Raw genomic sequence first — 72,089 nt, forward strand, 5'->3', positions numbered from 1 at the left:
GTGCCAACTGGAAGCCGCTATGCGCCAAAAGTCTGGGCGGGGCTAAGCGACCACCGCCACCACCACTGCAGTACTTGTTGTCCTGCAGAGTAGTGGTGGGGGTCGGGGTTAGTCCGCGTCCGGCAATCGCATCAGCTCGCCCGCAGGAGGGAAGGGATTTATCCCGACCGTTAGTCGGTCGCCTACTTATCGCTGTAGCCTAATAACGCGCCGCTCCCACTCGGCAGTGTACCGCGCCCAGCTCCGCTCGACAGTCGGTATCTGCCAGCCACGCAGATAGGCTGCCCGCGTGACAAACAGCGGCCGGCGCCCGTGGCACCGGCCAGTATCTCGAAGCCCCGTTATTAATGCCGCTCCTTTCCCGCGAGTTAACTTACGGCCACTGCGACCAATAAAAGAACGCCTGGCCGGCCAACCGGGGGTCGCGGCCCCCCGATACACCGCCGCAACTTCTGCCAGCACGCGTGCCTCTGCTGTCGTCAGAAATTTCGTGTCTGGAATTATATTAGTTTCGAACTTCCGCCCCCTGCTGACGATATTAACGAACTAGTCCTTAAGTTTTTTTCTCTTCTCCTCTGCTTTCTCTCATATGTTTCGATAGCAGAGAACATCGGTATTAAAAGCACGCGATCAGTGATCTAAAGTTGTAGTACAGCGAAATAGATGAATACTAAACAACACACAGCATACAGCGAGCCCACAGTTACCCGGGATAACTCACAGCCGAAATTCCACGGATAACAGAAAAAAGCTAAAAACGCAAAATACATAAGTTTTTACCGGAAACTGCTAGTTACTGTATTTACAAAACGTGCTATATGTCACGGTAGGAAAACCATTGTATTATCTAAGCCTTAATCGACTAAAACTGACAACTTATTTGTAAAACTAAACTGGGAAGTAATTGCCCTAAAGATATGAAAAACAGCCACTGCTCGAAGCAGAACAGAAATGAATGTTTCTTTACGTTCTACTATAATGGTTCAAATGGCTCTGAGCACTATGGGACTTAACATCTAAGGTCATCAGTCCCCTAGAACTTAGAACTACTTAAACCTAACTAACCTAAGGACATCACACACATCCATTCCCGAGGCAGGATTCGAACCTGCGACCGTAGCAGTGGTTCTACTATACTTGTTCACCATCGTAACATCAGGTATCTCAGTCTTCATCGTGATCATCGTCGTCATCATCTCCAACAAAAACCACTAGGTATTTATTACTAGATAGAAACCTTCTCTCGATTCGCTGAATCACCACGTTTTTCGGGTATTAGCTTCCATGTTGCTCCTGCATGTATTAATAATGCCAACAATCAACTTTTGCCTAAATATTTCCTTGTCTATTAGGATCCAACAAGGAAACTGCTTCATTAGAGTAACATTTGCTGCAGTGAATACAGGAACATGCTCTCACATTATTTTACACCTTCTGAATCTGGAAAGATTAATAAGTGGATAAAAATTTTTTAAAAAATGCTGTGTTCTCTACATCGTTGGGCGATCGAATGTACCGCATACGTAATTTAATTCTTCAGCGATTAAGTTATGTTAGAGTTATGGAACGTTTTAAGACGACAGTTTTAATTTAGTTAGATTTAAGTGCATCGGTCAACATGAATGCTGTGTTTAAAATAAAGATGATTTTCAATGAAGATGATGCAAGATTAAAGTTTGAGCAAAATTCTAGATATTACACTGAGAATTTGTAGCGCACTTAGGCAGAGGAAACCACTTAAACTCACGACATTTAATAATTCAGAATTGCGTACAGAATGGCATCCCTTAGACAGAATAAGGCCAGACAGTTGAGAACAGGAATGTACTAAGCTTGTGATACAAATGAAATCCACGAAGCCTTTGGTACCAGAGGAACCCACTGAAGCAAAAAAATTTGCGCTACATTTGGGGGGGGGAGTAGCGGGGGATTTGAAAGTAATTTCTGTGCATTTCCAACTGTCATTGCAGTACCAGGTGTACTAAGTCTAACACCAACTGTTGTCTCAGGGTGCCTACTCTTACAAGAAACCTTGAAACTATGAATATCTCAAGATGGCGGTTGTCCTCAGGTATGTCAGTTGATTGGCTGTTTTCAACGCAGTTGATATCCCACAATTTTCAGCAGAAAGAAAGTTACTGTTACGAGCAGAAATTATCTGTTTTTTATGTGTAAAACGCGGGATCAAATGGGAAACTTTAGTTGATATTGATACCGGTACGTTAATATTCGCTACTCAAAGCCTCAACGATAATGAGTCATCAACGTGATGTAGTGAGACCAGCTTAAACGACAAGGGCTGTTATTTTTGTGAAAAGTCGTTAATTCTCTCGTACCATCCTTATTATTCGGAATGCATTTGTTATTTGGTAATGGCATTAGGTGAATGCAGCAGGACAAGTAACAGTGTAGCTGAACAGGGATGAAAATGGAATGTGGTGAGTTGCACTTACGGCGTCTCCCTGAATCCCCATATCAGAAATTCCTCGCTATTCATCGTGTATGAAACAGCAAGGTTTATGGTGCGTGATACTAACCGAATACTAATAACATAGATAGACTGGAATACTTCATTAGCTACTGTCACAATTTCTGTCTCCCATACCAGTGTAATCAACCGACTGGAAGAGATAGATGAGTGACTTTCTTAAGTTTTATAGAAGTCGACATTATCGTCAATATATTCATTGGTTGAATACCAAAACAAATATATAGCTTTTCATGGTTTCCTTTTATACTCTGTGTTTAAGTTAAATACTAAATATTTTAGGAAGATGTGGTGTAGACTAATCCATATAAAATGTCCCAAATGTCATCTGTCCAATTGTTTTCCAGAATGAAAAATGCTTCTATCGTAGCACAAAGGAAGGCGAGTACGTCCTGGGCAGATTTATGGATGTGGAAGATGTGAACTAGTTTTCCGAATTATGTGACAGATGTAAAGATATTTAAATCAAGAAACCTTGACACATTATAGCGTTTTTACTTGTCACATAACAGAATGCATTGTGTCAAGTAAAGTGACATCATACATGATGTCACTTTCTATGACATGACATATTTCATCATATCATCCAACATGACATTTGCCATGTCATGCAATATGTCACAACTCGTCATTAAACTTCACGGTGTGCGCATACCCATTCTGGGATACTTACTTTTGTAGATGCAACACTCTCTGATACTTCTTATTGTAGAACCATCCCACTGTTTACAGGCACACAAATTTTTGTCTGCTTTATCTTACACTTCTCACCATACATGTAATAGCGAGATGGCTCTAGGAGACCTAAGAGAGTTCTCTGTGCACTCGTAAAAATATGCGAATATGTCAAATTGTTTTGTGTTAAATGTCTTTAAAGCTGCCAGATAAGTCGAAAAGCTAGTTCACTTCTGTTGTGTACATAGTTCCGCGTAGTCAGCGCGTACACAACTTTCCCACTAGAGCGTGCCCCGCTAAGCACAACAGCACAGGCGCAGCGCTCGTCCATCTCCGCACTACGAGATGGTGCTGCCTTAGAGATGGACCAAATTCTGCTTCCGCCAATCCGCGTATTAATATGTAATGCAGCCAATGACATTGCTGCTAACGTAGAACCTTTTCTCCTCGAGGATCACAGTCGCGCAGTGATACCTGAATGCGCGAGGTATTATAACAAGTGTACAGACCTCCGATTAGTCAGTCTGCATTTGTCTTCACTAGTCTACACCGGTCTGCATTTATCTGCGCCAGTCTGTACCAGTCTACATTTGTCTGTACCAGTCTATAGTCAAGTTTCAGTCTGCACCTAATAAGATTACCATATTCCTGTATATAGCCATGAATGTATAGACACTTTGTCAAGCATCAGAGATATGTTAGAATAAGATTAACGTACCAAGACCAAAGGAACTTCAGATTGTCAGTTGTAAACAGCATCCAGAATCAAGTTACGTAATGTCTATGCTTTTTATTATTTTAATAAATGTGTGTGAAAATTAATCAAGTTCTGTTTAAAATTGGTCACCGTCAATCTGCTACTCTAAGCGTGCAAGTGCCATTTCTATCGTCTGACCTAACGGCACAAGATAAACACGCCATGATAAGACCACGAGACATATTTCTGACACTCGCCTACTTCGTTACTGCGTCAAGTCAAATAATCTGATGGTGTGTGTACCAAAGGTCTTACAGTACGCACACCACAATTTCTTTACATCCTTAATGTTGCCCAGGACATATCCATCTTCGTTGCGCCACGGTACGAGCAGTTTTCATTCTGGCTCCCAAGTTTTACTCTAAGATAATTTTTACTTTAGGCTGCCACAGCTTAGCAGGCGATGTAGATTTTCGTTGACTCGGGCGGCGCCTGATCCGGTATAGGCTATTTTATTGTTTTTAGAAGTATGTTCTTCAGTCGTGGCCGTGGATAAAACGTTCACAGAAGAACAGGAGGACCAAGAAATATATACTCTTGTCTATCTTCTTGCAAAATGTGAACCGATTCGCACAAGTTTCCAACACAGAAGCGGCCTGCGTAAAAATCTTACAGAGACGTATTTTTTGCACGTAAAATCCAAACGAAGCAAAACCTTTTCAAATGATTGAACCTTACCTGAGACAAAGATCCGATACAACGGTGGGCCAAATTTGAACAGTCAGTCTCGCTCCAGTCCGGAGTTATTTTTGGGTGACTGTTTCCGCACATAACATTCGAACGACGATGACTATTTTTCACGTAAAATCCGAACGGTGCATATGCGAATGGTACCATTAGCTGAGCATTAACTTCAGTCCAATTAAAATCTCTTGCAAGAGGAATTAATCGATTCACACAGTTTGTATGGGTGCCAGCTCCGGTTTGTCGTCAAAACCTTGCTTAATATTCTGTAAGATAGCTACAGTGAGAAAAATGTTTGAATGGCTATACAAATGGCTTCTGGACCGGGCTAAACCAAAATCCTTTTACCCCATGTTCCTAGATGAAACAAGAACCGAGCACCACGAATTCCTATTCGCCCCGCCCTCTCCCTACCAAACACGCCATTTTCAGAATATTTGTTACAGCGCCTCTCCGCCGTAACGACTGACGACAGGTTACAGAGGTGCAGGATGTTACAGAGGTAATTACTATGTAGCATGTTGTTACAGGTGTAGGCCTCTGTAAGGGAATCGGCGGATATTTTTATTAATTGGAGAATGCACACAAATTTTTAGCAGTGATTGTCTGTGACTCTCTTGCAAATGTACATTTAACATCGCCAAGCACGACGGGAAACTCTGTGGCTTTGGCAATCACTAGATACCTTTTTCTTTTATTTTTCTTCATGGTGTCAGGTGAAATCACACCGATTCCTTGGGACGATGACAGTTTCCGCTACTTCTGGAGTCAAGATGGATTTGGACGTGTGCCGCAATAGTATAATGAAGCTTTTCTCTGTCTCTTCCTCTCGCAGCCCTTCCCAAGCCTCAGGAAGGGAGTTGTCATCAGCGGAACAGGTACACAACGTGAACATGGAAGCAATGTACACTTGCTCTCTCCTTTCCCCACAGGAACACTACTTGCTCTTGTTTTCCAACGGAAACACAATGGTAGTTTATCATTCTTTCTGTGAGTGAAGAAGGTCCGTCTTAGCTTACTGGTCCTACATTCAGTTTTACACTGCAAAGTGGTTGCAGTAGACAGCCGATACCAGGCATGCTGTATTGAAGGTGTGTACAGTTTACGTTTATCTGTGGGACCACACACATTCCTCCCTAGGAATTGAGATTTTCTCCAGTCAATAGTCTTAGTCCTATGATGGCCCTGGCCTCCACTTTACTTAACCAGTCACAAAAATGTCGATTTCAAAATACATTTCGTTCAACTGTCGTATTAAAATACAGAAAAGATGAACGTAATTCAAGAAATGAGCGATTGAATAAGACTGTTTTAAAGTTTCTTCCCTATTTAATAATAGAGCGTTTTTTCTTGGTATCCAACAGGATTTTTCCAATCGCTCTTTTTTTCCATTTCTATTGGGGATCTTTAAGTTTCAGTTTCAGCCTAACGTTATCGGAAAATCGCTTCTTTTTAAAATTGTTTCAACTTTAATAATCTATAAATTGTTAATACCCTCGATATAATCATATGAGGACATAATTTTGAATAGCTGAATCAAACTTGTAGATTCGATATTCATCTTAATAACGTGTGCACTTTCCCTACGTTATTGAAGTTTGCTTAACATATAGGTGTCAGTCTACCCTAAAGAAACTAAATGATCATTAATTCGATGTAAAATAAGCTTTGTTTACTTATTACGAAATTTAGTTCTTGGGGATGACATATTTTCTAGCTCATTGAATTAATTATATCTGAAATAGCAATTTTAGAGACTTACACCTCCCGCTCTCTAGGAAAACTTTCTGCAGACGACCATCGCTATTAGTTTGTTTATCTATTCTCATATTTGTTTTGAAGCTCATGTTGTGATTCAGTTTTCGTAACTGAGTATTTTAACTGGCATTTTAATTTAGATTTGTTACACAATTTTGCTGTAGCATTTAAGCATGCAGCACGTATTTACAAATTCTGAGTATGGAGGTGTGGTGTTTATGTACGGGGTTTGTAATCGACTCGCCTCTGGTGCCTATAGAGAAAACTATGGAGATTTTGTAATCGCAGGCTACCAGATTCCAGAATATTAGCTCGTGTTTTCACTAAACAGCATGAGACGCGAGCAGTGCTCACCAGTCGTATTTCATATGAACCTGCAAATGAACAGAGTTTGGCTGAAGTGGAAGACATCATTCAGGTGAGAGAACTTGCACTGAAATCAGAGATGGAACTTATAATCTGTCTTTGCTTAACTTTTTCTATTAGTATTTATTTGGTTTACATTCTAATACGTGTATGACTATAACGAAAAAAAATTGAGCGTTTGATTAATGTTTTATTTGGATTACTCTACATTTCCACCTTATGAAGAAGTCATTGTTCCCCCTGTAGTGTTATGTTTTCTTCTCTATTTTCTGTGGGATTCTCATCTCTGATAGCGTATGTGACTATTTGGTGCTGGTAATATGCAAATGGAAGCATTATCTGAGGATATGGCTGGTGCACTCTGGCAGTTGACTAAAACGGTCTATTTGCTAAGCCATTCGCTGTTCGATAATCAGATATCATAAACAGATAAACGTTTATAGCTTGCAAGCAGCCATTCAGTCTAATGGTAGAGATACGCCACAGCTCGTTTCGGTACTCCTCCGCAAATAAAGCTACGTGCGATTCCGGTTACAGCAAGCTCGCCAGTGATACAATGAGAAGTTTCAGGCTAGCGTAACAGGCAAAGAATCTAGTGAACTGTTTCCCAAGTGTTTTGAGTAAATGGACTATGCAATGGACCATTTAATGCCGGAAATTGAAAGATTAGATTCTATTAGTAATTATTTGATCAGATGTTTTATATGTATTTTGTATTTGCTATGCATATCTCCCTGAGTCCTTCTTTTACTGTCGAACTTTTGTAGTTCACGAAATTATTTTCTCTCAAGAGAGGATCTCTTTGCAACTTTTACTTGACAGTTGCCACTATTTTCACACGAAAGGTGTGAAATGTGAGGCCCAATATAATCTGTGTCGTCGCACTGTAATTTTGACAAATCCATTTTACAGTCTGTGTATACGACTAGAATAACCTTACGTTAATAATCTGAGACGCATTTTCTTCACTGTTGCAGTACAACGCTCGTGGATAGTAATCTGTCTGCGTCCAAGCGAACTTCTTCCCCCCCCCCCCCCCCCCCACACACACACACACACTGAAAACACTTTATTTTTATTCTTGATACCTAAATTACCTTTTCTCATTCATTGAGACGATTTCTTCTACCATGGAACTTGTTTTATGACATCCAATGGAGACATAAAAGGGTCAAATTTGGAGATGACATTTTCAATGACATTTTGTTCGTTTTTAGTTTTTTAAGCTCATTCCCGATGTTCGATATCGTAACTGAAACAGCAACTTGATTTTTGGAATACTTTTCTTTACACATTTTACAAAGAAGTTATGTTTTATCCATTTCTTACATGTATACGAAGTAAAAAGAAGATTTTGTCTTAATAATAGGGGTGCGGGTGATTAGGAGATCGTAAGAGGTAATTTTATTCAGGAACAAGTTGTAGTGTTTTTTTATCAATTACTTTTAATTTCCAACTTCACGGTATTAGAAAGAAGTAGCCAACTTGTATAAAATAAATTCGACCTTTCACTATTGCTGCAAGGTGAAACAGAGTCTAACTGAAGTATCTTGCTGATATATCAATATAATTACGAGAATACTTCATTATGTTCAACAGAGATAATTAGTATCTGAGCATTCTAAATTCTTCATGCATATTTTCAAAGAAACAAAAACAGCAAAGAAAATTATTTTTAGGAAACAAAGAGCAAAGGCAGCTCGCCGGCCTGAAGTTCAATGTCCTGTGACAGTTTTTCCAAGGAGCAGTAATTTTGCGTCGCCAGATACGTAAAACTTAAATTCGTTGCGCATTGAGCTTCCTTGCGGATGCATTAACTATTCTGTCTACACGTTCTGTCTGAGAAGGGCGTACACACACATTTTTGTTACCTTAACCAAAGTGCTAATATACTGTCCAGTACTGATGGGTCAGACGGGAGAAAATTAATAGGAGCTCGTTGGTTTACTGGTAGTAAACGTATAATGAACGAGCAAAAAGAGGATTATTTTTTTCAAGGCTGACTGGATGCGTAGAAAAACCGTCAGCAATATTGTTTTCACACTGTGTTAATTAACAGTTTATGTTCCTTGACACTGACACACATTTGGAGCTTTTAGAACGCTTTGTAGCCGTTTTGCGAGTGAACTTCACCTGACTTTGTGCAAGTCACACACTAGAACGCAGCGAATAACGAATGGTCCAGATCCAGTTGGCCTGTCTCGTCTGACGTAAAGCGCTGGCAAACTACGCATTGTGCTTCATTTGAAAACACCTTCACTATTTTGTCACAGTGTAGAGGACGATACACCACTCCGGGAGTATTAAGTATTATGCGACACAAGATTTCTGTTCCGAACAAAATCCGTACTTAGGATTTTTTGCCGGCGTGGCATGCATAATGGTGGATCTGTTACCAATAAACTCCAGTTTACAGTGGCACTCGCTAGCTCTGCATAAAAATAAAATTAGAAAAAACACCAGCATCAAAAATTATGAAACTATAAACTGAATAGTGTAAAACTGCAGTGTGTTAAAATGCGATACATATTCACTGAATTACAAAACCTGACAAAATTGTAGATTACCTGTGTTAGGACTGAGATTTCAAGTGTTAACAAATTGGTGACACTACACAGCTTCCAACTGTCAACAATACTGTTGAAATTAGTTTAAAAGACGCAAAAGAACACTATGTACCGGATTGGCTAAAGAGTCTTAGAAGCTAGTAAGGATACTGCAGAGTAGGTTGCACTGAGTAATAATCGTCATGAAAATATCCGATACGTAGAATCGTTTCTAACATATCTACCATTGAATTTAGCAATTCAGGCCAGGGATGTCTCGTCAAACGCTATGAGAACAACTAACACTAATGTACAATGGTAAACCATTAGCAATAAATTGAACACACACCGTGAAAAGACTAAGACATGATACATAGAAGAATATAGTCTTGAGATAACATACCTGTGCTCATCTTTATCTGTTGTGTAGGCCTAAGTCTTGATCCTTGAACTGGACTTTATCGTCCCCAACTTGTTGGCATCTGTTCACACAGTATTCAGCTTCCCCATCCCTCGGTGGAACCTATGGTAACATATGTGACGTTTTACTCCTGCGCCATTGTACAACATTTTCCTACATGGAGCTGATCATTCAATAAAAAAATCGCTATACCTTCAAGACTAGTGTGGCATTTGGACACAAGAATCCTTCATCAACCTTAACTTTAGTGAATTTGTAGCTTTCTGCGTAAGTAGACTAAACTTATTTCTCGGAGGTATGTAGCGGATGTATCCATACATGCTAGTTTATCACAGCTTCAGCTCGTAGCTGTTACCATCATTTATGCGTGCTTTACAACGGTGTTTCGGCTGCAGTCTCATTGTATGCCTCTTGCATGGTTCGTAGGTTTGAAACTGCAACTGAATTGCTTACATATTTTCACATTCTATGGGAAACAGAGCTGGTCAGCTATTTTAAGAGATTTTTAAACTTTACTAACATATTTTTAAGTAGGAACTGCACATCGTTGATGGAGTGCCTTGAACAACGAGTTATTTTCGTTCAGTGAGAAATAGAGTTTTGAAGAGCATACCTTGTGCAGCTATGATACATCGATCACTCCGCCTCGAGTTCAGAAATTGTGAGAAAACATTCGATACGGCGTGACTTAACCAAAGAACAAACTGATAACTGGCTTGTAACTGGAAGTGTTCAAGTTACTGAAGATGTTCGCTTTCCCAGTTTCGATGGTGACTGGTATTTTTCTGTCTGACTGAGGGGTACTGTGAAACGAAATGTTGTTTTCAAAATGTGTTGCGCTTCAACAATATTGTATTTGTTTCAATCAAAAATCCACAGTTTTCGAATCTGAACATTGGTTGAATGTCGGCATGGATGGTGCAAACTTTATAATTTTTAAAATATATGAAAGAGTTTCTTTTACCTATGTGAATAGTCAAAGATGAGCGAGGCACAGTATAACGACACCTGCACCATTTTATTGACTACCTAGATACTCAGTTGAGTTTCAGCTATCGTACTGTTCGGCATAGCTTATTATGTATTATGAGTTGAGGTATCTGGACTGTCATTCTAGACTGACTGCTGTGGCTATATCCAAGGATGCATATTTGACGGTATCCTTACGAAAACGGATGGTTTGAAAATGGACATAATGCCCAAAACCAGCCACCACCAATAAATAAAAGGTGCTTCTTAATACGACTCTCAGCTGAATTCCAACCATTTACTCCAGTCAGCCCAGTGGTTTATGTAGAAAGAATAGAAACATTAAACTACTTTCTATGTACAAAAGGAATTGAATAAAATGGATGAAAATAGACTTCAAACTATAGAAACAGGCATAGAGTATTGTACATATACTGTACCATTCAGATTAATATATAATAGAGCGGAACTTTTCAACGATGTCGACCGTCTACCATGTAAAATAAAGTAAGGTCAACCTCACTGTGGGAACGGTGAATAATAGATTAACCCATACCAGTATATCTGTGATACAGAATTACATTTTCTGCCTTCAAATTTCGCAAGCATAATTACGAAGCACTTCGTCCGTAATTAGGATGTCACCAGTGGAATAACTGAACGACGACCAAACAACATCGATGCCGCCTCCATTGCGCTCATAAATACACACCGCTGTCTACATACAGCTGACAGCTTTTTCTCTCTGCCGGTATCGCTAAACGCTGCAGGCACTTCTTCCTAAATCCAATTACTCGGACATTTAGGCCTGATGGAGGTATGCCATTTGCACGAAATCATGATGAGCTAAATTGGAAATGCTATTAAATCCTTTACATTATTAATAAATTTAGAATACTGATTGCATGACGACGTCGATCCCAAAAAAGCCATTTTTATGTGGAAGTTTGATCACATATTTAAAATGAATTCTTTTGCTAAGAAATGACGTCCTTCAATCAACTGTAACTACTACCAATGGCTCGAAATGCGCCTATGCAGCAGGATAATGATCGAAATAAATTTATAATACTTCATAAGTTTCAGGTTAATACTGGGATGGTTTCTTAAGCTAGAATCGAAAACCACATTGTCTTTGATATTATAGTGACATTAAAATTATAAACCAGGGTAGTTATAAGTTATTCAACATTACTTTCAGGTGCCTAGCTTTGCCATTCGATGATGCATAGCTCGAGCTAACTAATACTAATAATGCATCTGCTCTAACATGGTAATTAGTTTTTACTGGTGCAATTTTTTCTGGCTAACTTCAGATATACGAGCTGCAGTTATTGAGCTGTGTACTTTCAGAATATATTCTACACCCTACAATCGGTTATGTGCTGTAACAGAATGTTGTAACAAAGAAACAATTTATTGACGAGCAGCCAAGACAGATGCAGAAAGAATCGTTCTGGTGAAACACAATTGCCTCCTTGTCCTCATCGAGTAATGAGTGCTCTCGACACGCGACGGCAAACTGATTCCTTAGTTTTAGATTCCCAGAAGGCTTTTGACACCAATCTTAACAAGTGACTTCTTATCAAACGGACTGCCAATGGGGTATTATCTCAATTGTGTGATTGGATTCGTGATTTCCTGTCATAAGGGCCACAGTTCGTTATTATTGCAAACAGTCATCGAGTAAAACAGAAGTATTAGCTGGCGCTCCCTTAGGAAGTATTACAGTACCTCTGATGTTCCTGATCTACATAAACGATATATGAGACAGTCTGAGCAGCCCTCTTTGAGCTTGCAGACGATGCATTTACCGTCTTGCAAAGGCATCAAATGATGAAAACGAATTGCAAATGATTGTTTTTGGATACGATATTTGTGTGGTGCAAAATGTGACGATTGACTCTTAATAACGAAAAGTGTGAAGTTATCCATTTGAGTGCTAAATCGAACTCTTTAAATTTCAGTTAATCACACAAATCGAATGGATGGAAACTCAACTAAAAACTTAAGGATTAAAATTACGAATAACTTAAACTGCTTAAACTGGAACGATCGCATGGATAGTGTTGTGGGTAAAGGAAATCAGACTGTGATTTATTGGTAGCACACTTATAAAGTGCAACAGGCTTACAACACGCTTGTCGATCCTCTTCTGGAGTACTACTGTGCGGCTGGGATCTACATCAAATAGGACTGATGAATGACATCGGAAAAGTTAAAAAACGGGCAATTCGTTTTGTGTTATCGCGAAGCAGGGAAGGGAGTGTCACGGATACGATACGCGTATTTGGTCGCCAGTCACTAAAAACATAAGTATTGTTCGTTGTCGCCGGACCTTATCATAAAATTTCACTCATCAACCTTCTCCTCAGAGTCTGAAAATATTTTGTTGGCGCCTACCTACGTGAGGAGAAACGATCATCACAACAAAACAAGAGAAGCGAGAGCTCGTACAGAAAGATTTAAGTATTTGTTTTTCGCGCACGCTTTTCGAGAGTGGAACGGTGGAGAAGGAGCTTGAAAGTGGTTCGATGAACCCTCAGCCTGGCACTTGATTATTAATTGCAGGGAAATCACGTGTGCCAGACCAGGACTCGTACGCTTGTCTGATGCAAGACCCGCTACTATTGACTGAAATATCTAGGAACGACCCAGGCACCGACTGACATATCTGCACAGCAAACGTTCAGTTTTAAGAGCAAACTACTGACTGATTTAATGGAAATACACCCATCCAAGGCACTCGGCCTAGAGAGATACGCGGAAGAACTCTCTCGGCGTCCCAAAAGGAAAGGATGGAAGATTACTACCTAAGGCCCGGGTACAACGAGATTGTTAGAGACGGAACATAAGTTCGGATTGGAAAAATGTGGGTGAGGGACTAGACCGTGATGATTGCAGAGGAACAACGAGAGCATTCGTCTAAATCACTGGCGTTCAACCAGCTGCCCGCTGGCTGGATCTGGCCCGTGATTGGATTCAGTTCTCCCCGCGTAAAAGTTGCAAGGGAGAGGACGAGAGGGGTGCTCGCGTTGTGTTCCATTCAGGACAATTGTTTCGAATATTTGCGTATTAACATTGTAACGGTTTTTTTATTGCTGCTTGTGTAGGTAAACTGCTTTCTTATTTCCATTTCTTCTTTTTCCGTCGTTTCTCAGCTGCTTCAAAATTCGTGAAGAAATGTTCCGTCCTTGAAACTAAATGAAAGGCAATTTGTTTTATGCCATAATCGTTTCGCTTCTTTCATTTGTGAAGCACCTCTGTTGGTCTGTAATTTATATATATTACAAATGAATTATGTAGTTGTGGCAAATACGTTAATATGTTACATTTCTTATGTTTTCTCTAGATTTTTAGATTAGAAACAACTTCTGTAGCACAGGTTTCATGAGGTTGTTTGGTGTTAACCATTTGCAGTGATGGGAGTCACATCACCAGGACCACATACTGAAGTAGCAACGTTTGGAATCGTAAATAACATAAAATGATAATGTAACCTCACGAAGCTCGTATTACAAGTTGTCTCTAATCTGAAAAACGAGAGAAAACATGAGAAAAGTAAGATAGTAATATATTTGTAACCACTATGTAATGCATTATTATATATAAAAACAAACATGTATTACTGGCCATTGAAGATACTTCACAAATAAAAGTACCGAAACGCTTATGAAAAAAAAAAACTGCCTTTCATTTAGTTGCACTGACGGAACATTTCTCCATGTCTTCTTACTCTGTAACTATTTTGCGTGTCTGTGTTGTAACGTGAACCTGAGCAATGCAAGTGTGTGCTTTTCTCAGAAAGGGAGTCGTCAACTCCATGTCAAACTGAATGACTGTGTTGCAATTAATTAGAAAAGGTAAGACTGTATACTAAAGAAACTGTCTGTGGGGCGGCTGGTAGAAATTTTACAGTTGTATAAATGTTTGAATGTAGAAACACTTCACGGCCGATGCACCATATGTGGGGCGGCTGGTTGGATATTTATTGTTGTTATTCAATAAAAACGTTTTGTTTGTAATGTAGAAAAGATGCAATTCCCTGCCTATTAACCATATGTGGGACGGTGGGTGAAATTAATTGTTTATATAAATGTTCCTGAATGCAAAACCAGTTCCTATTATTTATGCTGTCTTTTGCCGTTCTCAACACTGGCTCTCTAACTACAATATTGGCAACCAGAAAGTGATTAGCAAAACGTGAATCCTGTAATTAGAATTCCTAGTGCCCACTTCATCTGAGAAATACACTTATAGCTACAACTTATAGCTCTGAGAAATTAGGAGATTGTCTGGGATTCATAATCAAAAACGATTTTGATTAAAAATAGTTCAGTATATTCTGAAAGTCACAGATGAAAAAAAAGAAGAATCCACACAATCTGACTAACAGAGCAGTTCACAGTTTAATGCGCTGATGCAACTATCACTGTCCAAATTAAATGTTTAAATGAATGCTCGCCATGATTTGATGATAATGTTCATCAAACGCCACGCTAAATAATGGTAGAATGTCTGTCCCGCGACGGCACGTGAAAATACGACATACGCAAACTGAAGACAGATAATTAGAATCATCCCAAAATTAACACTTCACTCGGAAATGATTTCATGGTTACGCGTATCCCGATTAACTTAATACGGCATCCGAGGCTGTTTATAGCAATGATACCGACGCGGCGCAACTCCCGACACAGATGGTGTGCTATTCAGCGTCTGGAGAGAACTGGGGCCTTTTTTCCTCGCACAGCGTTCTTATACATAAAGCCGCGGTGCGGATGGCTAAGGGAACGCCTGATCAAATTGGCTCTCCCGACTAGCCGCTGGGCTAGTAATGCACCACATTAAGTTATTGAATAAATCATAGCTTCTTTTGCTAATGGCAGATGAAGCTCTCAATTTAAATGCGCATTCAGCACACAGGTAAGTAATCGTAATAACAGTCTGACGTGGCTAAGTAAAATATTTTTGGCGAGAGAATTCATTTAATTACACTGCACGCAGTAGACGAACTCTGAACTTGACCTTTGGAGATACGCTATCGCTATAGCTTTATAGTTATTCAAATGAAACTCCTCACATCTTTATGGTTATAGCGGATCTGTATTCTACTTAAATATAAACATCCTAGCCTTATTTATTAGCCTACTTAATCTATCTCGCTTCCTTAATTTTTAAGACAAAACCTAGAAAATTATGAATTTCAACTAAAATCTTAATTTGTGAGATCCAGAAAACTGTTTCTATTAAATATTTATGAAAAAAGAATCTAAATATAAATTTTTAAGTCTCTAGCTCTTTTCTGTTGCGCAAATGATTTTTACAGAAAAACATCCAAATTTCGAAAATGGTTAAAGTTATCGAACTAATATTCCACACATATTAATTTAGTATTACTCCTGACATGCAGAACCGTTTCAGGTTATTTACTTGATTTTAAAAGTATTGCGCAACATTTATGACGTCAGAGCTAGTTACAAGATGTGGTTCAAATGGCTCTGAGCACTATGGGACTTCACTGCTGAGGTCATCAGTCCCCTAGAACTTAGAACTACTTAAACCTAACTAACCTAAGCACATCACACACATCCATTCCCGAGGCAGGATTCGAACCTGCGACCGTAGCGGTCGCACGGATCCAGACTGTAGCGCCTAGAACCGCCTGGCCACTCTGGCCGGCGAGCTAGTTACAGCGGACTAGGCTCGCACACAATGGAAAGATTGATGTGAATTTATTATGGCGTGAGTAGGCTGCTTCCCTACATGTCCTGTGAAATACTCTGTTATACAGTGCAGTGCACAGTGCTACAGTACGTGACATCACAGTATGTGACTCATAATATCAACACACAAAACTTGCAGAATAAACATCTCACACAAAATTACAAAGCTTTCTAAATGCCCTGGAATTTTACAAACTTATACTAACTAAACAAAATTGCAAACGGTAAATGACTCACACGCCTACATGTAACGCTCCTCTTCATGAATAATACTGTGTAGCAAAAAAATGAAATCAGAACTGAACCGAAGCTGATAATAGTTTTGAAATAACGGGTAACTGTAAATGATCTTATTGTGTCCTATCTGTAATGTTAAATTTTCATGATTTACCTCGTGACAACGGAAACTCGATACTGCTAGAAATTGATGAATATTAAACTACAGCGCCGCAGCAAATCAGTTAAGGAAAACTTGCCAAGTGCAATGTAAGGAAAAGCAACTTAGCTATGCGCATAATGATCAATGTTCTCACCAACTATGTTCCGCTAAGTGCAATTCGGCGGCATACAATTACAAAATTAAGCTTTCGTGAGGAGACTGGAAGAAACTGTCTTACTGAATGTCTTAAACGAGACTACTATTCGAAACTGTATCATGAGCTTCATTCCTTAATAATTATAAACATATTTACGAGAATCACTGAATTTAAAAATATATGACTTTGCCACGAAATTAGTAAATGAAATGGTAAAGGAGTGGTGAATCTATAACTATGAGGCTCAGCTATATGTGCAGATAGTTTTGTTTAAATTCATCTCGAACCATCAAGTTAACTGACCAAAACGAATGAAGAAAAGGTTGTGATAAATATTTGTCTTTGTCTGACTCATGATAGATTACGTGGGAACAAGGAATGCAACGACAAAATTAACTGAATATCTTGACACTTCTCAAAACAGTCTTTGCAAAATAATATTTCCGGAAAGCAACATCCTCTGCTATTGCAGCTCCGTGTTTTGCTAGATATTTCCAGTCCGCTCAGCAACGTGACCATCACCCGACTCTCTTTTTTGTACTTCTCACTGAATGCTACAGCAGCAACGACAACGATGTTGACAACCAAATATCACTCTGCTTCTACTCGGAACCCTCGTAGCGTGACATATCGACTTTTGACGTTTTCTGTTTGAAAAGTATCCAGTGAACTAGCATGAAGTATGAGACGTCGAAGAAGAAGAGAGCTCACAACAGTTTCATTGAATACCAAAAATAGGATAGAGAACTTACACTAAGATGACAATAGTGATGCACGGATGCGGGTAGTATTGCTTTCTTCCTTTGTGTCATCAGTCTACTGACTGGTTTGATGCGGCCCACCACGAACTCTTCTCCAGTGCATAACTTTTCATATCAGAGTATCAACTGCAAATTAAGTCCACAATTATTTGTTGAATGTATTGGAATCTCTGTCTACTGCTACAGTTTTAACAGTCTACAGCTCCTCTAGTACCACATAAGTTAATCCCTGATGTATTAATGGACGCCGTATTATCACGCCTCATCTTCTTGTCAGTGTTTCCCATACATTCTGTTCTTCTCCGATGATGCAGAGATCCTCCTCATACTTTGCCCTGGCAGTCCACCTAATTTTCAACAGATGAGACGCTTCTATTCTCTTCTGTTTCGGTCCTCCCACAGTCCATGCTTCACTACCACACAATGCTGTGCTCCAGACGTACATTCTCAGAAATTTTATCCTCAAATTAAGCGCTATGCTTGATAATAGTTGACTGTTCTTGGATAGGAATGTCCTTTTTGCTAGTGCTACTATGCTTTTTTGTCCCCCTTGCATCGTCCGTCGTGGATTATTTTGCTACCCATGTAGTAGAGATCCTTAACTTCATCTATGTCGTGATCCCCAATATTGATGTTAAATTTCTCGCTTTTATGTTTTCTGCTAATTCTCATTACTTTTGTCTTTCTTCTATTGACTCTCCGTCCATACACTGTTCTCATTAGGCCGTTCGTGCCTATCAACAACTTCTGCAATTCTTCTTCACTTTCAATGAGGATACCTATTTGGTCAGCAAATATTATCATTGATACCAATTTTAATGCCCTTCTTGAAGTTTTCTTTCACGTCAGTCATTGCTTCTTCGATATATAAACTGAACAGTAGCGGCGAAAGACTACGTCTCCGTCTTATACCCTACTTCAGTCTTGGTCTTCCAGTCTTACTCTCCCCTCTTGGTTTTTGTACATATTGTACATTACCCGTCTTTCCATAGAGCTTATCCCTATTTTTCTCAGAATTTAAAACATATGGCAACATTTTACAGGTAGTGAAATCCTTTGAACGTTTATTGTTTTTTATTTAGGTCTTGCTTCCATTATCCTTGTCAGGATATTATACTTGTCAGAAAGTTGGATATAAGAGCCGCTAACCTGATTGTGTGATAATTCTCGCTTTTGTCGGCTTTTTCTAATTTCGGAACTGCGTTAATGACGTCTTTTACGAAATTCTGATGGTATATCGCCAGACACATACATTCTACACACCAGTGTAAATAATCACTTTATTGCCACTCCACCCAATGATTTTAGGAATTATACAATGTTTGATCTTATGCCATCAAAACTCTTTTAAATTCTGATTCTAATAATGTATCCCCTACTTCATCTATTTCGATTCCCATTTCTTCTTCTTGTCTCACGTATTTAGACAAGTTCTCTCCCTTTTAGAGGCCTTCAGTGTACTCTTTCTATCTATCTGCTCTCTCTTCTGCATTTAACAATGGACTTTCCATTGCACTTTTAATGTTACCGCGTTTGCAGTTAATTAGTTAATTTCACTAAACATTGTTTTGATTTTCCTATTTTTTGAATCATTTCTTTTTCAATGTCTTCACATTTTTCGTGTTCTTATTTCAACTATGCCTCTCTGCACTTCCTGTTTATTTAAGTCCTAAGTGACTTATACTTCTATGTTACTGAATTGGCCTCAACATTTTTACACTTCGTTCTTCCATTGATCAGCTTAAGTATTCCTTCAGTGACTCACAGTTTCTTCACAGTAACCTTCCTTGTACCAATGATTTCTGTCCAGCTTCTGTGACTGCACTTTTCAGAGCTGTCCATTTCACTTCAACTGAACAGCCTACTGAGCTATTCATTATAGCAGTATCTATACCCTCAGAGAATTTCAAGCGTACCCCTCTGTTCCTGAGAACTTCCGTGTCCCATGTCGTTGCACATTGATTCTTCCTGACGAATCAATTAAATTTCAGTCTGCTGTTCAACATTACTAAACTACGTTCTGGGCCCTCCTTACAATCAAATACTTGGTTTGGGAATCTCTGCCTGACCAGGATGCAATTTAACTGGAATCTTCCCGCACATCTCTGCCTTTTCCAAGTAAATCTCCTCCTCTTGTGATTCTTGAACAGAGTATTCGGTATTACTAGCGTACAGAAGGTACAAAATGGTAAGGCATTGGCGGAGCTGTCATTTGTATTCAGCTGATTCATATGAAAAGGTATCCGACGTGACCATGGCCGAAAGACAGGAATTAACAGACTTTGAATGCGGAATGGTTGTAGGAGCTAGACGGAAGGGATATTCCGTATCGAAAATCCTTAGGTAATTCAGTATTACGAGATGTACAGCGTAAGGAGTGTGCAGAGAATATCGAATTTCAGACGTTATCTCTTACCACGGACAACGCAGTGGCCGGCGGCTTTCACTGAATGACGAAGAAGAGCGCGTTTGCGTAGAGTTATCAGTGCTGACAGACTAGCAACATTGCGTGAAATAACCGCAGTTATCAATTTGAGACGTACGACGAAAGTAGCAGTTAGGATATTGCGGCGAAATCTGGCATTAATGCACTGTGTCAGCAGATCACCGAAGCGAGTGCCTTTTCTAACAGCACGACATAGCCTGCAACCTCTCCCCAGAGCTTGTGACCATATAAGTTGGAACGTAGACGAATGGAGAGCCGAGGCCTGGTGAGATGACTCCCGATATCAGTTGGTAAGCGCTGATGGTAGGGCCAGAACGTGGCGCAGACCCCACAAAGCCATGGACCCAAGTTGTCAGTATTACTGAAGTTTGTTGTGTCTCCATAAAGGTGTAGCCTGTATTTACAAGGAATGGTTTCAGTTACTTTGTGATCATTTGCAGCCATTCGTGGACTTCATGTACCTAATAACGATTGAATTTTTGTAGAAGACAATGAGCCATGTCGCTGGCCACAACTGTTCGCGATTGGTTTGAAGAATATTCTAGACATTTCTAACGAATGATTTATATTGAAAATTTGTGGTAAGGACTATGGGACCAAAGTGCTGAGGTTATCGGCCCCTAACTGAAAGTAACTTACGCTAAGGACAACACACACGCACACACCCATGCCCGAGGGCGGACTTGAACCTCCGACAGGGGTTGCCACGCGAACCGTGACAAGAGGCCCTAGACCGCACGGCTACCCCGTGCGGCAATGATTTATACATCCAGATCGAACATATGTGGGACATAATCGAGAGGTCAGCTCGTGCAGAAAATCCTGGACCGGCGACACTTTCACAATTATGGACGGTTATAGTGGCCCAATACTTCAGCAGAGGAGTTCCGAGGGTTTCAGTCCATGGCAAGTGGAGCTGCTGTCCTACGCCGGCAAAAGGAGGTCCGACACGATCTTAGGAGATATCCCAGGACTTTTTTCACCTCAGAGTACAACGTGTGGACGTAATGGGACACTGTAAGTGTTGAAAGTGATGGTGATTTATAACAAAGTAGTTCCAATCTGTTGTTTTTATACGCATTTATCTTTCCATGTTGACAATTCAAGAAGCCTGGTATCCCATCTCTAGGTGTTTCATTTATTTATGTCTCCTGAACATTTTATTTACTACCGGTGGTGCAGAGTTTTGCAACAGAAGTGGAATGGAAATAAAATAAATATCCTCCCACAAACGGGCGTTTCGAGGGAAAGACGAGTAGGGAAAGGGATGCAATTCATATCGGTGTGTTACCCCATAAACATTTCAGTCACAGACTCTATATTTTGACTTTTTGCACCTTTAGCACTGCTATCGTGTGACGTAACGATGCGGTCCTGGAGCTTTAGTAAGTATGTCAGTCAGGCCAGCGGATCACTTAAGGTTGGTCTAAATGATTCAAGGGATCCAAGGATGACTTAAATTGTAGTGCCCTTATGACCTTTTAAAAATATTTCCTCCTGAACGCTGTTTTAGTGATGACGTTTCAGGACCATTCTTCAAACATAGTGAAGGAACTGTGGGGGAATTTGTATGCTCGGCACATCAAAAACTTGGCTCCTTTACTGGTATCCGTGTTTCTATCACATACTTTTGCATCTACGGCTCTTAATCATTAACGGTTATAAGTTACTGTAAACATTCATAACTTTCTGTAGTGAGTTTGCAAGTTTCTATGGCTACTGCGGTGTACATTGAAATGATACGGGTGGTACAACTTTGTGGTTTATTATGTTTGATTTTCAGTGAAATTGCAGAACTGCACGAACTTGTATTTGTTATTACGTGGTCTTAAGCGCTTATGACAGACAAGTTCGCTCATTTACTGCACAAATATGAGGTCAGTATTTATCAAAGTCCAACACAATCTCTCAAAACCGACTGAATTTAATGCAATAAAATTTAACTAAATGAAACATTTACGAGTGTCAACTATAAAATTACAGTCGCACGGCCCTCACGCCAGTCATCATAATAGCCAAGTCATCTTTTGGAAAGCCGTGATCAGAGTGACAGCGTTCTTTTCTCCTAATGATTTACTCGTTCTTCTCATATTTTGACTAACCGAGAACGCTTCTTGAAACTTGTTCCACGCTGCAATGAGCTGATGCCCTTTGCTTTGCAGGATTCGGTACAATTATTTACACCATTAGTAAATTGGAGGTGGGGCAGCGATTAAAATGGTACCTCAAACTTAATCCTATGTTAATTGTTTCTGTGGTAAAGCTTGATTTTTATGTCACACGACTGTGGCGTAAATATTCAAAAATACGTTCGATTTACACTGCTGCTTATCAGTTCCGACTGTTCACGCCCGCTGCTTTCGTTCATGCAGCTGAATTTCATGTTTCTTAGCCGTTTCCAAATGACAGCATTTGTAGAAATATTTTTGCCAATACACAAAACAATATTAAAACAATAAACAATAATCTATTACTAATTGGTGCTCCCTCTATATTATATAGTGTCCGTTGTCAGCAAAACTTGAGTGTAAAGGCTTTTACTATCATTTATCACCTCTAAAGGCGACGTTCCAATATTTAGAGAGCTGATGGTAGAGAAAACTGAATGTGTACTCCAGTGATCTTAAACTGAACTCTAGTATGTCACCGTAGCTACATTACATGAATTATAATTAATTTTACAAATACGAGGGTTATTCGGAAAGTAAGGAACGATTGGTTGCGAAATGGAAACCACAGTGACAATCAGATGAAGTTTGGCACAGGTGTGTTGGGCAGTGTCTCTAGTATGCCTCTTGATCGCATTACGTCGTTCTTTTTATTTCTGAACACATAGGTAGCACATAAAGATACCTAGAACAATAGTGTCTCCCGCCAAATACGAGGGCCTGGTGAGAAATTTCGCCTGAAGCTATGCAGCCTACATTACATAACTTTCGTGTGTTTTCTTCTTCAAGACAATTGTCAGTGGCATTCTGCAGGCCCGATGAAGATGCTCCTGCATCTCGTTTCCAATTGTAAATGTTTGATTACCCACAATACAGCCGGTAATTGTCTCCCTCTGAGTTTCATCTCTGCTCACATGATCCGTTGGCTTTGAAGACAACATTTTCGAACAGAAAACGAGCTGTAGGCCAGCTTAGAGAGTTGGTGGGAAGTACTGGCGGCTGCCTTCTATAGCGAGGGTATTGGAAAGTTGGTACAACGCTACGATAAACGTCTGAGTTGGATCGGCGACTATGGTGACAAGTAGCTGGAAGTTGTAGCTAACAGTTGCAAATGAAACAGTTTTGATTTTCTCTGTGGTTTCCATTTCACGACCTACCGTCCCTTACTTTTCAAATAGCACTCGTAACACCCAAATTGAATGCTCTGTTACTATCTGAGTGTTTACGTTAGTATAACTGCCATCCCAGTAGCTTTCAAATGGTGTACGTGGCCATTAGGACGCTAATTCCTCAGTTTAACATATTTCGTTACATATAATATTTTGTGCATAATCACCATTCGGGCAAGTTTGGACAGAGAAACTGACGAAGACGATGAGAAACTCGAGTCTTAACAGTGTTTTGAAGCAGCAAGGAAACGTGCAATATCGACAGACATTTTGTTATAATATTAAAGATGTAATGAGATACCAGCTAAACGTCACAGACAAATTAAAAAAAAGTTTGGTGTCTTGATCCTTTCCCGTGAACTTAGTACTTAAAAACATTGCTTACGGATGGTTTTAGTTCATATTTATATTTCCCGAAAAGAGATCCAATTCAGAATTGCTTTCTTTCATCGTTTCTCTTTATTAGTACATCACTCCCCTCGCCCTTTACGTCAGCGGTACGACATTCCACACTTCATCCGAGACGTTTAAAAAATAATACAATGACGAAAATAAACATTAGTAAAACGTGGAAAGATTACAGACAGTTTTGAAAACAATAAAAACCCGTGAATTTTTTGTCTATTACGCAAATGAGTTGTAAATTAACAACAAATGTGTTTAAAAAATTTTAAAAATTCGTGGAAAAAGTGACATTCTGCTAAGGAACAGCACTGCACTTTCACTTAAAACTTAAAGGAAATGCACAAGGAGAAAAGGATCTGGCGAGATAATGTGTTCTGCTGGGTTGAAGGATGTGAGCAGAAAGATGTAGGTCAGGTACGAAACTAAGGAGTCGAAGGTAGGTGTTAAGGTGGATCGTGGGAAGACAGAAGGTGCGCGTCATCGTCCCTTACGTAGGATAATATATCACAGTTGTTTGTAACAGCGACGAGATTAATTACGCTTTTCATACTAATGAGGTGGACAAAAAAAATGGTTCACATGGCACTGAGCACTATGGGGCTTAACTTCTAAGGTAATCAGTCCCCTAGAACTTATTACTACTTAAACCTAACTAACCTAAGGACATCACACACATCCATGCTTGAGGCGGTCGCGCGGTTCCAGACTGTAGCGCCTAGAACCGCTTGGCCACCACGGCCGGCGGTGGACAAATTAGCTGATTATGTTGCTACGCATTGGTTGTGACAGAAAACATTTTATAAAATGATATAGGTCTTCCTTCACGTTATATGCCAATATCACAGTAGGCAATTCAGTAAAAGTGGAGTAGACATCTCCAACAACGGAAATCACAGATGCATGGAAGGTACAGGGTGTCCAGAAAAAGGCTCCCTGATTTCAAAATTAAATATCTCGAAAACAATGATCGATAGAGGAATGCAGTAAACGGTATGGTTATTGTGAAATCTGTAAGAAGTTTATACAGCAGTTTGAAATAATAGTTACAAAAGCTGCTAACAGGTGGCGCTGTACGCTGTACAGGTCATATCTGCATACATAAGTGAAGTAATCGCATGAAAACAATCTTTGCAAACAATCACATCACAATGTTTTCAAAATGTTCACCATTGGCACTACAGAGATGGCGCAAACGAAGAATGAAATTCGCCATCACATTTCGTAGTGTCTCGACCGAAATGGATTCACATGCCACAGAGATCGCCGATTCAAGCTCGTCCAGCGTGGCGGGATGCTTCGCGTAGACCATGTCTTTCACTGTGCCCCACGAAAAAAGTCACAGGCAGTCAGATCCAGCGAATATGGAGGCCAATCCATGCCCCCACCAGTAAATTTGGGATATTCCAAAGCAATGACTCGATTCCCGAAGTATTCCTCAAGAAAGCCAAACACTTGTTCGGTCTGATGTGGTCGGGCTCCATCTTGCATAAACCATTCAGTACCTGTTCGATCCTCTAACGCTTGCTGTGTGGTGACAAATTGTTCCAAAATTGCAACGTAACGTGCACCAACCACCGTTTCTCGAATGAAAAAAGGGCCAATAATGCCTCTACTGCATACTGCAGCCCACACAGTAACTTTAGGAGAATACAGGGGTTTCGCGTCACACCAATATGGCTTTTCGGAACCCCAGAATCGCCAGTTCTGCTTATTCACGTATCCATTCAGGTGGAAGTGTGCTTCATCTGTAAACCAGATGCAGCCAACTTCAAATCCTTCACTATCAATCATTGTGAGTATCTGATTAGCAAAGGCAACCCTTTGTTGCACAGCTCGTACGGGTATGGCCTGGTGCGTTTGAATTTTGAATGGAAACATGTGTAGGCTCTTTCTCAGCATTTTCTGCGTGCTGGAACGCTTCAAATGAGCCTCAGATGCAATTCTACGGACGGATGACATTGGATTTCGCTGAATAATTCCAGAAACTATGGCGATATTTTCAGGCGTAACTGCGGTTTGCTTGCGGCCAACATGCCCCACTACATCATCAGTTACGCTGCCTGTTCGTTGAAATTTTGCGAAGAGTGTACGAATGGTTTTCGCATCGGGTCCTTTTGGAACATTAAATCGTGCTTGAAAACTTTGCCTTGTTACCGTAGGAATCTCTTCTAACCTGTGGTACTCTAGCACCAGAAAAACGCGTTGTTTAAAGGAGTACATGGTTTTAATCTCGTCTTTCGGTACGCTAACCTCCTTTCACGTTTTAATAGTGGAACTGATCGCTCTGGGCTTCGGATCACTATTTATACTATGCATTACGTATAGCGATTACAGCGCCATCTATTAGCAGCTTTTGTAACTATTATTTCAAACTGCTGTAGAAACTTCTTACAGTTTTCACAATAAACATACCGCTTACTGTATTCCTCTATCGATCTTTGTTTTCAAGATATTTAATTTTGAAATCAGGGAGTCCTTTTCTGGACACCCTGAAATTGCGGACAACAGAAGAAATGCTCAATTGATCGATGAAAGAAGGAAGTACAAAAATCATCAGGCAAAGGCAGGAATATAGCAATATAAATCACTTAGAAATGAAATCAACAGCAAGTGCAGGGTAGTAAAGGCGAAATGGACGCAGGAAAACGAGAAGAAATCGGAAAAGAAATCGTAGTTGGTATGACTAAGTAGGCATAGAGAAAAGTGAAAACAACGTTCGGTGAAATTAGTGGCAAGGCAGATGACATTAGGAGAGCAGAGGGAATTCCACTGTTAAACGGAGGGAAAAAAGCGGATAAGTGTAAAGAGTACACTAAAGGCGTATAATGAGAGGGAGGACTTGTGTGATGACGTGATGGAATAAGAAACTGGAATCTTTAACGAAGACACAAGTGCTCTAGTGCTAGAGTCAGAATTTACAAGACCTCTCGAAGACTTGTGGCAAATAAAAACAACGGATACATAACATTCTTTAGGAATTTCTAAAATCATTGGAACAAATTGCATCCATACGACTAATCAAGTGAGTGAGTATAATCTGCGAGACTGGTAACGTACATTGGACTTTTGCAACAAAAAAAATATCCCAAAGAGTCCAAAGGCTGATGGGTTCAAAAATTATCCCACAGTGAGCCTAACATCTGGTGCGGTGAATATGCTAACGAGAATAATATGCAAAAGAATGGAAAAGACTCTAAAGCATCTGTTATCTCATCATGAGTTTGGCTTTAGGAGAGGTAAGGGCGACAGAGAGGCAGTTCTGACGTTACAGATGATAATGCAAGCAAGACTGAAGAAAAATATAGGATTTGTCGACTTGGAAAAACTTTCGACAGAGTAAAGTGGTATAAGCTGTTCGAAATTCTGAGGAAAATATGAGTAAGCTACGGGGAAAGATGTGTGATATTAAAAATATACAGGACCCTTGAGGGGCACAATACCACTGGAAGAATAAGAACGAAGTGCTCGGTTTAAAAGGATGTAAGACATGGTTGCAGACTTTCGCCCCTATGTTCGATCTGTACGTACAAGAAGCAATGACGAAATTAAATGAAATGTTCAAGAGTAGGACTAAAACTCGCCATAAAAGGATATCATTGATGAGATTCTCTGATGATATTGGCATCATCAGTGACAATGGAACAAAATTACAAGATCCGTTAATAGGAATAAAGAACCTAATGAGTACAGAATGTGGATCGAGAGTAAACCGGAAAAAGTAAGAATTAATTTCAGTAAGAAGTAATATCACGAATGATATTGACGAGAAACTTAACATCAAATGGTGATTACGATATACACGAAGTTCAGGAATTCTGCTGCCTTGGAAGAAAAATAACCTGTGACGGACAAAGCAAGCAGGACGAAAGAGCGGATTAACACAGGGAAAGAGAGCATTCTTGGTCAAGAAAAGTCTACTGGTATGAAACAAACGCCTTGATTTAAAGAAAAAATTTACTAGGACGTACGTTTTGAGCACAGCACTGTTTGGTCGTGAATCATGAATAGTGGAAAAACTGGAACACGAAAGAGTCGAAGGGTTGCAATTTGCTGCTACAGGAGGAGACTGAAAATGAGGTTGTATGGTATGATACAGGATGAGAAGGCTCTCCGCCGAACCAGTAGAGAAGAAATGTATAATTTATAGAAAACGGAGGTAGGAGATGTCTAAGGCATCAGGGAATAACCTTCGTGATACTAGAAGGAAATTTGGGGACGAAAAGCTGTAGGGACGACAGAGACTGGAATACACGCAGCAAATAATTAAGGACGTGGGATGCAAGTACTGCTCTGTAATGAAGAGGTTCGCGCAGGGGGGGGGGGGGGGGGGTACTCGTGACGGACCACATCAAACCTGGCAGAAGACTGATGACGCAAAGGGAAAAAAACTCTTGTGATCAGTAGTGTGCGTTATCAGCACAGTGTAACTGATAAAAAACAACCTTCAATCGTACAGTTTCTGTTTCAAATATTGCACGGTGTTATTAGAAATTAGACATTGGCGCCCGAACGTATCGTTCGCCGCCTTGTCACTCCCCTGCAGCGCCGACCTTCCTTTGACGACCGTGCTGCCGGCGTGTACGGCCGTAGCCGGTGCTACCGGACACACACATACACACACACCACACACACACACACACACACACACACACACACACACACACACACCACACACACACACACACTGGTTGCCACAGGGGTTGCCACAAATGGCAGGTCAGTCCCATCGCGATGCGCTAGTTGTCGTGTAACGCTGTCAGAGCCCAAACGGGCAGCTGTGATCTCGTGTTACAGTATTTCATTGTGAAAGCCTGACTGACAGCGATTGCGCCCGTGGCAGTAAAAGCTGCGCTTTCGTCTAACACAACAGTAATTTACACTGACAATATCACAGTAGGATATTGTCTACTCCACTTTTACTGAATTGCCTACTGTGATATTCCTTATGGCACTGTTCACATCCTTAGGACACTCCAAACACGTCACGTCATAACTCATTATTTCAGATCCTGCTTCCTTCCACATTGATTCTTCCGTACGATTCTCTCAAACTTCAATTTACTCTTCAAAATTACCAAATTATGATTTGAGTATTTACAGGGTGTTTCATAAGCGATGGTCAATATTCAGAGAAATGACAGGAATGATCATTCTAAACAGAAAAGTCAGCTGAACATGGGTTCTAAAACGCATACCTTACGAGCTACAAGGAATCTCGATCTCCGATACTGCGAAACAAATCTGTTCTACTGCAAGCTCTTTGCTTTCCATATTTTGGAAAGTGGTAATATGGATCAAAGAAAGAAAAAATGTCCAATAAATAAGTGCTTTAAAAAGCATACCTCAAAAATAACGAACACTTGTTCACTAGAAAAGTTGTGTTTCAAAGTAGCGGAGATGAACAAGTGCTCATTGCTCTTAAGGTATCCATTTTAAAGCACATGTTTATCGGACATTTTCTTCTTGTTCTTGTCCATACTACCACCTCCCACAATATGGAAAGCAAAAAGGTTCCAGTCGAAGAGATATGTTTCAAAGTATCGAAGATCAAGAATTCCACATAGCTCTTAAGGTATGCGTTTTAGAGCCCATGTTTACTTGACTTTTTTGTTCCGAATGATCATTCCTGTCATTTCTCTGAATATTGACCATCACTTCTGAAACACCTTATATATGCCCCTGGCTGCGCTTTAAAATCCAGTAAGTATAATGAAATAATAAGCAACCAGTTGCATATACGAAATTTAATTTCTTGAATGGTTTTGGGCACTTAGTGCCCTTCTTCAGAAGGTAATGCCAATCGCATTATCTGCGAGCGTCAGTAATAAAAACCTAAAATGGCTCTGAGCACTATGGGACTTAACTGTAGTTGTTATCAGTCCCCTAGAACTTAGAACTACTTAAACCTAACTAACCCGGACATCACACACATCCATGCCCGACGCAGGATTCGAACCTGCGACTGTAGTGGTCGCGCGGTTCCAGACTGTAGCGCCTAGAACATAAAACCTAAAAAATATACTTTTTGGAGCATGGTATTGTGCTGTATGCACTTTATTATCAACACTCGCAAATAATGAATTAGGTATAACCTTCCGAAGAGAACCACTGAGTGCGCGAAACCGGACAAGAAATTAAATATCTTATATTCAACTGTTTGCTTATTATTTCATTATATAGGGTTATTCTATTTGATGGATCCATTTTCAAAATGTCGTATTTATTCATTTACAAATCCAAAATGAACAAGCTTTATACCAATGAAAACAGGAAGTTTCAAAGTTTTTTTTTCGTAATGTTTGATATAAACTTAATATTTTGTAATTAATTAGTATTTTATGATTATTTAATAATTACAAATGTCATAAACGTTATAAATGTTCAATGTGACCACCGCGGTAGCCAAACTCGTTCCACACACTCTGTTTTTTGCTCTTACTGAGTGCATGGCAGGAGTGATCCGGTTCCGCAGATCGTTCAGATTGTTTGGTAGAGGTGAGACGTAAACAGCGTCCTTCGCATAACCCCATAAGAAAGGGTGTGAGCTCAGGAGATCTCGGTGGCCCGACGTGCAGAGCCAGGTCCTCAAGTCCCCTGCGACCGATCCAGTGCTGACGAAGGGAGTCATTCAAAAAGCCTCGTTTCTAGCGGTGCCTATGGGCTGAGATCCATCCTGTTGGAAAATGAAGTCCTGAGGGTCTTCCATAACTTGAGAGAACAGCAACTGTCCCAACATATCCAAGTACGTGATTTCCGTTACATTTCTTTCCGAAAATAAAAAAAAAATTGTCCGAAAACCTTTGTACGGGATACGGCACCGAACACGTCGATCTTACGTGAATCTCTTTCGTGTTGCAATGGTGAATGTCGATTTTTCAAATCTCATATGCGGACATTGTGTCTGTTAACTTATCCGCTAAGGTGGAACATCGCTTCATCGCTAAAATTTGCAGCTGTAGAAATGACTCATCCTCCGTCTTTGCTAGCTTATAACCACAAAATGCAAGACGCTTCGCTTTGTCATTGGAGTTGAAAGCCTGCACATGTTGTAACTGGCAAGGCCTGTACAGCAAACGTCGTCTCAGAACTTTCCATAGAGTTGGCTGAGGTATTCCAAGTTCTCGACTGGCTCCGTTGGTAGGCTTACTGGGACTGCACACAAAACTTCCTTGAACATCTCAGTTGGTCCATTACGACCAGGGCACATCGATTTGTACGTACTTTTCAATGTCGATAAACTTTGCCAACAGCCGTACACTTTAAGATATTTTATTTTATTCCGAAAGCAACCTGTTACGGCAATTCATTTAGCCACCTGGAGGCCCCATACGATTTTTTCAAATCAACGAACTTATCGTATAGCGCCGTAAAACTGGATATCTTGAATTCCAGGCCCGCATCTCGTGGTCGCGCGGTAGCGTTCTCGCTTCCCACGCCCGGGTTCCCGGGTTCGATTCCCAGCGGGGTCAGGGATTTCCTCCGCCTCGTGATGGCTGGGTGTTGTGTGCTGTCCTTAGGTTACTTAGGATTAATTAGTTCTGAGTTCAAGGGGACTGATGACCATAGATGTTAAGTCCCATGGTGCTCAGAGCCATTTGAACCATTTTTTGAATTCCAGTTGTTGTGCAGATGCATCATACGAAGACGTGACAGCAACAGTGAGCCACAAGGGATTTTCGTGATTATGAAAGGTATCGCACATAATAGCTGCCCTGCAACTTACAACTGGTCCTCGTTTTATATACGATTTTGAACGAGAATTACGACAAATGGGGTATTTAGTTAGCGAAGTATTTGCATACTGTTATGATCCAAAAGAACAATTCAGCATTACTGTTGAACACTAAGGAATATTACATATCTATTCTATTCTCCTATTACTTGCTGCCATAATCAATATAGTTTTCGCAATTGTGTGCAGAGATTGCCAAATTATATCAGTCAATCAATAAAAAAACGGAAAATTAATAATCCAGTTATTATTTATTGGATTTGGAGTTCCAGCTCGTTACCTAGTTTATATTTACTTTATAAAGAATCAGTTTCTTTCACTTGACAATGCTGGTGAAGTGCATTCACACAATTTAGAAATGCGGGTTACTCAGTTCGTCGTGTTCTTTTACTACGGTGCAAGAAACTATTTTTAGCCTCATTCGTATTTTATACAACTCGGTTTCTAAAATTTACCAAAGTCTCGACCACAACTGTAAGTAACTTTCATCAGAATTGCTAATTCCATCAGGGAAATGCGACCAAATTTTTGCCTACATTTTACAATCCAAAACAATTCTATGAAACTTAAATCCTGCTGCGAAAGGTTACGAAATTATTTATTTAGTTGACGTTATTGCAGTAGTCGAAAATAGCTCTGCTTCGCGCCTTTACGAGTGTGGTGTGCGTACTGTAAGACCTTGGTACACACACCATCAGATTATTTGACTTGTCGCTCTAACGAAGTAGGCGAGTGTCAGCAATATGTATCGTGGTCTTATCGTGGCGTGTTTATCTTCTGCCGCTAGGTCAGACGATAGAAATGCCACTTGCACGCTTAGAGTAGCAGATTGACGGTGACCAACTTTAAACAGAACTTGATTAATTTTCACACACATTTATTAAAATAACAAAAAGCATAGATATTACATAACTTGATTCTGGATGCTGTTTACAATTGACAATCTGAAGTTCCTTTGGTCTTGGTACGTTAATCTTATTCTCACATATCTCTGATACTTGACAAAGTGTCTATACATTTCTCTTCATGCCTATGTACAGGAATATGGTAATCTTATTAGGTGCAGACTGGTGCAGACAAATGCAGACTGACTTATCGGAGGTCTGTACACTCGTTATAATACATCAAGCGTTCAGGTATCACTGTGTGAGTGTGATCCGCGAGAAGAAAAGGTTCTACGTTAGCAGCAATCTCATTGGCTGCGTTACATATTAATATGCGGATCAGCGGAAGCAGAATTTGGCCCGTCTCTAAGATTGCGCCATCTCGTAGTGCAGAGACGGACGAGCGCTGAGCCTGCGCTGTTGTGCTTAGCGGGGCGCGTTCTATTGGGAAAGTTGTGTACGCGCTGACTACGCGGAACTATGTACATAACAACGAGCTTCACTTCCTAGGACGCTCATAAGTTTGGGAAAAACCACACGCAGTATCACTTCAGTCGACCTGTTGCCCTCCTGACGCAAGCATTACTTTGTGGATAATACATTCCAGCAATGAACGTGGCTTTAGCGTTCCCCACTACCAACTGACAACTCCCGATTCTGTCTCCATTTGTGCCTCTCGATTTGTTTTATCTTTCACATTTGTACACACGTCAGCTACGCCTATCATCTCTCAAGGTAAGGGCTGTGCCTACAATGAACAGAGAGCGAGTCAGATTCCTGATGTAGCATATAGTTTTAATGGGTCTCAGGGTTTCAGATTTACGTGACTCCCTGTTACTATGTGATTTGAGAAAATATAGATCTCAGCCGAAATTGGGCACCGAATTAAAATAATGACGACAAGTGAAATTTGTGCTGCGAGACGCGGACTCGAACCCGGATTTCCTGCACCACGCAGACGGTCACCTTAACTTTGGATACAGACATGCTTCCCCTCCAACTAAAATTCCCAAATTGCCGCACACTGTCCATGTAGCGTCCACGATCCATTATCGCCCTTGCTCGCAGCTATACTTGATTTCAGGGTGAGATCGGACATATTGTGCATTAGCACTGAATTTATCATTACCACCAAGCAGCACATATGTTATATGTGTGGTCTCTGTTCTGTAGGAAATATCCGACCACACATATACAGGGTGTTACAAAAAGGTACGGCCAAACTTTCAGGAAACATTTCTCACTCACAAATAAAGAAAAGAAGTTATGTGGACATGTGTCCGGAAACGCTTAATTTCCATGTGAGTGCTCATTTTAGTTTCGTCAGTATGTACATTCCAGACTATGACTCACGACTGGGAAAGCCCTAGAACGACGAGGACACCTGCGATGGACGAGGCAATTCTTCATGCAGTTTGACGATAACCCTAATATCAGCGTCAGAGAAGTTGCTGCTGTACAAGGCACCGTTGACCACATCACTGTATGGAGAGTACTACGGGAGAACCAGTTGTTTCCGTACCGTGTACAGCGTGTGCAGGCACTATCAGCAGCTGCTTGGCCTCCTCGGGTACACTTCTGCGAATGGTTCATCCAACATTGTGTCAATCCTCATTTCAGTGCAAATGTTCTCTTTACGGATGAGGCTTCATTCCAATGTGATCAAATTGTAAATTTTCACAATCAACATGTGTGGGCTGACGAGGATCCGCACGCAATAGTGCAATCACGTCATCAACACAGATTTTCTGTGAACGTTTGGGCAGGCATTGTTGGTGATGTCTTGATTGGGCCCCATGTTCTTCCACTTACGCTCAATGGAGCACGTTATCATGATTTCATACGAGATACTCTACCTGTGCTGCTAGAACATGCGCCTTTACAAGTACGACACAACATGTGGATCATGCACGATGGAGCTCCTGCACATTTCAGTCGAAGTGTTCGTACGCTTCTCAACAACAGATTCGGTGACAGATGGAATGGTAGAGGCGGACCAATTCCATGGCCTCCACGCTCTCCTGACCTCAACACTCCTGACTTTCATTTATGGGGGCATTTGAAAGCTCTTCTCTACGCAACCTCGGTACCAAATGTAGAGACTCTTCGTGCTCGTATTGTCTACGGCTGTGATACAATACACCATTCTCCAGGGCTGCATCAGCGCATCAGGGATTCCATGCGACGGAGGGTGGATGCATGTACCCTCTCTAACGGAGGACATTTTGAACATTTCCTGTAACAAAGTGTTTGAAGTCACGCTGGTACGTTCTGTTGCTGTGTGTCTCCGTTCCATGATTAATGTGATTTGAAGAGAAGTAATAAGATGAGCTCTAACATGGAAAGTAAGCGTTTCCGGACACATGTCCACATAACATATTTTCTTTCTTTGTGTGTGAGGAAGGTTTCCTGAAAGTTTGGCCGTACATTTTTGTAACACCCTGTATTACCACTAGTTTATCGCCCGCTGCTTCGCTTGCGTTGACTGTACGATCTGTAAAGATTGTTTTGGTTTCCCTTTGATCGAATCTTTACGTTGTTCTCAAACTGCAACATCTCCTAGCTTTTGCACATTAATTAAGGCCATAAAACTATGGTCTTTCCCGAATGCACTTCTGACCAAAAAGCGATTGTGGCAATTAGAGTCGCAGGTCTTTGTTAAGCCTGCTTTTTCAGTACTCGTGGTGATATTTCCGTAGAAACTTTAATCTCGTAACCCATGCTTCTTCAGAAGTCAAATGAAAATTTTCGTGGATGTAGCTTTAGAAATATTGTACGAAATATTTTCTTGAAAAGTTTCATCCATTGTTTCACCACTTAGGGCAATAGAATTTCCAAAAAGCGTTGGAACACGTATTTTTTATTTCTAACTGAGAAGCCAAATACAAAATTTCAGAAATTTAATTTCAAAAATTGTTTCGTAATGAAATATTTCCATAAAAGTTTTCATTCCCTTCATTACCCCCTTACGGATTCAATTTCCAGAAACACTCAAATACGTATGTTTTTTTTCCAACTGAAAAGTTCAAATACTGATTTTCATAGAGATAGATTTAAGAATGTTTTATTAGTACTTTAACAACAATTACGTCAAAAAATTTTACCCACTACTGTCAATCCTAAGCGGTTGAACTAAAAAAACTGAAGCACACGTTGTTTTATTTCTGACCAATAAACCAAATACCAGTTTTCGTGTTCTCAGCTTCAAATTTGCCTTAATAGCGATTTATTTTCTGAAATTCTCCAATTCCCTACTTCAGCGTTCTCGAGATGTCATTTTCAACACTAGCTTCCCAAAAATACTGAAGCATGTACTTTAATTTCGGACAGAGAAACCAAATACAATTTTTTGTAGTTCCAGCTTCGAAATTGCTTTAATAGCGACGTATTTTGAAAAGCCCTTCCAATCATCACTTGACCACCTTCGGCGCGGAATTTCGAACTATCCCTTACTAAGCGATGCCTACAGTAAAATATTGACACCCTCTCCAAATTTCAAGTTTCTATCCTTAGCGATTTGGGCTGGACGATGACGAGTCAAGCAGTCAGAACACTGCCTTTTATATGCCACTGTATCAAAAATCGTGGTTGTTCTGTCGGATATGTACAACAGAACACGCACTTCACATATAATAATATATATCCTTTTGCTATGCTTTCATTTAGCAGGCAATTGTCAGCACTTAGAAATATGTCCAGTTAATGTAGAGGCCGTAAGTGGGAATTTTCCATGTGGCTTTAGTAATCCATCGCGCGAAAATCACAAATAATCTTGTGAAAATTCAGAGGTTGGCTTTATAGTTAGGAAAAACATGGACGTAAGGTACTGTTTCATTCCAATTTAGGTGTTTGAACGTATCATTATTCAGTCGACGTGTGAGATCGTTCCCGTGTCAGCTACGTCTCATAGAGCACTTGTCTTCTACGGTGTTTGCAGAGCCTGAAGGTGACTCGCCAGAGGAGTGCCCACTCTCTCGTCCATGGGCGACTGCCCAGAGACCAGAAGAGCTCTCTCTTTGAGCCAGTATATTAGGTCTGTGCCAACAGCGCCGAGTTGTCGCATATCGGGTGGGCGGGTGTGTCGCACACAAGGCGACTCTCACACGAGTGCGCGGGCCGCACATTTCTGTCAGCTCGGAGGCCATTAAAAGCTGGCGGCACGCTGTTTGCGTTTATTCGTAATGAATCCCCAAATCGAGTTGGGCGGGTACGCAACACGTTTAGCCGCCGGCCCGTTAGCCCGGGCGCTGTTTAACGCACGACTGTTTTTCAGCTGGCCAGCACTCTCGGCACTGGACCGGCAGGTTTAATGCAGAGCGGGGAGCGAGGGCTCAGTAAAAACCGCTCCGCTAGCAAGCAGAGGCGCAGGGGCCGGCTCCTTTGCCAGCATTAGCAGTCGGACCTAATCTCACACGACGCACATTTGTGCCTCGTTGGTTATCTGTAAACGAATTTCGGGTATATCAACCGTGTCAACGAAACTAATTGCTTGTATTGATCCCAGTAGGGGTTGCAAAACGCACAGCGTCTCGTGTAGCTGAATACTCATCACCTACCTTTTTGCCTAACATCGTTCTTTCCAGTATTTGTTTCTCTTCGTACGTCTATAAACATTTTCCAGAAGCCACTCCCTGTACCGCTACTGGCCATTTCCTTCCCTGCTCCATGCGCAGAAAGAGCGAGAGAAAAACGACTGTTTCCGTGTGAGCCCTAATTCTCTTCTCTTATTTGCGTGGTCCTTACGCAAAAATGTATGTTGACAAGAGCAAAATAATTCTTCAGTCACTTTCAAATGCTGATTCTCTAAATTTTCTCAATAGTGTTCCTCGAAAAGAACTTCGCCTTCCGTGCAGCGGTTCCCATTTGAGTTCCCGAAACATCTCTAACACTTGCGTGTTGTTCGAGCCTGCCGGTAAAAATCTAACAGCCTGCCTCTGAATTGCTGCGATGTGTTCCTAAAATCCGACCTGGTATGGACCCCAAACACTCGAGCACAAATAAAGAATAGGTCGCGATAGCATCCTGTAAGCGGTCTCCTTTGCTGATGAACCACACGTTCCCAAAACTAGCATTCGTTCTTCCAACTACAAACCTGACGTGTTCATTGCATTTCATTTCATTGCATTGCAGTATTACGTCCAGATCTTTAATCGATGCAGCTGTTTCAAGCGGGCGCTACTAATGCTGTATCCAAACGTTCCGGTTTATTTTTCTTATTCATCCGTGTTACTTTGCATTTCTCTACATCGTTTACAGCTAAGTAGAAACTTTTCTACGTCATCTTGAATCCTCCTACAGCCACCCAACTTCAACACCTTCCGGTACTTTAGAACACCTGCAGCAATCTTAGATTCCCGTCCACACTGCTCATCAATTCCTTTATGTATACATAGAATAATAGCTGTCCTGTCACACTTTCCCGGGGTACTCTTGACGATATTCTTGTTTCTAATGAACACTCGCTGTTGAGGACAACATAATGGGTTCTGTTACTTAAGAAGTCTTCGTGCCACTCACATAACTGCAAATCTGCTAGATACTATCGTACTTTCGTCAACTGAAGCCACTCGGGTGCCATGTGAAATGTTTTCCGGAAACCTAGAAATACGGAATCTACCCATTTCCCTTCACCTATAGGACCACTATATCATGTGAGGAATGGAGAAACTGAATTTCGGACCAGCGATGAGTTCTATAACCATGCTGATTCTTGGACATAAGCTACTCGGCCGTCTCGGTCTCACGAAAATTTACTATATTCGAACTGTGAATGGTGTTCAAGGATTCTGCAGCAAATCGATGTTGGGCATATTGGTCTGGAATAGTCCTCGATAAGTCGAAGTCGTTCCATTTGACAAGGGGAAAACCATTCCCCATATATTTTAATACATTTTGATCTCCATTTATACAACTTTCAGTTTAGGCCATCTATAAGAATACAACATCAATAATTTAAAACTGTTTGTCATATAAGTTTCCACAGTGTCTGTATGTGCTTTACAATTATTCTATTTATTTTAGAATAAAGTTCAATGGTCAGTGGCACAGGTACGGAAGGCGTTGAGTAAGAAATGTAATACATTATTTTTTTCTGAAAACAGGTTGCTTTTGTTCGGGATTCCAATACACTATTATTCCGCACACTTCTGGCTACAAAACCCTATTTTTCAACATAATCGCGTTCAACGCAACGGCCTGACGCCTTACTGCAGCAACAACCTCACCATCCTCCACGTAAGGCTTCTCGGGAATACATCCTTCATTGGGCCAGCAGATGGAAGTCAGAAGGTGCGAGATCCGAACTGTAGAGTGGATGAGGAAGAACAGTCCAGAGAAGTTTTATGAGTGCCTCTCGGTTGCGCAGACTTGTATGAGGCACTGCATTGTCGTGGGGAAGGTTAAGTTCGTTTGCATTTTTTGGTGACGAAAACGCTGAAGATGTTTGTTCAGTTTCCTGAGGATAACACCGTAAAGTGCTCGGATAGCGTAATGGTAAGTCGACCGCTCGTGATAGGCGTTCAGAAATGGTTCAAATGGCTCTGAGCAGTATGGGACTTAACATCTGAGGTCACCAATCCCCTAGAACTTAGAACTACTTAAACCTAACCAACCTAAGGATATCACACACATCCATGACCGAGGCCGGATTCGAAACTGCGACAGCAGGCGACGCGCGGTTCCGGACCGAAGTGCCTACAACCGCTCGGTCACAGCAGCCGTATAAGCTTGAAATACGGGTGTGATACCCGGTCCGGCAGAGATTTTACCAACGCCCTTGCCACAGTGGTAACACCGGTTCCCGTCAAATCACCGAAGTTTAGCGCTGTCGGGCTGGGTTATCACTTGGATGGGTGACCATCCGGTCTGCCGAGCGCTGTTGGCAAGCGGGGTACACTCAGCCCTTGTGAGGCAAAATGAGGAGCTGTAGCGGCTCCGGTCTCGTAAACTGACGTACGGCCGGGAGAGCGGTGTGCTGACCACATGCCCCTCCATATTCGCATCCAGTGACGTCAGTAGGCTGAGGATGACACGACGGCCGGTCGGTACCTTTGGTCTTTCCAAGCCTACTCGGGTGGAGGAGAACACCGTAAACATCAGAGCTCACCGTTGCACCACCAGGGAAGAAATCAAACAGAACAACCTCTTCAGACTCCCAAAAGACCGTCGCTATGAATTTGCCGGCTGAGAGTGCGACTCTGAAGTACTACATCGGAGAAGAGGTGGTGTGGTCCCACTACATGGATAGCCGTTTAGTTTCCTGTTCGAAATGATAAAACCATGTATCATCGCCTGTAACGATGTTTGACAAAAAATTGTTAACATCAGTCTCGCAATGCGCAAGTAATTCCGTGTAGATGATCCTTAGTTGCTCTTTATGGTCTTGTATTAGGCGGTGACGAATCCAGCGGGCACTTAACTCTGAGTACTCCAAGTGGTGTACGAGTGTTTGAGCACCACCAACAGAGACGTCGAGTTGTGCAATGAACTGTCTGACTGTGATCCGTCGATCATCTCCAATGAGAGTGATGAATATTAAAGTCTAATGTTAGTCTTACGTAAAATACAATACAAAATTTTGTTGGACGTAAGTTAATTGGGCATAGACATGTGTTCACCGACACGGATTCCAAAACGTGGAAAGTATGTATGTAGGGCTGCGTGAAAGGCTGGCGTCATCTGTGGAGTGTCTACAGCATACTGCTCACGGCGTACTCAGCATTAACCTGTAGAAGAAAGGACAGCACACTGTCACCGAGGAAGTTTAGATAAACATGCTGGTCAAGTTCACAGTCATGTGTATGTTTCTGTAATTCCATCTGTGTAAATTAAATGGGACTGCGTCTGTTCGAAGATCTGAGGAAAACAGATACCAATACTCGTAAATTTATTTAATGATTTTTCTAGTTTTGGTGCCTCATTGACCTCACTTTAAGACCTCTATATGCGAAACTAGGTATGTGATCTAGTCGCTTGTGCTATTATAGGATCTACTATATCCAACTGGTTTCCGTAGACATCCAAAAACATCTCGGTAGACGTGGTCCGATTTCTTAAAGTCTGCGGTAACTGGTTGAATATAGTTGTCCCTATCTAAACACAAACGGCCGGATGGCTAACCTCGTTCCGTGTATAGGATTCTGAAGGTTGTGCCAATGAGACATCAAAACGGATAGCCAAATAATATTATCAAGCTGAATTGCAGTTGTTGGTATCTGTTTTCTCAAAGTAATGTGAATGAGATGAACCAAGTCATGATACGAAATGCATCCCGAAGACGTCACAGAACTACGTCTGGCCTGAGCCACACGATGGACTAAACGCGTCACTGAGTTGTCGGTGAGCACATCATTTGATGGGAGCCAAACTCATGACTCTTCGGACGACACTCTACGCCAACAGTCAACTCCTGTCATGGTTCTGTGTTTTTTGAGCCACTAAAACTGTGTTTTGTGTGTCGCTATTAACAATGGCATTTTGCGAGTACTTGCCTCAAAATCGCCATTGCATGAACTTTACTCAGCAATATTCAATTGGAAAATGGTTAAAATGTACATAGATTCACTGATAGCAGTATTTATTGTCTGTCATGTTAATTCAACGTAGACACGTTGATACATTAGCAGATCTGGGATATTCAGTAAAGGAGTGGTCATGTGATGGTTCCTTACTTCTGTAATATCAATTCTCCACGTCGAGCAACCTTACAGTGGTGCTTACACACGAAAGACGAGAACATGAGTTACTAATGTCGTGTTCCGTGAACTTACGTTAAACCATTGCTCCAATAAGAAATTGTGTCAAGTGAAGGGAACCCCAATTAGACTACCTGCTCAATACATATCGAAATGAAGTCCTCGTCCGAGCCTTGAAGAGCCAATGGATGTCGACCGGTCGCCGTGTTATCCTGCGGCATGAGGAATCATGAGGTTGTGGTATGGAGAGTCATGTCGTCAGTACATCGCTATCCTGTTAGTTTTGTCGATTTTCCAGAACTTGGAGACAGTACTTCTAATTCAAGTAGCTCCTGAACTGGCGTCGCGAGGCTGACCGTATCCTGCATAACACCATCCATGAAGGAAGAATCATTGGCAGTACCGGGAATTGCAACAGCGTCCTGCACATGGCATCCACCTACGCTTAGTTACTGAGGCAGACGGAACTGCTGTTAGACGAAATTTACATGTGATGAGTCCGGCCTTCGTTTTTATAACGTCTTGAACTGCGCTTGGGATGCTATCAATGACGTGTGTGAATGTCTATGGAGGAATGGTAGCCCATTCTTCCCTAAGAGCCAAAACCAGAAGAGGTACTGATGGTGGAAGTTCGGGCTTGGAACGAAGGCGTTAGTGCAACTCATCCGAAACACGATCCATTTGGATCAGGACAGAACTCTGGGCCAATCATTCCATTTCAGGAACATGATGGTCCACAAACCATTGCCTGATAAATGCAGCCTAATGACAGAATGCATTAGCACGGTGATACAATGGCATGGCAGTATGCGATGCTGTGTAATGTGTTCATATCCTCCCTTATTCAGCTTTTTCTTAAGCGCAAAACGAGGATCTCACCGCAACCACGAAAAAAACCTGCATATTGGAACACCACCTAGTCTGTACTTCACTGTTGCTATTATGACCAGACAGTATTACAATTGTAGAGCCACAACCGTGGGTTTCTTGAGTGGTCTGGGAGATAGTTCATTCTTCACCACAACAGATGAAATATCAGTTCACTTTATTACATAAATTAATAACAAGATTTATATAACTTGAGACAGTCCTTGGCCACAGGAGAGCGTATAATATTCACAAGTGTCATTGACTGCGAAAGCGTCACTTGATGCATACAATCACAAAATGTTCTTCAGAACCGCAACTTGCAACAGTGACACAACTTAGACTAACACCGTCCTACTATATAATGTTGACTGCTGAAACAGAGGTCACAAACTGGGGGATAGTTCTTCCTTATTGACCGCATTATGAAGGCGCTGAGACAGGAGGCTCTTCCGGGAGCAGTTCCAATTCGTCGTTGCTGTTTGCAGCGAGACATCGCTAGCATCTGTGGTATTGATGTGCGTCGCTATCTTCGGGGTGGCACTGCGCAGTTGCAACTACGTTTGATGGCAGGTACTGCATTCGCCAAATCCAAAGCCATGCAGGGTATAGGGCGATTCGTCAAACCAAATTACTCGTATGCTAGCTCTTTATTCACATGATGTGCTGAGTGCTGTTGACAAGGGATTTCAGATCGATTCCGTATTTCTGGATTTCCGAAAGGCTTTTGACACTGTACCACACAAGCGGCTCGTAGTGAGATTGCGCTCTTATGAAATATCGTCTCAGTTATGTGACTGGATCCGTGATTTCCTGTCAGAGAGGTCACAGTTCATTGTAATTGACGGAAAGTCATGGAGTAAAACAGAAGTGATTTCTGGCGTCCCCAAAGATAGTGTTATAGGCCCTTTGCTGTTCCTTATCTATATAAACGATTTGGGAGACAAACTGAGCAGCCGCCTTCGGTTGTTTGCAGATGACGCTGACGTTTATCGACTAATAAAGTCATCAGAAGATCAAAACAAACTGCAAAACGATTTATAAGAAATATCGGAATGGTTCGAAAAATGGTAGTTGAACTTAAATAACGAAAAGTGTGAGGTCATCCACATGAGTGCTTAAAGGAACGAGTTGAACTTCAGTTATACGATAAATCAGTCTAATGTAAAAGTCATAATTCACCTAAATACCTCGGTATTACAATTACGAACAATTTAAATTGGAAGGAACACACAGAAAATGTTGTGGGGAAGGCTAACCAAAGACTGCGTTTTGTTGGCAGGGCACTTAGAAAATGCAACAGACCTACTAAGGAGACTGCCGACACTACGATTGTCCGTCCACTTTTTGGATACTGCTACGCGGTGTGGGATCCTTACCAGATAGGACTGACTGAGTACATCTAAAAAGTTCAAAGAAAGGCAGCACGTTTTGTATTATCGCGAAATATGGGAGAGAGCGTCATAGAAATGATACAGGATTTGGGATGGACATCATTAAAAGAAAGGCGTTTCTCGTTGCGACGAAATCTTCTCACGAAAATCCAATCACCAACTTTCTCCTCCGAATGCGAAAATATTTTGTTGACACCGACTTGCGTAGGGAGGAACGATAGCCAAGATAAAATAAGGGAAATAAGAGCTCGTACGGAAAGATATAGGTGTTCATTATTCCCGCGCGCTACACGAGATTGTGATTTGCAGAGTACCCATGTAGATGTAGATGTAGATATGCAGCCATCCACTGTCGAGTGGCATTGCACTTTACACCACATCAAACGTCGTTTAACGATGACTAGAATTAAATGTAGACTTGAGAAGCTGCTGGTACATCGTACACCATTCATTTTAACTTCATACACACTGTCGTTGTGCTTGCTAGACTGCTGATAGCACTTTGGAACTGAGAGTGATTTGTTTTGGTGGTTTCATGAGGTATTTTACAACCAACCTCGGCGATGGTCTGCGGTCTCTGGCTCTTCTTTCTCGATCCTACTTCACAATCACCTTCGCAGCAATCAACTTCTCCAACTCTCGCTGATGGATTTGCTACTCGTATGACATAGAACGACTAGCCCACGTTTGAAACGATTGAGCTGTCTTGGGCAGAGTATCATGCTATTACTGCTCCTTCAGTGACAGCACTCCCTGCCTCTATTCTTCCGGGCCATCTGGCTCGTATGTCATCTGGTGTCCACATTAAATGGGGTCTCCAAATACCTTTTATCACACAGTGTACGGGGAATTCTACACTTTGTCTTTCTTATGGAAGAATGTGGAGAAAATGGTCAATAGATTGCAGGGTAATAAAGCGGCTGGGGTGGATGAAATCAAATCGGAACTCATCAAATAGAGTGAAATGTCAGGTCGTAAAAGGCTACACAGGATAACTGAAATGTCGTGGGAGTCGGGACAGGTTCCATCAGATCGGACGAAAGCAGTAATCACACCAATCTTTAAACATGGAAACAGAACAGATTGTAACGACTACAGAGGTATCTCTTTATTCAGCGTTGCTGGTAAAATCTTCTCAGGTATTGTTGAAAGGAAAGTGCGAGTATTAGTTGAGGACAAACTGGATGAAAATCAGTGTGGGTTTAGGCCTCTTAGAGGTTGTCAGGACCAGATCTTTAGCTTACGGCAAATAATGGAGAAGTGTTACGAGTGGAACAGGTAATTGTATCTATGCTTTATAGATCTAGAAAAGGAATATGACCGGTTTCCTAGGAGGAAGTTATTGTCTGTTCTACGATAATGGAATAGGAGGCAAACTTCTGCAAGCAATTAAAGGTCTTTACATAGATATTCAGGCAGCAGTTAGAGCTGACGGTAAATTGAGTTCATGGTTCAGAGTAGTTTCAGAGGTAATACAAGGCTGCAACCTGTCTCCACTGTTGTTCATATTATTTATGGATCATATGTTGAAAACAATAGACTGGTTGGGTGAGATTAAGATATGTGAACACAAAATAAGAAGTATCGCATGTGCGGATGACTTAGTTGTGATGGCAGATTCGATTGAAAGTTTGCAAAGTAATATTTCAGAGCTAGATCAGAAATGTAAGGACTATGGTATGAAGATTAGCATCTCCAAAATGAAAGTAATGTCAGTGGGAAAGAGATATAAACGGATTGAGTGCCGAATAGGAGGAACAAAGTTAGAAAACGTGGACGGTTTCGAGTACTTAGGATGCATATTCTCACAGGATGGCAACATAGTGAAAGAACTGGAAGCGAAGTGTAGCGAAGCTAATGCAGTGAGTGCTCAGCTCGATCTAGTCTCTTCTGCAAGAAGGAAGTCAGTACCAAGACTAAGTTATCTGTGCACCGTTCAATCTTTCGACCCACTTTGTTGTATGGGAGCGTAAGTTGAGTGGATCCCGTTTACCTTATCAATATGGTTGAGGTTTCGGATATGAAAGTAGCTAGCGTGATTGCAGGTACTAGTAGATGGGAACAATGGCAGGAGGGTGTCCACAATGAGGAAATCAAAGAAAAACTGGGAATTAACTCTATAGATGTAGCAGTCAGGGCGAACAGGCTTAGATGGTGGGGTTATGTTACACGTAAGGGAGAAGCTAGGTTACCCAAGATACTCACGGGTTTAGCAGTAGAGGGTAGGAGGTGTCGGCGTAAACCAAGGAGAAGGTACCTGGATTCGGTTAAGAATGACTTTGAAGTAATAGGCTTAACATTAGATGACGCACAAATGTTAGCACTGAATAGGGGATCATGGACGATTTTTATAAGGGGGCTATGCTCCAGACTGAACACTGACAGGCATAATGTCTTAAATGATAATGATGATGATAGAAGAATACATTTTGTAAAGCCCTTTCCTATGCTATGGTGTTATAGAAAACGATATCGTGAAAATTTTCAATTCGATATCCGTGTGCCTGTGGACACATCAGCATCCACACAAGCTCATATGGCGATATCCCATGCAGTGATATCTGTCTGGCTCAACGAGTGACAGCGATGAGAACGCAGGCTCTGGCTGACGCACAGCGTTTAAGAGACGGTACAGTGGGGCCCCCCCTCACACCCGCGCGCCCCTTTGTGCCGCTGGTGCCGCGACGCCCGCGGGCGCGGCTGTCATTTCGGCGCGCGCTGCGCTCCAAACCTGCGACCTGCTCACGTTGTCGCCCTGCGCCCGCGCCCGCTCTGCCGCTCTGCCACCCACACTCACTTCCGCGCTTCCCCTTTGTTCGCGTCTCTTTTAACACATCGCGGCCGCACACACGCGTGTGCAGTTCCACGGTCCGCAGAGAGCGGCGCCCGCGCTGAGAGCTGCAAATTAAAATTCCCGGCTGAGTTATTGCCGTCACGGGACGCGACGCTTTATTTTCCGTTGGGCTGACGCGGCTGGGCCGCTATAGCTGCGACTGCCGCCCGCCGTGTTTTTGAGCGCCGGGCCCGCTGGCGCCCGCCCAGGTGTTCTGCATCCATATTGCCGCGACGCGTCGCGCGTGTCCTGCTCTCCTGCAGTCCCCTAGCTGGCTTATGCCAAAGAGGAACTATTGCTGGGTGGAAACCTAAATACTTCGTACTGCTCAAGAAGAGAAACCCGTGCCATGTGTGACGTCAAGCGCCGGAGAATGCCATGAGTTGGAACACAGTGATGTACCAAAGTTTGTTCATAGATCGAATGTTTCCACTCTCTAGAAGAGTAAACGCTGTAGTGATTATGTGTGATAGAAGACTGTGGAACGAAACTTAACGTTGTCAAATTGGAGCACTCAGTCTGTTGTGGCCCTGAGCAATATGGGACTTAACATCTGAGGTCATCAGTCCCTTAGAACTTAGAACTACTTAAACCTAGCTAACCTAACGACATCACACACAGCCATGCCCGAGGCAGGATTCGAACCTGCGACCATAGCGGTCGCGCGGTTCCAGACTTAAGCGCCTAGGACCGGTCGGCCACATCTGCCGGCCAGCCTGTTTTGAATAATAATATTTTCTTCGCTGTTGTCTTGGTAGAATTTGGTGAATGATTACATATTTCTATTGATGACTGAGGACACTTTACAGAAAAACATTACCTGTATATTTACTTCACTTGGAGACTAGTAATTTAGCTGTTGCAAGCAGTGCAGTTTTAGGTTGCTTAGTACCTGCAGGTATAAATGGCACACGAAAGACAGGAAGGTTTATTTTCCCCAGGGCAACACATCAGGTATTGGAGTATGGATGCATGGATGCAACACGGAAAAGTCTTTACTGACAGATACAGTCCACTTCAGTTACAATCGTGCATGAAATATCAGGTAATAAATTATGCCGTGCATTTGTGGGAAAACAGACGCAGAAAAAAAGACAAGGTGCCAATCATCATATCTGTACCTTTATCCCCAACATCCTATTACGTATTGTGACGCCGTGGTTAATGTGCCTGCTTCTTGAACGGGTGAACACCGCATATTATTCTTACTGCTCGCTTTTGTGAACTCAGTACTTTCTTTCTAAGTGATGAATTTTCCCATGAAATTATTTCATAAGATTTTAATGAGTAGAAATATGCAAAGTATATTTCCAACATTAGCAATCACACTAGGAGCAAATGGAGCTGTACTTAATTGTTTGACAAGCTTTGAAATATGCTTCTTCCAATTCTAGTTTTCATAAATATGTTTACCCAAAATTGTGGAACATTATACCAAAGTTACTGACTCCTGCTCATACGCTATATCAGTTATTGTATACAACTGAATAGTGTGTTTCCTCATAATTTATCCAAAGTTCAATTTCGGAGAACGACTTAATAATTCCTTGGAAAGTATGATTCACCACCTATTCTGCTGCCTTCTCTTTAATAGGATCTACCTCACTACAGTTTCAAGACTAATAAATCATTATCAGAACTAAAAATCCAGAAGATAGATTCACAATTTACTACTCCATATTAAAATTTCTAAAAATATCTTATATTCAATGGTAATTTTACATACTTATTTTGTCTGGATTTTAGTTCTGATGATGACCTATTAGACTATTGTAAGTATGATCGTCATTAACCTGCCAAATTCGACTAAGACAATAGTGGAAAAAAAAATATTCTTTATACAACCTCATGTTTTTCGCACAAAATATCGTGATTTCAATGCGCATCAGAAATAGACTTTTGAAGATATCGTTAGGCGGCTAAATAAGCTGATAGAGAATTCTATTTATGTGGAGTTTAGGAATCAAATTCCCATCAATATCGTATTTCTCGCCAATCTGGATGTTACGGTTTCGAGCAAAAACGCGTTTTAAATTTAGGTTTACATTTTTAGTAGTCAAGTTGAATATATCTCTAGTCAGTGGTCCCTGGGCAATACAACAATCCTTCCATGTCCAAAAATAGGTTCTCTTCCATCTTCTTCGTTGGCATGTCGGTCCTATGGACTTGTTAGGCAACGCGTGTCATCCGCTGCTCTGCTCGATCGATACGCTTTTCGGCCAGTTTTGTGCAGAAGTTTTAGCAAACTGGTCCGAGCTCAAGTCGTCCTCGTTCCTAATTTCCATAACGCCCGTCAGGCCATGGTTAAAATTACATGCCGTGATATCGACTATTTCTTTCCCGCTGCGAATTGTTTTCGGAGACCCTTTTCCAAAAATCGCCTTGGAACTCTATAACGGAGTTTCTGGCGAACTTAGGACGAACTATCCAATAAAGTAGAGATCCCAGAGCACAATTTAAGAAGAAAATGATTTTCTGAAATTTTTAAAGAAAACTAAGCTCTATGACGTTCACATCCGGCCCATGGGTCATCACAAACGATGTCGTATGCCCTCTTTTCACGAGACACGGCACAGAGATATGGAATCTAATTCAGGAAGTTGGCCCGAAGTCTGGTTATTAGGAACTAAAATCCATCACTCCTCGTCTCTTTGCTGTAAAATCCATCCAAGTAGTGGTCACGTCCGACGTTGGTTAACTTCGGTGATATGACGAGAGCTGATGTATTCAACGAGGCAAGGCTGCTGGCTTCTGACGTCATTGACGTATATCGATTAATATACTGTCTCCCCCTGCGGTAATACGTTTCTAGTAAACAAGTCTGTAAACTGCCCCCTCTTTACCCGAACGGTTAGCGTCGCTGTCTTCCTTGCGCCGGATCCTGGTTCGAATCCCGGTAACTCCAATGATTTTTCTGGGATAAGGAGGTCTGGTAAGGGACAAAACATACAAGCAGCGGCATCACCAGGATTCCTATACTGGTAACAACGTTTGGAAAAATTTGTGATTGGCTTATCACATGTCTCACGAACATAGATCATTCCTCGTACTGTCTTGTTGTATGCGGATGCCACCCAGTTGTAATAAGCCTGACGTCTTGTCCTGAGTGTTGTTCATGGTACCCAAGTGGAACGAAGATGTATTATGTTCCTGAACTCTGTTTCAGAGTCTGAAATTCCATACAAGTTAAATACGACTAGAATAAATGGTGACAGAACATCAAGTACAGTCTCATGAACTTATCCAGTTTGGGGAGGTTCACGTGCTGCTAAACAAGATTGTGAAGGAAGCCACCAGCGTGAACAAGAAAGGTCGTTCCAGGCTTCCACCGTCTTATCTGCCGGCAGTGGCCAGCGTACGGACAGATAGCCCCTATGAGGCTCCCACGTCCCACGCTATCGCAATCAATTCGTGGAAACGATGTCACCTACCCTACTGACTCAAGTAATCCACCACTCGGCTGGAGCAGTGCCACATTACGGTAGCTACTTCCTGACTTGTCGAAGTAGACAAGTAATATTCTGTTTGAAACATTCTGCAGATTAAAACTGTGTGCCGGACCGGAAATCGAAGTAGTAACTTTTTTCTTTAGCAGACAAAACGCTCTACTGATTGAGCTATCCAAGCACGACTGACGACCCACCCTCACAGGTACACTTTCGACAATACCCCTTCTCCTATTCTTGAAATTTCGGATCGGTGCAAGCTCCAGTGTAGAGCTAAAATTCATTCTTGGAACATTCCTCAGAAATGCGCTATCGTCCAGAAGAACTCCTGTCAAGTTTGGAATGTAGGTCCTGGCGAAGTGATTTTGTCTGTGGGTCACCGGGACACTCAACAACACGGTCATCAGCGCACTAACGAAGTCAATAAGCCATTCTCGTTGGTGAGTAGTGGAGTGGGAGGGAGGGACAAGACCGTTCCCACATGCAGAACAGTATATAACATATTAAAGTCCATCTCGCCTCCCCGTAACTTCAGGGGTGAGACCCGATAATTATCAGCATTTCATAGCCTGCGTAATACCGGTGTCATTGTAGGCGGGTATGATGTCCAGCCAAAGCGGGGGCGGACCTAATGTCAATATACGTATACAGTACATGCTCAGCCGAAAGTGGCACACCTCAGAGTGTTGGATCCTCTCCCTGGAGAGGAAAACATGTGTAAAAAGGACTAGGGTCTAGGCGCAGTCTAGTCAGCAACACCTCCTTACATCGGTGTGGTTTGCTTGAACTCCTCCATACCTGTATGGTCGCTTTAAGTGACCGCAGTTTCTTTTCCGCCACTTCCAATCACTCAATTTCCCACTGACGCATAATCAGTCCGTCAGATAATTAGATGCGTGCAAGGGAGTGACACATCGACACACAGTACCATCCCGACAAGCTTCTTTGGCTTCTATGCCGGCTATGTCGTTCCCCTGTATCCGAGTGCGTCCAGGTACGCATCAGAAGATCATCTCCTTGCCACGGTGTTGGAGCCGCTGTAAGGTGTCATGGATGAGCCGAATCAATTGGTCTACTTTACCTCCTTTACTACACTGAACGTCAGAACGGACGAGAAACCTTGTGCTGTGATGCTTGTGAATTCACTCTAGTGCTGTTACAATGCCGTACAACTCTGCATCATGACTTTTAAGTGTTGTTACGAAAGGCGCACTTCGAAAACTCGATCAGGGAAAGCATTTGAACAACCAAGGGCATTTGCTTGCCGAGATCCAGCTGTACAAACAATGATAAAACTGTGGTATGTACCTAAAATTTCAAGAAAATATAGTTTTAAAATCGTAACCAGGAGTACCATTTTCTTCTGTTTCGTAAAGCTTAAAATCACTTTGGGCATCTGAAGACGCCAAAGCGGCATTTTATTGCACCCCAGGCTGTGTATTCGGAGTCCTGATGCATCCAGATCCTTGGAACAGTCAGTATCACGTATCCTGAATGTCTTGGTCTCATGAGGCTGATTTCGCAACAACCGCTTAATGCTGTGACGGAGCGCAGCACTAAATGCCAATTTACAGGGCCCGTCAATCCAGAAGAAGGTGCTGCCGAATCCAGAGTTCTGTTTGACCAACCTGAGCAGACACCCGCCGATGCAGTGGGCTAGTCCTGTAGGGCCTCGTCAGTATCTGTATGCCTTCAAGGCGGACAGCGTCCAGCGTCAAACATCTTGGGGCAGAAAGAAACGAGCTGATCCATAAAACACGCTGTCGTAATCCATGATCTGGTAGTTAATCCTGGTTGGGTAGCTCGGTCGGTAGACCATTTATCCACGAAAGTCAACGTTCCAGATTTAAGCACACACTTTTGCATGTTGACAATTTATTCCGGAAACATTCTGTCTGAGAGTCGCCTCCTGACCATTCTCGTCATCCAATCACTTCACGAATATCATCTACGTTAATATCATATGGGGAGTAGCGGAAACGGTAGTTGGATTTAATGGTGGGCTTTCCGGGTCTCGTGGTTCACTAGATCCCCCAACAGTCTGCAGATTTTCTTCGCCTGGAAATAGGGTGTTTGTTTCATCCAAATCATTTCACCACCTCTTCGTCATAAAGATAAGCCTCTGAAATTCTGTCAAACAGAAAAGCACCAAGCTCGGAAGACTCCCAGAAGAGGCCTCCCTGACCATACGATCGTTTCCTTATCGTTATTAAATTGACAAAACAACATTACACACCTCGATGAAGACCATATGCAGCAGTGGATAAAGTACTCCTGCAACATTTTACAACCTGATGTTGTCGACAAACGTGAATAATTTTATGGAAACAAAACTGTTTCGAAGTCACTGCAATCAATCGTGCACAGCGTACCTCACCAGAATTACCATTGCCTTTATGAGTGGTCCAGCACATTAAACTAGCTTAGTGGAAGTACAGGAGTCTAAGAGCCTCGTGGAAGGTGGTCAGACACTGGTCTACGATGGTTCAGCTGGTGCTTTAGCCGTGCGAATTGTGATATCGTAGCAAATTCGAGGACTACAGGGCGCAGGTTTTTATTTTGGTTTCATGAATGTTAGGTGACCTGAGTTTATTCAGTGTTACAACTCAACACGTTAACTTAGAAGACTGGCGTGGATAAATGTCAAAACTACCAGATGAGTAGTCTGACGTGGAGGATTAAAAATAGTCTGGTGTCAGAAAGGGAAAAATCTATCAAAAGATAACAATAATTCTTACGTTACGCGTAGTAATGGAAGGCGTATGTAGAAATGTGTAACGGAGGAGGAAGATTAAGGTTTAACGTCTTATCTACATCGACGTCGTTAGAGACGACCCAGATGCTCAGATTCATTCAAGTATGGGGAGGGAATCGGACATGCCCTTTCAAAGGAACAATACCAGCATTCGTCCTGGAGCTATTTAAGGAAATTACCGAAAACTTAAACCACGATGGCAGAACGTGAGTTTCAACCGTGTTCCTTCCGAGTGCGAGTCCAGGATGTTAACCACTACGCCACATCGCTCATTTTTGCAGCAAGGACAAGTAGCTTCCTTATCTTTCTAGACCTACAGAAGGTACTGGACAGTGTAAAGTGAAATAACGTACTCACAATCTGTATTACCGAGACAGCAGAATAACGTTCTACACAAGGGAATAGCAAAAGATGAAGCTCGAGGAAGACAAATTCGTGGTGCGAGAGGTTCAAATCGGACTAGCAGTTTCTCTCTACTGTTGTCCAACTTGCACGCTGAAGAAGCAATAAAGGGAATGAAAAAGGAATTTGGAGCAGGAATAAAATTCCAGGTGCTACAGATACACTATGTGACCGAAAGTATCCGGACACCTGGTTGAAAATGACTTACAAGTTCACGGCGCTCTCCATCAGTAATGCTGGAATTCAGTGTGGGGTTGGTCCATCCTTAGCCCGAATGACAGCTTGCACACTCGCAGGCATACCTTCAGTCAGGTGCTGGGAGGTTTTCATGGGGAAAGGCAGCCCATTCTTCACAGACTGCTGCATTGAGGAGAGGTATCGATGTCGGTCGGTGAGACCTGCCACGAAGTCGGCGTTCCAAAACATTCAAAGGGTGTTCTATAGGATTCTAATCAGGACTCTGTGCAGGCCTGTCCATTATAGGAATGTTATTGTCGTGTAACCTCTCCGCCACAGGTCGTCCATTATAAACAGTTGCTCGATCTTGTTGAAAGATGCAGTCGCCATCCCCGAAATGCTCTTCAACAACGGGAAGCAAGAAGGTGCTTAAAACGTCAGTGTAGGCCTGTGCTGTGATAGTGCCATGCAAAACAACGAGAGGTGCAAGCCCCCTTCATGAAAAAGACGACCACACCATATAACACCACCGCCATCGAATATTACCGATGGCACTGCACACGCTGGCCGATGACGTTCACCGAACATTCGTCATACCCACATCCTGCCATCGGATCGCCACACTGTGTACCGTTATTCGTCACTCCGCACAACGTTTTTCCACTATTCAATTGTCCAATGTTTACGATCCTTACACCAAGCGAGGCGTCGTATGGCACTGATCGGCGTGATGTGTGGCTTACGAGCAGCCGCTCGACCATGAAATCCAACTTTCCTCACCTCCCGCCTAATTGTCACAGTACTTGCGATGGATCCTGATGCAGTTTGGAAATCCTGTGTGATGGTCTGGATAGATGTCCGCCTTTTACACATTACGACCCTCTCCCGGCGGTCTCTGTCGGACAACAGACGAGGTCGGCCTGTACGTTTTTGTGCTGTACGTGTCCCTTCACGTTTCCACGTTACCATCACATCGGAAACAGTGGACCAAGGGATGTTTAGGAGTGTGGAAATCTTACGTATAGACGTATGACACAAGTGACACCCAATCGCCAGACCACGTTCGAAGTCCGTGAGTTCTCCAGAGCGTCCCATTCTGCCCTCTCACGATGTCTAATTACTACTGAGGTCGCTGATCTGGAGTACCTGGCAGTAGGTGGCAGCACAATGCACCTGATATGAAAAACGTATGTTTTTGGCGGTGTCCGGATACTTTCGATCACACAACGTATCAATAATCAGATTCGCAATATTGTGTTCGTATTCAGTAAAAGCAGTGATTAAAACGTCGTCTGTGTATCTAGGTTCGAAGATACCCGCTTTCATTTTAATGAGATTTAGCATTGTCTCTGAACTTAAGCACTGTTTCAAATACCGAACACATCCTTTGCGTGTCTAACGAACTTGGCGGAGATATTGTGCTTCCAATCAGCAGCATGCAGTGCCTCTTCATTGGTAAGTTCGACCGAGTGCGATGTCGCTTGAAGCATGTAAGAGAATTTAATGATATTTGACCTTAGGACTAATCTAAAACCCGAAACGGAAACTTACTAAACGACTACACTGCAACTGACGAGGGAATAAATTCCACATAACTTATAAAGAGACATTTCTCAATCAGGACAGCTGCTCTTAATAATAACAGGAGGTGGCAAGGAGAGGGAGAAGGCACGCAGCTGAAAAGAATGGCGAATCATACTCAGAGAAAAAGACATCCATTAACAAAACGTACACTGTCATCGAGTGCAGCAATCATTTAGCAAACAAAAATCATCGTAATGATACGTTTCCTTGCTTTGGTTGATTTCTTAACAGATTCTGTGGATATCATTCTGTCATCAAAATATCATGTCATCGGAAAGATGGTACACAGTCGCTCTCTTGAACGCAATAAGAACCTAAGCACTAACTAAAGCAGTGGAAGGAAGATATTAGGAAATAAATTAAGCAACAATTCGTAAGAATTGCGAGCAGTATCCGTCAAGCTCAACTGGTGATCATTCCAAGCGACTCTGTGGTCTGTGGATACGCAGCTGTGGCAGTACATTTTATAGAGCTGTTAGCGAATTTCTTGCTACGAAATTGTGAGCACTCATTCGGCTCAAGAAAATGTGTAAGGTGCAACCGGAACTGTCAATGGCTCTAAGCACTATGGGACTCAACTTCTGAGTTCATCAGTCCCCTAGAACTTAGAGCTACGTAAACCTAACTAACCTAAGGACATCACACACATCCATGCCCGAGGCAGGATTCGAACCTGCGACCGTAGCGGTCTCGCTGTTCCAGACTGTAGCGCCAAGAACCGCACGGCCACTCCGGCCGGCGGAACTGTCAGTGTAGGTGGATAATGAATAACAAATCGACCTTCAAAACTCTGAGTTGAAAACCGACAGAATGTACCCATACGAAGATTACATAACGCTCTTGATAAATTAATTGCCGCACAGATTACCTATTAGGAAACGAAACTACTAACTGGATTCCTAACGTAAAACATGCAGCTCCCGAGTCCACTTAGGATAATACTTCACACTCATCATCGACTTAAGAGCCCAGAACCTCCCAGATAATTGAGCGTGATGAAACACCGCTCCTGGGATTCCGAAAGTCCCGCCGACCTCGAATGGAAAGCTCCCGGCGAATTAACGACGATGGATGGTGTACTGGCCAGCCTAAATGTCGCTTTTAGGTGGTTTTTCACATCCCTACTGGTGATAACCGTGCTAGTAGCCACGTCCAACTTAGTTATACAATATGCAAATGTTTAGAAAAGACTGCTCTCTTTCATGTGGGATCACACTAGACGCAGACAGATGGGGTGCACAAATACCGTCCCGGGGACAGGAAGGGCATCCGGCCACCCTCTCCATTGACATTCCCACGTCTGAAAATTAACAACGCCACACCGTGAATAAACGGAATAAATGCCAGAGAAAAGAATATCGACAAGTCTCCGTTAGCTCTGGTTCCCATAGCCGCTAGTTCAGACAGCGTCTGCTACGTTTCTGGAGTGTTAAGACCGGTACCTCAGTTCCGCGTATCTTCGAGGTGATGGTCACGAGACTTTCCAACAAGATTACGCAAGACCACTATTTACCGTACTTTCTGGATCTACACTAACACAGATCATTCGACTGCAGCACTGGCTAGATGCAATAGAAGTGCAGCAGCAAGGAATCACGCAACAGTATCTGTAATCCAACCCCAGCTCGACTGGTTACCCAGCAAGACTGAAGCCATTATTGCTGCTATATGTTGCATATTCAAACCCTGCATACCCCCATCTCAATGTTTAATTTTCTTGCCGGCCGCGTTGGCCGTGCGGTTCTAGGCGCTGCAGTCTGGAACCGCGGGACTGCTACGGTCGCAGGTTCGAATCCTGCCTCGGGCATGGATGTGTGTGATGTCCTTAGGTTAGTTAGGTTTACGTAGTTCTAAGTTCTAGGGGACTAATGACCTAAGATGTTAAGTCCCATAGTGCTAAGAGCCTTTAATTTTCTTCCTACTTCACTGTATAATTGACTCATGAAGGCAGCACATAGCATCCACTCCGTGCAGTCACGTTAATGTGACCCACTCGCAATCAGCAAATGGCAGCATTTGCGTGGCAGGGAGACGCAAAGTTGTTCTTGTAATACCGAAACGGAAGGATTTATCTGACGCCCATAAGGGTGTTATCAGTGGCTTTCGGACAAAGGGTAGAAGCCTTTTCGAAACGGCTAAGTCTGTAAACTGGTCACGTGCCCTCGTGGTTAAAGTATACCATGCATGGTAAAATGTCACTATCCAAAACCAGCACTGAGGCAACTGTGGTGCACCACGAGCCGTAGATAAGAGGGGTAAATGACGGCTACGCACATGAGTGCTGGCGAATAGACGTGAAACTGTTGAGGAGTGATCGCCCAGAGAAAGCAATGGACTACCAACAGTGTCTCCTCCTTCAGGGAACGTATGGGCCTCCGTAGCTGGCGCCTTGTTCATCTACCTCTTCTGACTGCTGTTCACTAGGGACGAAGGCTGGAATATGCGCGCGAATACCGCAGATGCACGTCCACTGAATGGCTATAGGTGGCCTTTTTCAGATGAATGTCTTTTTATGCTTCATCGGACATATGGCAGCTGGCGTGAACGGCGTAAAACGTCTGAAAGTAAGCAAGGAAGGGGCGTTGTGGTCTGGGGAATGTTATCGTGGCATTCTCTTTACTTTTATTTTTTTCTCCTGTCTTTAATTTAATAATTACTTTGGCTGTTCGAGTAATCTTTCCTTATTTATCTAACATGTGTTCCTCTTCCTATGGGTTATTATTTTTCTGTGTTTTCCTAGGTGGTCAAGGTTTATATAGGCTTTTTATTTATTTAATTAATTGTATTCAAGGTTTGTACAACTCAGATTTTAAGATTCATCTTTTAACTTATAATTTTAGAATATTTATTTAGTGATGTTATTTTTCTTATACCTAAATAGTTTATAATTAGAGCGTGACACTGAAGATGTTAAGGGGGATCTCGTGATTCACCAACGCACAATGAATCAAAAGTTTTACGTATGTATTCTTGGGAACCATGTCCACACATACACGCAGTTTGTTTTTCGTCCGAACTATGGGATCTACCAGCAGTACAATGCGACGTATCACAGCACGCTGTTTGCATGCGTGGCTTGAAGAGCCCCAGGATGAATTTACCTAATCGAGAATACGTAGGACCACCTCGATCTGGCTGTTCGCGCTATGGATCCTGAATCCAGAAACTTAGCGCAGCTGGAAACAACACTGAAATCGGTATGGCTCCACAGCATTGTCGGTACTTTCCAGACCTCTCACTCTTCCTGCCATCACGTGGTGATCCGCGCTACAGAAGGTGGTTATTTGGGAATTTTATGGATGGTGACGACGTACAACTGACGGGTTGCTCAGTAATTGCAATAGGATTGAAGATACTCTAAATTTCAATGGAGCCACTAATATTTATAAATACAAATTCCACGCTAGACAGCAGTAAAAATATACTAGAATAGCGGTTGTCACGGGTATTTATCTCCTTGACATCGCTTTCACTAGGAGGCTATACGGTATTTAGTACAGAATTGGCTCAGGTAGTTTGTTCCATTGTGAGCAACCGCGCAGCTCTTCCCTCGGCGTGTGCCACTCGTGGAGCCTAACGGCTATAAAATCGAGTCCGACTGTCGATACATCTGCTACGGAGGTTACCGGCGTGTTCAGTCTGGCTGCGGCCGTTACATAAACCTCGTTAGGCTCACCGAGTCCCCACAATAACGCTCAGCTGTCTGCTGTGCCGTGTTGACACTCAGTCCGTCCACCCGCCGGTCACAGTCGCAACGCCACAGCGGAATATCGACCTGGCCCGTTGACCGTGTAATCCTAAGCACATTAGTACCCCATTTGTCAAACAGCATTAGCGGTGATCTGAGCTCTCCCAATAAAGTATTTAAAAGTCCATTGGAATTGGTTAACTCTTTCCTGCGCATTGCAGATTTCGTTGACAAATCCGAGTAATTGGCCGTCACTTGCGTTAACGCATTGGATTCAATAAAAGTTTTCTTTGTGTGTAGCCACACCGTGCTGTAAAATTACTTGATACGTTTCGCCCGCTGCTACACGGGGACTACGTACATCATGATGAGAGCCACTTACAACAGTGGACGAAACACAGCTTATTTAAACCACAATGCGATTAAAAACGAAGAAGGTTTCTGTTGACACAGACTATTTGTCTTCCATTGTGTTATGTAACTACAAAACTTTATTATCCTCTAACTAGCTTCGTGCGAAGATTCGCAGTCAGTGGCTTTGTATTCGTAAAAATATGAATAAAATAAAATGAGGAGATCGTTTGGCGTAACTAGCCTGGAGATACCATCTGACGAAATTATTGGAACTAAGGTTCAAATGGCTCTGCGCACCATGGGACTTAACTGCTGTGGTCATCAGTCCCCTAGAACTTAGAACTACTTAATCCTAACTAATCTAACGACATCACACACATCCATGCCCGAGGCAGGATTCGAACCTGCAACAGTAGCGGTCGCACGGTTCCAGACTGTAGCGCCTAGAACCGCTCGGCCACTCCGGCCGGCTAAGAACTAAGGTCCCAATATTATGCTGATTATTGTTTGTAGTGCCCAAACACTTTTTGGCACATAAGTGTGATCGTCGGTGGGTGACCTGAATAAGACATCATCTGAAGGTGGCACAAATTAGCTGAAACATATTTGGCCAGTAAAAACAATAGTTGATTGCATTAAAAGCAGATCATAATTATTGTAATTTAATCTGTAAACACGGCTACTTTTGAAGCTTCAGAAACAAACAATGATGAAAAATATATAAAATCAATTTTTTTAAACAGTGCTTTTATTAAAAAATTCTGCTTATGATTAGTTTCGTGTTACTGTTCAAAACACCGTCTTTTGCTCTTGTTATTTACGTGTCATCATTGTGATGATATGTTACTCTTTCCTCAGACGCTGTGGCCTCTTCACCATGCGCCTTGTGTTAATAGGAGTTGCCTTTGATTCTGTGGATAACTAGCTTTCATTTCATGAAACGTCCAAGATTTGAGCGTGATGTGATGATCAAGCGAACCTTAGGTGAGCTAACATGTGTAAAGTGGTCGCCTCTATTTACGATATGAACTCTTTGAAAAAAAATATCTCTATGCATAAACTCGCACTGTCTGATAACGTAACATATACGCCAGTTGTATCGATTTATTATGGTTGGGTAATATCACACTTGTAACACTGCGCTCACATCTGCTCAAATTTCGAGACCTAGGAATGTCGTTAACACACACTGCTCCACTGACAGCCACATTAGTTTTTGACAGGCGTTCAGCTTTTTTCCTGTTCTCAACATGACATGTGGCGTGAAAATTACAGTACTGAAATAGGATTCTGGCGTTCTCGTGTTTCCGTGTATCGCTAACTGACATTGCTGTGCGGGTCACTTCAGAATCTCTTAATTCATTATGTAACCTAAGAAGAATATGTGATTAAAGATTTGAAAAATTTGATTATGGCATACACATTGTTGTCGAAATGGTCACATCTATTAGTGAAAAAGTGGTGCAATCTCAACCAGCTGATACCTGATAAATTCCGAAAGTACATGCACTTCACAGAGTAACTAATTGTGAGCTAGAAAGTGAGAGGGAGGTAACCAACAAATTGTTGTAAAATCAACATATATCGTTATTACCATTACATGTTTATTATCACTCAATACATGAATAATTATTACCCACCAGTTATATTAGAAGAAGTGAGTGTACATTTTGTTTATAGTGAATTTAATGCTCTGCCTTTAATTAATGCAAGGACAGTTTCTAATATTTATGACAATGAATATTCAGTTAATGGGTGTTGTTTACTTACCTGCTGCAAACTTTCGGTTACAAGCTACAAAATGACGGACCAACATTACGACACTAAAGTTTATAGCAATAGATAATGTATAGTATTTACGCATATTCACTGGCATCAGAGTCTACTCGTGTTCACATAACCTAACTCTTTGTACATCACAATAGTAGTGGTGAGGATGAGGACCGTACGTTCACAGCAATAACTGTTCCTTCTAATATTCGTACGATCAGGAGCAGCAGAGTCTACGCATGCTTGTATTACTACACTCCGTGTATCGCCGCGTGGGGTGGCCGCGCCGTCTGGACGCTTTGCCATGGGGTTCACGTGGCTCCCCTCCCGTCAGAAGTTCGAGTCCTATCTTTGGCATGTGTGTGTGTGTGTGTGTGTGTGTGTGTGTGTGTGTGTGTGTGTGTGTGTGTGTTTTGTCCTTAGCTTGTTAGACTAAAATTGTGTGTAAGCCTAGAGACCGACGACCTGAGCACTTTGGTACCATAGTAACTTGCCACTCCTTCTTGTATCATAATAGCAACTGCGGGAAACGAAGACCACTGTGCCATATGCCACTATGCCATACATAAGCAATTACATTTCCAGTAAAAATTCTATCACAGTGTACTGTATTATTTCAAATGATTCGGATGATAGTGACTTCGCAAAACTGCCACCATATATACCCACATTAACTTGATCAGTGTTTTCTCATATAACTCAGTGTCATAACATGATAAAAATTTTCAGTACACCAACCACCGACGATCACATTCTTTCTCTGAACCTACTTGTTATGCAGACAATATATCTCTTTATATCTTTAGCTATTCTTAATTGACTGTAAGGTAACTAATATTAAATAAATGAAAAATGTATTAATACTATAATCGTATTAAGAAAATGCAGTATTTAACAAACAAATACACTCAACAGTGCGCAACTGAGAATTTAAAAGAAAAAAAGAAGGCAGGAACATGTACTTCAACACTGACTCAGAATAATTTGAGAGAAAAGAAAGGAAGTCGTTATAGAGACCAAGTGATATCTTCACAGTTGTGTCTGTGACTGTGTGTTTGTGTGTGTGGGGGGGTGGGGGGGGGGGGGCTTTAGCGTGTGCACATCAAAAAGCTTTATCTCCACCTAATGCCTTTTCAGTAGAAAAATTTACTCGACATTTTCCTGTGTAGGCTGTGCTGAGTTTCAAGTGTCTGGTTCTCTTTATGTAATAGTTGGGTACTCATTTTCAGCCATTATATGTTTTCCTGAAAGTAGAGTGCGAATTGTTACCCATTAGACCATTCTTCCGGAATTTCTGCACTTTGTAGTATGTACTAGAACTGACTGATGTTGCAGGGGATTTATATTGATGTTTGTCAAACTTCCGGCTACGTAAAGAGATTAAATTTTTACTGCTTTCCGGCGGAGTGCTCCAGGGTAATTTTCATGTTGTGAAATGGTGTGATTGCTGCTGTTGTCCTTATCCTGCTGTGTTGCCTTCTGTGATATCTCTGGTGCTCACTCAGTTGTCATATACACTACGTAGTAATGTGTTTTTGCGCACGCCACACCTGCTTCCACCTTCTGAAGGCCAGGTCTCGAGCTGTGCCTAGCTGCAGGACGCAGTATTTGCGAAGGCTGTTTTGTTTGATTAACGACAGACGTCTCGTCCTGGGCATTAACGTGTCCGTTCTCTTGAGGCCGTTCTGCACCTCTGATTTCTCAGAGCACCTTAGGCGGAAACATATGTCATGTTCTGCTCGGTGCTGTTCGGTAGTATACGCAACTTACTAGACATAAAACGGTTTGTATCCAAAGGACATTTTATATAGTCCTGGCATTCTGAGACCTACATCGTCTTTCTTCTACTGGCGGCTTGAAGACTGAAACGATTTTTTGCCTCTCTAAGAGACGACTAATCGTTCCTGTTACTGAGGTACAGAACGGCAAAAACTATAAGCTGCTTCGTTTTCTCCGCTGTGAACATCCCCTTACATAAACGCTGTGGCTGAGACACCTATTTTCCTTTCGGCGGACGGGTGCGTTGAGGAACGGCAAGGCACCATCCATCACTGCCTCTGTTATGAACCTGGTGTTGTCATGGAGGGCCGGCCGGAGTGGCCGAGCGGTTCTAGGCTCTACAGTCTGGAACCACGCTACCGCTACGATCGCAGGTTCGAATCCTGCCTTGGGCATGGATGTGTGTGTTGTCCTTAGCTTAGTTAGGTTTAAGTAGTTCTAAGTTCTAGGGGACTGATGACCTCAGCAGTTAAGTCCCATAGTGTTCAGAACCAATTGAACCAATTGTCATGGAGGTAGCTCACATTGTCCAAGAGCTCTGCCAGCTTTTACAGGTCTATATGGTCAGACATGAATGTGTCGTTGACGCAAACATAAAAGAAACTAAGCTTTGCAGGAGTCGTGTCTAAGACAATGTGCCCAAAGTAAACAAGTTGACTATAAGTGGAGCCATTGGATTTTCCACTGCGAGGCGACGTTGAAGTGTAACTAAATCCACAACTGTTTTGTCAATTAACTGGGAGAGCAGATCTATATATTCTATGGTTGGAACGGGCGTGGATAATGGCAACATGTCAGAGTCCTCCGTTATATCCTCTTGCAAGGCGCAGGCGTTTAATTCGCATGATGTTGTCGGTTGTGTTTTTGTTACGGTGCACACAGTGATCAACATGACTTATAAGGAGACTGTCCATATGTTTTACGAATCTAATTTTGCGATCCAATTGCACCCATGATGGTTTGTAGGGCTGTTTCTATTTTATGAACTTTCCGCGTGTGCTTGAAGTGGGAGAAATTGTAATGAAGCTCTCTTCGAATTTAGTCCGCTTGAGGAGCTTTGATGTCTCCATTCTAGAAGCTGAGTACCGTGGTAATTTTTGGTACATCCACTCTCTCACAGCATCAACAGAAGGCCACTGCGCTCAGTTCCTGTCGTATTCGGCACCGGCACCGGAAGCAACTACTCAGATTTTTTTAAATAATGCAGCTCATATTTCGACTAATTTCTTCTGCCGTTTGTGTGGCAATCTGGTGACTGGCTTCTTGAAAACCCCTGTGTGGCTCTGAGACAAAGTTAAATCCCATCCTAAGAACAGACCAGGCAGTTGCAATCACCATAGTTATGATGACGATATTTTATCTAGGTTTACGATGAGAATCATGTTGTTGATGTTGTATAGGACGACCAAAGTTCCCTTCCTGGTTTCCTCAAAAAATGGTTCAAATGGCTCTGAGCACTGTGGGACTTAACTGCTGTGGTCATCAGTCCCCTAGAACTTAGAACTAATTAAACCTAACTAACCTAAGGACATCACACACATCCATGCCCGAGGCAGGATTCGAACCTCCGACCGCAACAGTCTCGCGGTTCCAGACTGGAGCGACTAGATCTGCACGGCCACTGGTTTTCTCCTCTAAAGACATTTGCTGCTAAGGCTGAGTCGATCAAGCCCTATGTCAAGCTAAAGACGACTCCGTCTGCTGCAGCTGGACTGTCACAAACTCTTAGGCTTATACATCCAACTGATTTCCTGTTCCAACTGATTTTGTTTTCCTTATCTGGGCGAAACTGGCGCCACGAAAATTTCTTCTGGCCACAGCAATGTCCTTAAAGCGCAGCTTCCCCACACTTTCACTGCTGCGCCGCACATCCTCCCTGTTTTGGTGTGTGTTTTGTGGACGCCGACTTGCGTCAACAGTACATTGCTTTCTAGGCGTCATGGACGGGAAAAGCTGGAGGAAGCCTTCGACCACATCAACGTTCATGGAAACTTCACGATAGAGGAAAACTTTTATCGGCATGATTTCCACATGATATTTGTTATCAGACGACAAATTGTTTCTGTGATAGCGTCATAAAAGAAGTAATCGAGGACATCTGTATGACTTCCTCAATAAAGACAGCGGAATGCAACTAAACACAACTCTGGATCCAACCGTCGGATGTTTGAAAACGAGCATGATGTGTGCGCAACGAGAATATAACCACATATCGCGCTGGACTATCAATGACGTCACAGAGGGCAGCAAGCCTATGTGAGGACTGCAGCAGCAACCACACAACAATCACCAGTTGAAATCTCCTTGACATTTAACATATGATGCGGCTGGAGCTCGAGAACATTCAGTACGCATCGCCGAGAAATTTAGTTTGTAGCATTTTCTAAGTTCAACTGCTTGGCTCATAGGATGCTGGGATCCACTGGCGCTTCATTGAGTTGCGGGTTCTGTGCGCTACTTTGTGGCTATATGTTAGCAGGTGATCAGCACTAATACGTAACATCCTTGAGTAATTATCAGAAAAATCTCAAGTCCTTGACTTAGGAAGCCAATAATGGCAGCTTATAGACCGTTCGGTCGACAGCATTTTCAGGCATTACGTATATCTCACATGTTCTATGGAAGTAAATTTCTCAGCTACATACGCAGTATGGGTAAAGTACAAGGAGTAAGTATGTATAGCTTATACGAGTGCTGTATTCGCTATTCAGGGTATCTTTGAGTGAGTACAAATAAATGCCGGGGAGATAAACGTGTAGTGGGTAGCGTTTAGGCAGCTCACATGTCACGCCGTACGTCAGGCTTGAGCCAGTGTTTCAGCGACGTGCTTTTTATGCGACTATAAAATTTTATGACGTACGGGGGAGCCACTACATGCCAGCACCTGGTGCCTAGAGGTGCAGCCAAACGCGAATGAAAAAAGGCTTTAATTATTCTACATTTGACCTGTGAGGCCAGAAAACCAAGAAGTGTAGAACATTGCGTAACGTATTCAAGCATTTCTCTGCTAATTTGATAAATTCGCAGGCTCATGTTTCACTCCTCTACAGGGAAAAATTCGAGTGCTGGCAGGAGCAATTCCGAGTTCAGTATCAAAGAATAAAGAGAGCTAGGTTACGGTTAAAAGTTCCTTCGTTGCGTACCGAGTGAAGTGACGCTCACTCCCCCATACAGAAAGCAGTTGTGCACTCAGTCCAGTCTAAACGATGGTCGAGAATTATCCCCAAGTTCTTCGAAGAAGAAAATAGGTTATTTCTGTGAGGTTTAGGGTTAATGGTGGAGAAATTCTCTTAAACGAAGGTTAGTAAGAGTGACCGACTATGGTTGCGTCTATTTTATGCGGTTTAATTTCCAAACCTATGCTCTACGCCCACAGTGTTAGTGAAGTATGTAGGCATTTATAGGCTGGATGGATATTTAGAGTTTTGTTCGACTTTCACTTAAATACAACTGAATGTCTTCAGAGTATAGGTGATATCTGTAGTGGTAGAGGATAGTTCACATTTGGGAATGAGAGCACCTAGTGACTTGCTACAAACTTTATACATAATTTCAAATTTTTATGAAACATTTTATTGCCAGCAATATTCCGTCTCCCCCCCTTCCGCCCCCCCTCCTCTCCGCTGCCCCTCCTCACAAAATCAGAAGCGGCAAAATGTTAATCGCTTACCACATTTTCGTTGTTCACGCTGCAAAACAACTGCATCAAACAAAACCTTTTATTTTGTTACATCTTTCAAATAACTAATCACAACATATTTTGCAGACAGCTCAGACATATACCGCTGAATGTACCCGCAAGCATTTGTCGATCAACGACACTTACTTCAGGAGATAAAACGACATAAAAATTGCGCTGTGTTAAAACGAAACTAGAGAGCGAAATTCTTTGTGACACAACTGAAATAGTGAAAGAAATGTGTGTGAAATACACTACTGGTAAAAAATTTGGTACATATTTTCAGAGGTTTCCAATTCAGTCAAAATTCATTGTTGCAACAGTGCATATGTAGTACATGAAATGATTATATTTACAGATCAGTAGCAAAAGCTCTTCTGAACCACCCTTTTCAATACTTGTTATAGCCTCCACGAGTGGAAATGCAGGCTTGGCTCTTGGCATCCAGTCAATCGTACGGATGGCGCATAATTTCTTGCGATAAGTTGTTGCTCATTTGCTCGACCTGTTCACATAGTTCTGTAGCAGTTGTTGGCTGATGAGTCGCACGAATCAGTTCTCGTTCCATCGTATCACACACTTGCTCCACTGGAGCAAGTCCGGACATCGTGCTGGCCAGGGAAGTTGCTGCACGGTTTGCAGAGCACTGAGTTTCACAGGCAGTGTATTGTGAAGCATTATCTTGTGGGAACGACACATCACCTTCCTGTTGCAAGAATTGTAAAATAGTGGATCTATCGAAATTCTGCACGTCCCTTCCAGAAAAGTGAACGACAGTTGTAGGTTATCGAAACCATGGCCTGGGATTGTGTCGGTGTTTGTTGCACTCTGTGAGACAATGCTCACTAGGTCTGCGCAGGCGTCATCACTGGCATGCAGGCAGAATCTGATTTCGTCACTGAAGAACTCTGGCGTGAGTGGAAGAGGGGGTGTGCGCCTATAGTGCCACTGCTAAAACTGGCTCGTGCTGATACGTATGCACTGTTGTAACTGTATGATCCGCCACTGCTGCCCTTAAAACACAACGATCATGGTGAGCGCATTTGCTGCGTGGGTGTCTAAGGATGTGAGAATGTTGCTTCACACGTTTGCACCACAATGAGCCTTCTGGTTGCGAGAATTCGGTATCAGAGGGCAGACACAGAGGGCGCAGTGCTTTGGTAGCTGGGCAACAGCACTATCTGTTGGCGGACGACGTTGAAACTGTTAGCATCGTATCTACTATACTGCCGATGCATGTTAAATACAAGTGAAATTTATATGAGATGTGAATACGTGAGCAAAGACCCAGGTAAAAAGCTCTTCCTAGGCCCCTGGATTGATTTCACCCAAACTTGTAACAAATATTATTCACGAAATGGAAAGAAATACTGTTGGCAAGAGGGAGAAGGGGGAGGGAAAGAAACAGTATTCCTCTACTGGGTGGTATTTTATAATGAGGAGACACAAGGGAGAGGAAGAGATAGATACAGATCTGCGGGAGGAGGAGATAGAAAGAGACGTTGAGAGAGAGAAATGGACAGAGGAAGGAAAACGGTGTATATGGGCAGAGAAAGGGAAACAGAGGAGATGGATAGAGAAAAGAAAGAGGAGGAGGTACACAAGGAGAGGGGTGGAGAGGGTAGAAAGGTGACAGAAGGAGGGGGACGTAGTGGAGAAGAAGGAGACGGACAGATGGGGAAGAAGCAGATGTCGGGTGGGGGAGGAGTAGACGTACAGAGAGAAAGGGAGAAGCATATGGACAGAGAGAGGGGCAGGAGGAGGTAGACAGAGAGAGGTGATGGAGGAGGTGTTCAAAGTGAGTTAGGAGGAAAAGATAGAAAGAAAGGGAGAAGGAGCAGAGGGACTAATAGAAATGAAATAAATGCATACCTGGGCTACGCTGGGTAGTAATCGAATCTGAAATAAAGTTTAAACATTCATTATGTTATCCTTCCATTCTAAATATATTTACAGACTCATTTATATGAATGTCATTTCTTACTTAATTTACAGCTGTACATTTACTAAAATACTCCTCAAGCCAACGCAGAGTGCTTGGCGGATTGTGCTTCGGATCAGTATTATCAATTTCCTGTCTCATTCTATTCCCGTCTCCATCGGGGGAAATACAACTACCTATATGCCTCCGTGTACTCCTTAACCTCTTTACTTTGTTCTCATGACCCCGATGCTGAGTTGCGATGGTGGCAGCATAATGGTCTCAGACTCTTCATTGAATATAAGTTCAAATTTATTCAACAGGCTTTCGTGAAAACTACTTGGTCTTTCATCCAAAGTTATCCGTTTGGTTCCCTCACATCCCTGTCATGATGCAACGGTACTAGCAGCGGGTCTCGGAACTTTTGCTCTGTAGTCATGCGTGCTTACACACATCAAACGCTTCAACAAAATAACTATTCAAGAATCGGCGAGCTAGAGGCCTTACGATTGTTCAGTAACGATATTTAATATGTTGCATAATATCATTAACGTCAGCGAACAAATTGATTACGTTGCTAATCAAATACGATAAATCGTCTATGAATGATGGGAGCATTAGAGTCGTGTGCGTTTCCTTGGGCTACACCTGATGTTACTTTCTTTAGTGCTGAACAAACGCTGGCCAGTATAGCGATTTAAGTTATATGATACAGATAATAAATTGGCAGTCAAATTGAAGGATATGTGCTTCCGGGGAGACTTGTAATTCTTAACTGTGACGCAAATTTGCGTGTTCTGATAAATGCCGGCCGGTGTGGCTGAGCGGCTCTAGGCGCTACAGTCTGTAACCGCGCGACTGCTACGGTCACAGGTTCGAATCCTGCCTTAGGCATGGATGTGTGTGGTGTCCTTAGGTTAATTAGGTTTAAGTAGTACTAAGTTCTAGGCGACTGAAGACCTCAGAAGTTTGATAAACTTTTAGCTTTCAGGTTCTACTTACTTTTTTCTTAAGGTCACATATTTTTCCTAACATGCTCATTTGGTCATTCTGAGATTTTATAATGTTAGTATACTTACGCATACTATATTAACGAATTTAGGAAAAGTTATTTCAGTTTTTAATTTCAGTCTTAGATTATGGTGCAATCCTTTGTACGTTAAGCACAAGCGCGTTGTGGCGACGTGGGGCTGTTAGGAGTTAGCTGGGGTGAAACCCGGCACGCTCGCTCGCCTCCGGACATCTTACAGTGATACAGTGCTTCTTGGGCCTCAAGTACAACGGGAACATCCTACGTGAATTGATAATGAAATCACGTTTTCCACGGAGAAATTAGTTCGAAATCCTTAAACTGAACACACGAGAAACCCAGCTACGTAACTCCCCTGATAACGAAATTTACTTGTATCTTCAAACCAAATGACTAACTGGAATCCGAAGCAAAACATTTTACCCGAAGTGCACTCGAAAGCAGCACGACTTACTGACTACAGCATCAAGCCCTGACTGACTCAGCTCCGAAAAGTTTCTGAAAACTTCCCAGACGCTGCGGTCTAGCACAACATCCCTGAGAGTTGGAACCAGGTGATTTTTCCAGTCAGCCGGATGCTAAAAGGGCTCAAATCTCTCATTAGTTTACCATACAAAGTTGCAATGGGAGTTCGGTGAAAAATTCCACGGCTCGCGTTGATCTGCTGATCAATCTCAAGTCAGTACTTTTAGAAGGAGTGCGACAAACTGTTGTTTTTGGTCTGGTCACGCCACAAGCCAGGTTTGAAAATTAAATTCTGTGGACGTTCGCATTTCTCTACAACGAGAACGAAGAAGACTTTTCCGATGCTATCCACACAGTAATGCATCATCGAGGTAGCCGTGATTAGGGTTATAAATAAGAGGTGACGGGGAATGCGGATACGAAATAATAAATCTATAACTTGGTTCCCTTCGCACTATTTCTCCCACTCAAGATTACACGTTAAGCAAGTCGCAGTCAATTAATTTGCTAAAGTAACTGAAGCAAGTTAATCAATACAAGAAATAATTTCATGAAAGGCGGCTGAAATAGACGCCTTTCAGGTGCGGTACTGTTGCTCTGAGGCAAAGGAGGAAAGCGAGAAGTGTAAACATGTGGCCATCATCGCCGAAACGGCGAAGACCCAACCGTCATCGAACGACCATGGCAGAATTTACCATCTTGCGATGTTATGCTCTTAAGAGGAGCAACTGTTGCAGGAGCAGAAAGTTTTCTGTTGTGGTCATCCACAACTGTAGATATGAACCATGATGAAAAAGACTACTTCAGCTGTATGCCAAATTCTTATTGCCTATGTGGTCACTGGCGACTTCACGCTATCACGAATAAGTTAAACATTAGTTTCCCTGTAAGAGGGTGATGTACCCTACATTCTGGTCTATTTTGTATGGGACAATCGGTCTCCTGAAGATTACACAAAGTTATCACAATTGGTCAAACGATGTTAGGCCTTCTAATGCTTTGCGTTTGGAATAATTTACGAAGTAAATCTGTGTTTCTGAATATATTGTTCTAATGCTGCGAAACTAGTCGGATCAGAAATAAGGATTTATCACACAGATGAAGAGGTCTTATTCATCAAGTCATAGGAACATACTTGTGAAGTCTCCCGACGATGTCGTGATAGCCTGTCAAGGTGTGTGAAAAGCCATCTAGGAGTACCTTTGCTATATAATATCGCTACAGCTCATTCTGCTTAGGACACCGACACACATGACGCTACTTCATGCTATTTAAATTCAGCCTCACCCTTTCACATTCTTCTAATATGGCCCTCAGTGACCTTCCCATATACTCGAGCGACACAACCACGGCGTGGCAGACGATTTGTGGCTAATGACGAGTTGATTTCCTAAGTGCAACGCTTCCCGATACCTTAAATCGCATACATTCTAATGCACCAACTTCAACTATAGCAAAATTTTAAATTCTGAGATTATTCTTCATAATACAATTGCTTAGTAATGTTTATCATTGTTAAGCAATGATTTCCTTGGTAAACGTTAGGTAAAAATACATGTTAATTTCAAAGTTCACTTAACTTTCCAACATGGATTCAGCGTTTAGGGAAATGTTAAAATGTAATGACCAGTTGCACAGCCCAAGATTCTTCTAAAAGACGAGTCTGAGAGCTTAATTCATTTGTGATAGAAGTCGCTGTTGGTTAAGACATTCACATAATATTTCACAGTTTTTCCAGAACATCAGAGATAAAATACCTTCGAAACTCATCGAGAATTTCAAAGATATTTCCTCAATGTGTATATGTACAAATCTGACCGGAGTCAACTCAGAAAACGATTTAAAAACCATCTTATCAACTCTAATGCAACTCAACACAATTAGGGCCAAAATAGTAACAATATAGGAAGTATCAATAACCTCCTGTAACCTTCGAGAACACATCATAAGTAAAAATTATATTCAGATTAATTTCGTTATTAAAATTATTACCATTTTAATTAATAAGATATCTTATGAAGATGTTTATTCAGGTAAAGACTTTTGGACATAACTGAAAGTAACATTAGTTACAAAATTTGCAAAAATATTATTTACTTTCTGTTATTTAACACTACTTTTATTTTGTTATTTGACAATGTCGATTTCATATAGAAAGTAATATAAACAAAAATAACTGAAAACAAATATTTTGTATGTATTTAAAACTGAATAATAATGTGAATTTGTTTTCACTGTATTTCTTGTTGACAAGTAGAATAATTGTCATGTTGTATAGTCGGCACATGGTAACATATCGATATACAAATAATAAATATATTGAGTGGTTATAATGAAAGCGCAGCTACTCAAAGAAATCCAGTGTGGGCAATGTTTATGGAATGGCAGAGAAACACGCCATTTAATCTAATGCGTTAATGTAGAATCGTTTTATGCTGGAGAAAAAAGTTACAAATTTCGCCACCAGGGAAAAATCAGCCGTTATTAAACCCAGAAAGGTATCTACATGTCCGAGATATTTACAAATGTTTCCGTATACAGGATGGTCCATTGATAGTGACTGGGCCAAATATCTCACGAAATAAGCATCAAACGAAAAAACTACAAAGAACGAAACTCGTCTAACTTGAAGGGGGAAACTAGATGTCGCTATGGTAGGCCCGCTAGATGGCGCTGCCAAAGGTCAAACGGATGTCAACTGCGTTTTTTTAAATAGTAACCCGCATTTCTTATTACATATCCGTGAAGTACGTAAAGAAAT

Source organism: Schistocerca piceifrons, chromosome 4 (assembly GCF_021461385.2).
Source record: "Schistocerca piceifrons isolate TAMUIC-IGC-003096 chromosome 4, iqSchPice1.1, whole genome shotgun sequence".
Taxonomy (NCBI): Eukaryota; Metazoa; Arthropoda; class Insecta; order Orthoptera; family Acrididae; genus Schistocerca; species Schistocerca piceifrons.